Here is a 67,163-nt window from a genome sequence, read left to right on the forward strand (position 1 = left end):
GTCTTTCCTCATTAGTGCTGACCACTGAAGGTTGCAGGTTAATTACACTGGGTGCCATAGTGTCTGTTAAAGCCTCAGCCAGTGCGGATTAGAGCAGATAAAAGTTTCATATCATGCTGCCTTTCTTCTCCTTCCAGTCATTGCACATCATGACTAATGCAACACTTACATCTTATGTGACCTGATTTTTATTTTTCATTTTTTTTGCTCAGTCACAGCTTTGTATATTATTGTAGTGCACAGTGTTTCACGTGTAAATGTCTAACAAGATAAAAATGCCACTAAACCATATTGAAAGATTCTTATGAATCTGTATTTAAACTGAAAACTTTTTAGTTATACCTACAAGCTGTTGGCATGTATTCAGTTAGCCTTACTTGGAAATTACATTTTGACATGTTACATATATATTTTCACATGTAGTTCTATTAAAACTTATTTACATATATCTTTAATCTAAATATGGGTATCAGTGATTTATTTAACGCTTGTACGAGTAACAATTATTGATTTCTACAATTGAATTTCCACATGATAAAAAAAGAAAGAATTTCACAATTTCAGATATCAACAATTGCATTCCGGATACGTCATTTTGACTGGTTGAAAGTCCTTTTTTTAATATTAAAATTCAATTGTGACCACTTAGACAAGTAATTGTAGTTATCTCAAATGGAAATGTGACCAGTAAGAATTTCATTTTCACTAGTTACAATTATATTTAAGATATCTTACAATCCAAAGATGACATATATCAGTAATTTAATTTTGAGTAGTCACAATTTGATTTTGAATATCTCCAATTCTGTTTAACATAACTAGAATTTCAGATATAAACAATGATGATTCAGTGAAAAATAAATGGTTGATAATTATACTTTATACCTTCTTAATTTCCTAATCTTAAGCTTTAATAAATTCATATAATATAATTTTTTAATTTTCTTTATATCTTCTTAATTTCTTATGACATTCGGTGGACAGCAAAGTACGTTTTTCATTGTACAAGGAATCCTGTTACTACTGAGCTGACAATACATAAACGCATTGAATCATGAATCTTGACATCATTAAATACACTTGCAACGAGTTGAAATGACAATATAAATATGTTGACTTGGAATTATAGCATGTCAAAATTGAAATATAGATACCGCTATCTAAAATGGCAACGACCTGTCCTGAATAAATGTTAAACGGCTTGCCATCATGACAGGTTTGTTAAACCCTGAATGGGATAGTGTATGTGATAGTGAGATCTTAATGCTGATTGGCTCCTTGGACAAAACAAAGCTCTTCTTCAAGTTTCTCCTAAAGTGCTTTAATAAATCCAAATTTTCTGGTAAATTTGGTCACGGTCAACGGAAATCGTTTGTTTAGGAGCAACCTCGGCTTCTTCTTTCAGTTAAAATACATTCTTGCCTAGTTTTAGCTTTGGACACCAGATGTCACTATCACTTATAACATCTGAAAGTGGCAGAAAACAACTTATGTGTTCTATAATCAGGCTTGAAATTACAACTGTTGCCTGAATGACTGGATACACAAACACACATTTCACATAAGCCTTTAGCTTCTGCCATCAGAATTCACCCATTGCCCTGTTTTGATGATCATATGTCATCATGGTAAAGCTGTAATCTTTTAATTACAGTGAGTCTGTTTTTTTTTTGCTGAGAAGTCACTACCCAACGAGCATTTTTAGGTCTATTTTACGTCTAATATACGTCTACATTTTCCTTAGACGTCTAGTCTAAAATTTTTCTACCAGGGGTAGAAATGAAAGTTTTTTAGACGTCTAAATGTAGACTAGACATATATTATATTATATATATACGAATAATGGCTTAAAGTGCAATGTCTAAATTCCGTCTAAAAATAGATGGTTGAAATTGGGTCTAATAAATAACTGGACGTCTAATATCCTTCTTTGCTTAGTGGGTATTTTTGCATCAGGTTTAAAATCAGTTCTATTAACAGATGTTTTGAAGACGCTTAGAAAGCAAATCATATACAATACTAAATCCTAGCTCACAGGACGCCTGCACGGTTTTTTCCCCCCCATTCAGCTTTCTTCCTGCAGGCGGTTTCTTTTTCTTTGTTTAAATCTATTCATTGTCTCGTTTATCCTGCAGCCATCAGGACCGTACGTGTACACACTGCACAGGGAGTCATTAAAAGTAGCACAAACTCCTACTTTTACTGCTCCACACACAGACTAAACTACACCCACTCAGTCACACAGGCTGGATTTGTATTTTCCAACTGTTATTTTTGTAGAAGATTAGGTGAGAGTTTAGTGAGGCAGGGGTTTTCTGTGCTCACTTCATCAAACAAAAACATCCTGGGTAAGTGGATCCATGGTCCGCCTACAGTTCCTGACGATGTGACGTGGGTCTAAAGGGAAAAGGGGGGCTCTGTGATCCCCTCACTATCTGATGAAGGAGGCTAAAGCCTGCCTCTGCACCACCCACTTGATTTCCCCACAGTCAACAGGAAGACTGGAGGCCAAAGACAGTCACTTTCGGAGGGGAAGGACACAGAGGAGCAGCTTTAGAGGTAGAAGAAACGAGAGAAAACACACCAAAAGTGATGAGTAAGAATACAAAAGACGTGAAGAAAATCCAGTCCGTTTATCTGCAGAATGTGGAGAAACTAAACCAGGGGATGAAGCCAGAGAAAATAACCTGGAAGCCAAAGGATGGGGACTTTTCTGCAGCTGTGGAAAAGCAGCGACAGCCTCCCACAGCTGGACCAGTGGCTAAAACCTCAGCCCACAGAATCAGCAGAGACCTGACCTGCTCCATCTGCCTGGATCTCTTCAAGCAGCCTGTGTCTTTGCCCTGCGACCACACCTTCTGCTACAGCTGCATTGAAGGTTACTGGGCAGGTCCACGAAGCCCTGGGCAGAGTGGCACAGGCTCCTGTCCTCAGTGCAGAAAGGTGTACCCCGGCCAGAGCTACAGGCCCAATCGGATTGTTGCCAACATTGTGGAGAGTTATTGCCAGGGCCTGGAGGAGTGTGGGACAGGGCCATGCTTGGCTGATGTTGGGGTGCTGGTGGAGAAGGTTCCCGCTCCTGTTCCAAGCTGCAGCAGACACAGGGAGGAGCTGAAGCTCTACTGTGAGGAGGACCAGGAGCTGGTGTGTCTGGTGTGTGGTCTGTCCCAGGAACACAGGAATCACACCATGGTGTGCGTGCAGGAGGCTGAGCTCAAATACAGGGTAAAGCAGTTAAATGGCAGCTGCAACACAAAGTTAATCTTTAAAGGACATACATTCTTTGGCGGTTAAAGTTTAGCCATGCATATCATCAAACCAGGTGTGTATTATTAACAGTGTTTACCCTGAGGCTATCGCAGATATGACTTTGGTCACAATTTCCTGTGTAAGAAAGAGAAGAGGTAGACAATAGTAAGTGGCAAATCAAAGATGGAATTTCTCTCCAAACATTTAATTTATTTGGTGGTTATGCTTTTTTTGTACATGAATGTAATAAATGTAGGCTCAGTGGTCCCCAACCAGTAGACGAACTCTATCTAAGGGCTTTTGTTGTGAAAGGGTTGAAGTGTAACTTTGTTTTCTGTGAATGTAGCACATTAAAATTGAGATTGGCCTTTTCGTTTAACTTTAACTTAAGTCTACTTCTTTATGTCTTTTTCACATAAAAAGGTGCACATAAAAAAAGATGTATGTGGATAATGAATAATGTGTCGTGCTTCACTGAATTGTCCTGAAATTACATCTGCCATCGCACCTGATGTCTCTGTCTTTGAAGATTTATTTCATTTTAAGAAAAGTTTTTTGAAGCATCTCTAGGGTCACTAAGCAGTGGTGTTGTGTCCATGTTTTACAGGCGTCCCTGAACAGCTCTATGGATTCCTTAAAAACAGAGCTCAACATTGCACTGCAGTGTGACAGGGAGGCTGAAGATGAGGTCAAAAAGCTAAAGGTAAGTCACGACTAGAAAGGAAAGCATACATGATAAGGAAGAAACGGCATTACCCTCCTATTTTAACTTGGGGTCAATTTGACCTCATTCAATGTTTATCGTTCAGAAATAATCGTTGATTCTTTCCAAATTTAATGGGTATAATTGATTAAGCATAAAATTATCATGATTATATGTTTTTTAATGTGCTGAACACATATTGCACACAATGGTGTTCCTCTGAGGTCTGCACCTCAATGAGGGTCAATGAGGTTTTGGAACAGCTCTTTCACAGTAAAAGTGACAGAGGAGAATATGTCTGAAACTTTGTAGTGAATGACCCCAATTAAGGTACAAAAAGGAGATCAAATCAATACGGTTCCTTCTGTAAGAGTCATGAATATGCACCCAAAACTAGAAAAGATTTGGATGAAGGATTTTCAAGATAAAATAACTGTAAAACTTAAAAGTTTGGCCCGATGGTGGTGCTAGAGAACAGGTCAATGTTTCATTATCATGGGGTTATTTATATATTCAACGAATAGACAAAGTGACTGACGCAAAAAGTCAACAATTTTCTGAAAATAATTTTCTGGAGACAAATATCCCAGAGGTCAGATTGACCCCAAGGGTAAAATGTGTGGTTTAAATTAAATTTTCAACTCAAATGACTAAAGACGTTATTCTATTTCTTTGTTAATTGTAACGCTCTAACAATCAGCATCAACCATACTCTCCCAGGAGCACACAGCAGATCTGAAGCAACGCATCGAGGCCCAGTTCAGTGACCTCCATCAGTTCCTGTACCAGGAGGAGAAGCTTCTGCAGGTGAAGCTGAAGACGGAGGAGCGAAGGGAGCTGATTCGTCTGGATGAGCATAAAGCACTGCTTTGTGTGGAAATCTCCCGTCTGCAGAGGGCCGTCCACGAGATAGAAGACAAGCTGAAAGAGTCAGACCCATTCACGCTGCTGCGGGTAAATTCATCTCGTGTTTAAGTTGAGTTCATCTGAACCGTATTACTGGAATGATGACTCAGCTCCAGTGTTGACAAGGCTGAAAAATGCTGAGTTTATGATATTTTTGATGCTTTTCTTTGCAAAATATCCCCTTACACTAGCTTCAAACCAGAAATTGTATTCTTAGGAATGTGCAGCAGGCACACATTTTAGTCCCAATGGTAAAGTTATAGTTTCCAACATCAACATCTAGGATTTACTGGAGCTGGGTGGGAACATTAAGGCTTCCCTGTCCTGCTTACGTGTCAGTTTTTAGAGGCCGTAAAATAACCTTTTAAAGCCTGGACTTTAAAGTAAAACAGTCCAGATCCCTATTATTGAGATAACTAAAAAAAATAGAGAGATTTAGATAATTATTGCATTATGTTAAAATGATTTGGGAAAGTGAGGAAAGAGGAATTTCACAGTTCAGTTTAAGTTATTCCTCATAATAACAACACTTCTGCAGATTTCGCTCCAAACAAAAAGCTTTTCCTCTGTCAGCTCAGACAGGATGTAGATCTCAATGGTCGATCTGGAGAATAAGCAGCTTAGTTCATACTTGGGGCCAAACTCTGGCTGGGATGTGGGACTTTCCCACTGGGTGTGAGGTCAGACGCTGATGTCATGTGGAAAAACGCTTTCTCTTCTTTCAGAGACAACAAAACTAATCTAAACTAATCATCTCTTGTGTTTATTTAATCTGTCTTTTTCAGAGTATTAAAGTGCTGCTCCAGAGGTAAGTGACTTGTAAAGAATGATTTGTAGTTTTTTGTCATACTGTTCGTCCACTATATTTTTCAAAGTGACAATAAAGAGACACATAAATGAAAGCTGTATCAAAATATACTGACATTTTAAAACTAGCATATTCAATGGCAATTAAATTCAATCAGAAATAAGTTTATTTTTTGGAAGGTATCCAATCAAAACTACTTTAGTTGCATGAAGGGTGGGAGAAGTCGGTAAGTGATCCAATAGGAAGTAAAGTAATTGTTTGCAGATGAAAGATGACTCATGTGGTCCAGTCTCTATTTAGAACCAATACCACCCATATCACGTTAACAAATACTGTAGTAATTGAATTTTTCAAAAAAGCATACTCTCACGCTTCATATTTTAGTCTACTATAACAGATTTAGTCAACTGAAATCTAAATGTCATTTAGTTCAGGGGTTCTCAACTGGTCTCACCCTGGGACCCACATTTTGCCACGCTCATTAAGACGCGACCCACTTTTCTTTTTTTTTTTAGAATTCAACCAACCAAATTGAGTTTTTCAATAATTGCTGTTGAAAACACACATGTAATCCTTTTTTTAATTTAATAAATCTATATATTTTCCTGTGCTACATGCATTTCACAGCATGCCTGTCAAAATAAAAGACAAGTCCAACGTGAGAGACATTAAGTGTTTATTTATTTTTGACCAGCTGTCTGAGACCCACTCAGTACAGCTCTGTGACCCACTTTTGGTTCCCGACCCACCAGTTGAGAATCGCTGATTTAGTTGACTAAAACAAGACTAACTGAAATAGTCCTGATGACTAAAAGTCAAAAGAGCCAAAATTAACACTGGTTTGTTTCCAGGCTACGTTGTTGTTCTGCTTTGAAAGTATCTTCACATGTACTTCTTCTGTTTACAGGCCCTCACTTAAGTTTGAGAAACCTGTGTTTACTCCACCCAGTCTCTGTGAAGGCCGTTTTGCCGGGCCTCTGCAGTACAGAGTGTGGAAATCCATGAAAGGAAGCCTTTATCCAGGTATTCAAACATACCCTTACACCAGGGGCCTGTACTACAAAACTGGATTAAGTATATCACGGATATCTCTTCGTTAATGGGATTCACCTAACCAAACATTGTCCGTCACAGAGCAGCTGTACTACAAAGCAGGTTATCAACACGTTCACTTCAGCCAAGTGATTTCAGCCTTGCGACGCAGCGTCAGACCAATCACAAACACGGAGTAACTATGGAGAGCAACTTACATCACAATTGAGGAATAATTCTTTAAAAATATTAAGAATTAAAATCCATAATTCAGACCAAAAACAACACTGTTGCTGCAGTAAAGGCAGGAAGGAAAAAATGGAGGCAGAGAATTGGTGAGAATTGACATTATACAACATCAATTCATCGCATGATAAACGGACACTGATCAGTCTCACTTTATTAAGAAACAGACCTTGGCTGTGGATCTGATGCTGTGTTCATACAGCTCAGCCTACATACTGTACATGAATTAATTAATTCATCGGTCTGAAAGCGCCCGACACACGCAGGCGTTATCAGCTGACTAATGTAGGTCAGTCCGTCAGATAAAGATCTATATGTTTCCTATAAGATGTCATCAGCTAAATGAATGGATTGCATCGATGCCTCAATATTAACTATATGTCACATCAGCGACATGTCCACAGAATGATCCACCTTTTCTTGGGCAGGTTATTTTCTCAGAGAACTGATTGGTCAGGGGGCGGGACTTTAGCACTCGCTCAGATCCTATCCAGAACAAAACCTACTCCCGACCAGGTTAGCTGTTCAGCCTAAGTTACCATGGTGGTTTAGCTTGGTAAGACGTTAACTAGCGTCGTAGTACAGAACACAGAATAAATCCTGGAAGTTAGCGCGATAAGAGGAAACCCAGCTTCGTAGTACAGGCCCGAGAAGAATCTCACAAATCTGACTCTAGGTCTGTTTCTAGTTCCAGCCGCCATAACATTTAACTCCAGCACAGCAAACCCTTGGCTCAGCTTGACCTCCTCCCTCACCTGTGTTCGATACCAGACCTTCAACCACTCGGTCGAAGACAACCCCTACAGGTTCAACGCTGCTCTGTCACTGCTTGGAAGCCAGGGTTTCACCCACGGCCGACACTACTGGGAGATCGAAGTGTACAGTAGCACAGTGTGGACTGTCGGGGTAGCACGGGAGTCAGTGCCAAGAAAGGGAGTCATCAAAGCCCACCCAACCAACGGCTTCTGGACCCTTTCCCTTTCTTATGGGATTCAGTACATGGCTGGAACGTGCCCTCCCAAAGTTCTGTCCCTGGAGGAGCCCCTGGCTAGGATAGGTGTGTATCTGGATTACAAACGGGGCCTGGTGTCCTTTTACAATGCTGAGACCATGACACACCTCTACACCTTCAGAGAGAACTTCTCTGAGACCCTGTACCCTTACTTTAACCTGGGCTTCTTGGATAAAGTGCATGAGAATGAGCCTCTTAAAGTCTTCCTTCCAAAAATATAAACACATGTAAAAAGTTTTGGAGTTAAAGCTGCAGTTTGTAAGTTTTTTTTTTTGGCATCATTTGGCCAAAAATCCATAATCATCTTTGAGGACATTGTAATTCAAAGTGTTCAGAGTGGACAGTGAATCTCATCTCCTTCTCCTGGCCCTGGAAACTGTCAGCCAATCAGAGATCTTTCTACAAACACGTTTTGATCATTTCTATCGGCTGCTCGACTGAAGTCAGGCGCATTCACGAACCATCGGTAGTAAACGTACATTGGCAGACGTTCAAGCAGAAGTCTGCATCACAGAATTAGACACAACAGCTACACAGCAAATCAAGCGGTAAAAGGCAGGCCGAGGTGGAGAAGTAACAGTTTAAAGCCACAAACACTGAGAAGGAATGGACCGCTTTCCCTTTCCATCCTCACAGACCTCCGTAACTGCGCAGCGTCTGCTGCACACACACACACACTGGTGTCAGAGGGAGAGCAAGAACAGACAGGATAAATCACAGGTAAACCTAAGGGAGGCTTTTTCAAGGTGAATTCATTTTATAGTCTAAGATGCGGAGTGACGGTTTTCAGTCCACTCAGAGCGGATGCTGCTCAGGGCAATAATTACGGCGATACGTGCATTCATGTTAGAGTCTCTGAAACACCAAAAAATATCCATTAACACAAGATAACATCCCTATATTTGTCACTAGACTCTACTGAGAAAAATGACACAACGAGCATTCACAAAAGATACCGGTAAGGGAGGTTGAGTTACAGTTTCAGTTTCAAAATGGAGCGGAGAGAGGATTCTACAAACTGCAGCTTTAAAAGCAGACACAGTGGATTTGTAAATGTGTCCTTTGACTATTTGACTCACACAGTTTATCCACATTGTTCACTTGTTATATGTAGGCTGGAGTAAAGGCTACAAAGACGCTGCGTTCTATTGGTGAATGCAAACTAAGAGACTATCGTACAGTAATGTTTGGGTTATTTTCATTGATTCACAAATTATTGACAACACACTGACATACTGAAATAAAGATGTGTGCTTATGCATTATGCGTTATTTTGATTTTTTTCCATCAGAAATATTAGGAATGTACTGATATCATACCACAACATGTACCGGTACAAGTTACTTTGTATACTTACTGATACGAGTAATAAATATATGCAAACACAGCTTTGGACTAATGTTTTTGTCTTTATTCGGAACATAAACAAATGTATTTACAAAGCATGTGATTGTGCTTTTTCAACATTAAACTAACTCATTAATAGATAAACTGAGATTAATCAAGGTTAAAACCCCATCTGTGTTATCAGAGCATTGTTCACACGATTAAAAGCTGATACCAATACCAGTATCAGTATTAAGGACATCCCACAAAGAACTAAAAAAATGAATTCTGTTTTTGGTTTGAAAACATGTATTTTTAATATAATTCATTCCCAGAAAAGTTAGTTAGTGAGGGTTTTATCTGATACGCTATGGATTGTTTGTCCGACGCATTGATTGACAACCCTAAAAGTAAATCACAATTTTATGTGAACAAAAAAATCAAGTTAGACACCACAATGTTAAAGTAAGGCAGGCTTGGAGAACACAGAGTGTCTAAAAGAGAGAAGTCTCTATTTTATGGCATGAAAAAAATCCGTCAACGATCCTCATCCTACACTTTGTTTTGTTGTCACACAGACATTACAATATTCACTAAATTCCTTCTGCATGTGACCCATTTCACGCAGTGTAAATACATGCCTTTTATGGGTTCAGTGGTAGGGTTTTAAAGATTGTTTTGGTTGAAGCATGGTGTGGGAATTCTAACCCCCCACCCTCCGATCATAAGCTCGCTTTTAACACCCACCATTGTCTCCTTAATAATAATGACCTTTGCCCACCAATCTGACATTGTCAATCTTGTAATTAGCTTCCTTTTAACACATGAACATTAAGGAAAATCTTTTACTTGAGACCGACAACAACTTAATTGAAGTGAAATATTTGGGATTCCAAATTTTCCAGTTGCACACATACTTGATATTTTTATGTAATTTCTATCAATCCAAGTCAAACAACAGTAACTTCAGTACATTTCACATGACTCGAGTCCATGCTGTGGGTTTCAGTTACTAAAGACTGATTATTAACCTACTTAGAATTATTCCAACTTGTTTTTATTTCCTATAAAGCAGCATAATAATAAAGAACAACATACCAATTTCTTTTGCATTGATTCACTAAGTCTAACAGATGTCAGAGGAAAGTATGTGGATTGGTATCTGTGGTGTCAAACCATATACTCACTCCTTGCCTGGAATGGGGTGTAACCAACCAAATGTTAGGGGCCAAGTCTCAATGTAGAGTTTTGGGAAAGTCTTGAAGGTCACTTGTTTGCGTGTAAAGTATCCTGGAACTTCGTGCTTGTGTAGCGTACATGAAAGCCTTTTTTGTTGACGGTGTCATCGGAGTGAAACTTCAACACGATAGCGTCTCCAGCTGAGTAGATCTCCTCCGGAGCCTGAAGAAACACATTCTTAGTCAATGTTTAAAGGCAAATAATCCTAATTTGGCTGTTGAACCTTAAGTGATCTGCCTTACCCCAGATCCACAGTATCGTCCCAGGCGAGGGGATTTAGTGTCTGCACCGTCGTAAAGTTCCACAAAGTCATATCCGCAGTCTGTCTCCTCCTCTACCTCAAACACCTGGAAGATGATCTCCACTCCATAACCTTTCTCAGCTGTGACCACCCAAAGGCAGTCAGAGCCCCCAGGATAGTTGTTATCTCCAAACTGGGCATGAGAGTACAGGTCTTTGGTCTTGACCTCGGCTTTCAGACTTCCTCCGCACTCTGGGAACACAAACCCACTAAATTAGAGGGTCAAAAAGAGGAACTCGTAAAAGAGAGGAAGAAATGTAGCTTCACACACGCACCAGAAAGCCACCCTATTGTTAGAGAGGCACCTCCTGAGTTTTCCATTCCGTCTGCTGAACACAAATGCACTCATTTTCCAGTGTGGTTAACCAATTAGTGACTGTATTTGGTGTTGCTTCTATACATTATAACATTATGTTTATTATAACACGTTATTTCTGACAGCCAATGAGCAGGGATCAAGCATGAAGATCATTATGTAAAAAACCTCTTAACAATATTCTACAGCAGCTCAGGGGCCAAATTTCCAGTTTGATCTCAAGTGGGCCACAGCTTTGATGCAGAAAAACGAGTAATTTCAACATTATTGTGCCCTAGTTTGCATTTCTACGTATCCATAAAGCACAGAATATGTAAGAAACCAACAATATCCAAGCAATAATATGATATATCAGTCCCGACAGGATCTTCACTTTAATTTTTCTACATTTTGAGACCAATTTCTATTTAATTAATTGAAACATTATGTCAAAATTTGAGGAAAATTGAGATATTTTGTGAACATTCAGAGGTTTTTTCAACTGTTTAACATTAAAAAACGAATGCAATCATACGATATAAGCACCAAAAAAACTGTGAGCCCCTGCAAATACAATGATTCATGTTTCCTGCGGGCCAAATTGGATGTTTCAAAGAGCTAGATTTGGCCCCCGGGCCATTAGTTTGACATGTGTTCTACAGATTTTGATTGTACTCCTTAATGATTTATGTGCAAGTCTTTTGTAATTATCAGAAAAGTTGTGCATATAATTCTAAATAAATACATTTTGCTCAGAATTTAATTGCTACACTTTGCTGTTTAAGAGCACAATATCTCCAACCCTGATGTAGGATGATAGCTGGAGGGATCTGTGCCTGCACATTGTTCCCTTGGCTTTTCAGTCTAAAAATAATCATTTTAAAACGCTCCTTCCTCGAGACTTTTCACACCTGCTTTATAAGAAGCCTCAAAGCCTCCTTTTTGCACTGAATTGTCTGAAGAAAAACGCAGGAACATTTGATTTCCACTGGAGGCGATTGGGGAAGGTTTTCTTGCTCCACAAAAACGCCCGAGACTCGGGGCTTGAAGATCTCTCCCGTCATAGATCTCCAGATGATCATACGCACACTCCAGATGCGCTTCCATATCCACGTCATTGAAAACCTGCAAGTAATCAGTTAAAAACATTGAAAGTGGAACCTGGACTGACTTTGGCAGTTCTTTATCTGAGAGCTTTTACGTACAAGTTTGATTCGATGCCCCGGGGTCGTGGACAGGGACCAGGTGCAGGCCTTCTTACTGGGATATTTGTCCGGCCAGTTTGGACTGCTGATTGTGCCTGACGCACTGTTTACAGTGTGATTGCAGGCCGCTGTGGAAAAGCAAAAGCATTGAAAACTTCATGACAGGATAGGATATTTTACCTCAAATAAATCCAAATCTATAATAATAATAAAAACAGCTTGCAAACATCATTTTTGCACATATACAGTAAGTGTTTCTAGTCTTTGATTGTTATGCATTTGGAGATAAAAAATGTACAGCTGGATAAATGAAATCCTGTGCATGCGATGAATGCATTAAACTATTTGTAGATTTACTCAGCAGTCAGAGATCAGCTGCAGATACACACTACCTTCCTTGCAGTCATGCTTATTGTCGTGCAGCATGAAGCCACTGCGGCACTGACAGCTGTAGCTCCCAAAGGTGTTCACGCATTCATGCTGGCAGCCTCCATTACGCTTGGAGCACTCGTCCATATCTGTTAAAAAAAAAAAAAAAAAAACAGCGCCAGGTTTTTGAGTCAAAACTACTTGCTTCAAAACATCTAGAATCAGCCCCCAAAAAATCGCGATATATCGTGAAATCGATTTTTTTCCCCCACACCCCTAATATATAATCATGTTCAATGTTCAAAACAGTTTTATCTCACAGGTTTTTGATCAATCATTGAGTTTGAGCATATGTTAAAGGCGTGTCTAAAATAGTCTAAACCCAAGGTTTTAGCTGATGTGCATCTTCGCTGGAAATTTAAAAAACGCCTTGATTATGGGCGGGGCTCCTGGAACAGTTAAGACACAACCCTGACTATACTATAAGATCTCCAAAGAACAATCAATGCTATGCTAACTTACCACTAAATGCTCACTATGACATTCACATAACTTTACATGATTAAAGGCAGACACATTAATCTCATCCTCATACTGTTCGCAACGCACGCACACACACCACACACACACACACACCTCTAAATCACATCATGCTATGTTGATTTTATGTCTATCTTTTCTTTCTTCCACTAAGCTTTCTTTCTTATTTTATGTAATCGAGCCTTTTACTCACTTACAGTAAGTGAGTGTAGCGCTTTTAGTGTTGTTTGTGTAAATATTAACTTATTTGACAATACATGTTTAAACTTAACTATATGTCTGTGGTTCATGCATCAATATTGTTTTGCTATAGAATATAGTAACACAGTATATAGTTTTGACAAGAATTCACACCCTGAGCTATTATGAATGATTAATACTGCTAAACAGCGTTATTCTTCTTCTACAGCAGTGGCAACCCTAATAAACGTCTTATTTCATAATAACTTACTAAACCCTCTACATAGCAGGGGCGGGGCTAACAGTAGTTGGTTTGTGATGTAAGAAGCCCCCAAAACGTCACAAACACATTTCTTGTAATAGCAGGTTTCAGCTCATAGAGGGTGGTCACTCTTACATGTGTACAAGAAAATACACAAAATAGAGATACTTTGACGAAATGTCAAGAGTTGGACAAGAGTTGTTCAATATGACTTCATACCCATATGTATTGTTTTCAGCAGAAAAAAAAATGTTGTTTTGGGGTTTAGTTAGTCTTTAAATATGGAGAAAGGATAAAGTCAATCTGCCTGTGAGGTTTCATGCTTGCTAATCAAAGCCATCGCCTACCAGAGAAGTAGTGAGCCTTAAAGCCCTCTTTGGAAACCGTGTGTGTCCGACTTAAACTCAATCCTCATGTGTTCTGCTGTGACGTGATGACTTCAGGTTTCTCTGCTCCGCAAAATTTCCCATGAAGCTTCGAGTCGGAACTCAACCACTGCGCACTTCCACATATCATACTTACAAACCTGTTGGGAAACGCACACGTATCATCCATTTAGGCTTTCTTTTTTTTTTTTTTTTTTTATCAATTGTAATGATTTCCGTCCGATTTGCATTTGCTCGAATAAAACCTACGTCCGTTGCCCGTCGGGTTTCAAACACATCAAACACCAGAGTGATGCGGTACTGAACAGGAGCCACCAGCTGCCACACACAGTTCTTGTTTGGAGGATATTCTTTAGGCCAACCAGAGAAGTAAAAGGAACCATTCACCTTTAGCGATGAAGCCGCCACAGGCAGCTGCTAATGGGAGACACAACAACAGGGATTCAATGATTACATTTGGTTTGATTATCCTTTCAGCAACAGAAACGCTTCAAATCATTATCAAAACAGTAATATTTAAGTTTATATGTCTGGCTATATGTGGCTTTAAAGCACCTTTTCAATGTTTTACAGTGGAACCACTGTGTATTATCAGAGAGCTTTAAACATAGGAATAAACAGGAGGATGGAAGCGAGAACAACCACTTGGCCACACCATTTCATATTCATTTAAAATAAACAAGACGGTCAAATTCCTTACATTAAAGACGATTTTAAGAAATGTACCAATATATGTGTGTGAGGAATAAAACAATAATAGTACAATAAAATTAATAAACAAATTTAAATAATAAAATAGAATATTATAATTTTTTTTAATCAAAACGTAAAATAAAATAACTACTCACTTGGGGTTCTATTCTCCCAAGTCACAAAAAGGCGCACAGCAGCGCTGTTTTTTTGGCTGCGCGCTATCCGCCCACTGTGTTTAAGTCAGTCACTCTGCGCGCCTCAATCCCAGTTACGCACTCCTGGGTGGAGCGACCCTGGAAATGTGGTGTGTTCCCATTCAAGTCTGGCCTTGCGCGTATTCTAACCGTCTGCTTTAAGATATTTTCCTCTTACGTGCTTTTACTCCTGTAATAAGTGCCGCGCAACATTATATTGCACTAGATGTATGGAGCGAGTTACAATTTAAGCCACAATGGACTCATAATATTGCAGTTGAGACTCCTGGAAGCATCTATTCAAAGTAACACTGTCACGGGGGTGGCAGGGCGGAGTCACACACGCACGTCATAGGATTGACCGTCAGCGTTACCAATATGTTCACATTTCCAAGTTCTAGACGGGACAAAATGTGCTACATTTCATTATATTGTACCCGTGCATCGTGGAGCCTATCAGCTGTATGTGTGTGTGTGTGTGTGTGTGTGTGTATGTGTCCGCGTGCGTGCCTCTGCTGCTGCAGCTCGTTATAAACCGACAGATGTCCAACTGTGTACAACGTAAAGCCACAGTTTGATCCACTACAAGAATAAATAACAAGGGAAACATTAATGACAGATGATGATGATGATGATGATGATGATGCATGCTGATCATTTCTGAACGCAGGAATGGAAAAAGTTAATAAAATCAAACTTTTCACGCAAACAAACGTTAATCTGGTGTTAATATGAGGGGTTAAAAGAGAGACTCGGATCGAAAAATGTGTCCAATCCTCACACTGCAGTAATCTGATCAAATCAACCTGTTACTTTGTTTATCAATGAAGGCGTTTCAAATTAAAAGTGAACTTTATCATTTTCACGGATTTCAATGACATTTACAAGCGTTGGGAAAACCTCCATGTTCTGTGATTTCTAGACAACCCCCGAAAAAGTGACATCATTCCCCAGTCCGCCTCCTTTGCTTCTGACCGCCTTCATTCACAGACTACTGCGCTTTTGGTCTACTTACGCACGGCGGGCGTGTCAGGAACCTGGACACGTAGGAGAGAAGGGCTTAACTGTATGCGTGCAAAAAAGCGTTAAGTCCAGACGGGAGAATAGTGCCCTTGGTTTTTTTATTTATTAAACACTAGAGGTTTGAATATTGCTAAAATCCACAATATCAGTTTTTAAAGCTACGTAACTAACCACATAACTCATGCACATTTTTAAAAACGTACCTGCATGTCATCCGAAGGTTGTTCTCATAAATCCTCTGATTGATTGATTTATGTCTCTGAATGAGAGTTTGCTCACAAACAAATATCGAAGGTAGAAATTGTGCACTTGCAAGCTTGTTTTAGAGTCCACCATAAACAGGTTGCTGACAAATGGTCATGTGATATGAACTTTGGAAACGTTCGCTCATTGCATTGAGTCTTGTAGAAGAATGCAAAGGTGGCACCGAGTGCAAACGTTTCAATGAGAAAAATTTTTACTTCCTTAACATGATTTCTTGTTTCTTCACCAGACAACGATGACAGTGAGTTTGTTCTGCTTTGTTTATCGTCTTCCCCGTGATATGTGGTGTGTTTTCAACATCTGCCATTATTCTGTGAACGACTTTCAATCCATGAAAACATCAGGAATGTCACTTTGGCAGTGTTTTGGGGGCGTCGGTAGTGGACGAGAACAGCCTTTTGATGAAAAACTAGTACTGTGCAGTTAAAAAGATGTGATTTTATGTGGTTAAACAGCTTTAAAGGGATGGGTTTAATGGTTGTCCTGATTATTTACGGGGGCAGAAGCTGCTGTGAGGTTTCCATTCTGAGAAACAGCAGAGTAAAGAAAATTTCCTTTCTCTCTTTTTACGTATATCAATGATTAGAACCAAAATAACCAAAAATGAGGTTTTACTCGTCATTTTCTGCAGGGTGGAGAATCTGAAGCAGGATAGTGTTGCCACCTTGTGGAGGACTGAGCGCCACGAATGGAAGTTCATGCAGTCTTTTCTGAGCACTTTTAGATTTATTGGAAATAATTTTTTTGTTTTATGTGGGATGTGTTATATTTCTAAGTTGAATGCTTCCAATTTTTTGATTGTAAAACAAATGGACCTGCATGTATGATTTAGTCAAACACTGACCTAAACTGTCGAGTCATGAATGGTAAAGGTCTGGTCCCAATGCTTACTTTCACAGCTCTGTCCATCTTGTGCCAGCTCATATCCAGGATCACAGGCACATCTGTAGCTACCGAGTGTGTTCAGGCAGCGCTGCTGGCACTGGCCATTGTCGGGCTGGGAGCATTCGTCCATTTCTGATGAAAAGAAAAATCCTGAATACTCTCATTTCTGTTTGTTAAAATAAATGACTTTTTCAGAAGGGAAAAAAAAATGGTCTTCTCTGGCATAATGTTGTGACCTATGAAAAAGTTGGCCGAGAACCCAGCTTTGTTGACCGATCCATCCGACACAAACTTCAGCCAGAGCTGGTTGGAGCTGCTCTTGATGCCGTCGGGTTTCTCGTAGCCGCAGAAACGTCCGAGCAGTGGACTGCTCTCTGAGCTACCATCCCTGACCTCCACATAGTCGTAGGCACAGCTATCGTGTCTCTCGATCTGTGCTCAGAGTGACAGAAATAACACAAGTACATTTCTACAATTGTAAAGCTGAAGTGACTGGAATGGTCACATCTGTCAAACTCAAGGCCCGGGCACCAAATCTGGCCCTTTAGACCATCCAATTCGGCCCTCTTGCAAAAGTTAAAAAGATAGAAAAAAACCTAAATTACTGTCTAAATTACCAAATAATTCAGTTCTTATATAATACTAAAATTATATATCTTATGTATATATACACAAAGGCCCATGCGTTTACAGTAGGGGTGTCCCGATCCGATATCGATATCGGTTTGATATTAGCCTGAAAACGAATATCGGTTTCAAATTTTTTTTTATTTTATTTTATTTTTCAATTGATTTTTTTATTTATTTTATTCAATTGTAGAATGCTGTAGATATTACTATGTTGAAGGTTTAAAAATTCATGTAACCAATTGGTTAATAATAAATGGGTCAGTACCGACTGTTGCTGACTATTGTTCTCTGTTTGAGTCACATCACTTGATCAAGCTTTTTCTAACATTCCACACTACAAAATAAGTCATTATTATTTTTTATTCAAGAAAAGAGAGAAAACTGGCGCCCTGTCCAGGGTGTACCCCCGCCCAGCGCCCTATGAGAGCCGGAGATTGGCACAGCCAGACCCCCGCGACCCTGATTAGCGGGAATAAGCGGGTATGAAGATGGATGGATGGATGGAAAAGAGAGAAAGAAAAAAATAAATGAAATTAAAAATTAAAAAAAATAAATAAATAGATAAAAAGTATGTATGATTCATGCTGATATCGGATCAATATTGGTATCGGCCGATATGCAAGGCTGCAATATCGATGTCATATCAGTAATCAGGACATCCCTAGTTTACGCTGTTTTATTTATCTGCTGCTGAAACACTGCAAATTTCCCCAAATTTCTCCTATCACATATCAAAATGTTTAAAGAACTCAAATTATCCTGAAATTATTTCACATAATTCCCCCAAAATAAATAATAATTGGTCACAAAATCAATTAAATTTAAAAGAGAAAATCCTGAAGGTACATATCTGTCATTTACTGCCTGGATATTGTCGCCGCATTACATGCTTTATGTATCATTTATACGTTGTTGAAATTGCTCGTTTTACAACCTAAAATCTGCAGCCCACTGAAGATCAAACTACTTTTTATTTGGCCCCTCAACTAAAAAGAGTTTGACACCCCTGTTAAATATGTGACCTGCGATACAGTTAAAAAAAACATTAAATATGATTTTTCCAGCTTTTTAATACAATCCTTCCCCACAGCATTAATAGGCTTTCACAAGGAAACTAAATACATTCAGAAAAATGTTGATATCTGTTTTTACCAACTAAACCATCTGTGAGGTGTATGAAAGTCAACCAGATGTCACACACCTCTGGATTCCTGTCCTGACGGTGCATCACCAGCTGTTGGGATTGTAAACATGGACACAAACCAAATGTCGGACTACATGTCCAACCCACATTGTTCCCAAACAAAGATCTACCAAGTCTGGCTTCAAATTAATGACGCTCTGTAAGCAAAATGGTGCTGTTGCATTCAAAAACATGCTAAACTGAACCAAAACACTGAGTTAATAACATAAATACAAGTCACTAAAACCCCAAATCTGTCTTTCTTATGACTACAACATAAGAGTCTTATTTCCTTAAAGCTGCGATTAAACAAAATTAGCTTCATGTACTCCAAACAATTAAAAATACATCACTTTCGCAAATATTTACACTCGATTTTTTTTGTATCTATAAAAGGGACCATACATATTAATTAACATTAAGTTAAAGGCACACCAGTCACGTGACCACAGGCTCTGATATACAGTACATAGTACCCACTTGACGTGACAACATACAGGCATTTCCCTACCCGGTGCCATTGTTGTGGGCAGCTGAAACGAGGTTAGACTCTGTTTACAGCCAAAAGAGCACAATATGGTAGTTTGGTGTTGGGTTAATGGTTCAGTTAAACTTGGATTCTTGGATTCTTTAGTAAGGGAAGTTGGCAAGTCAGATCCGTAACTTCGGGATAGGGGATTGGCTCTCAGACCGACCCAGCCCATAGAGCCAATCCTTATCCCGAAGTTACAGGTCAACTACTGTCTGCATGCACAATCAAAAGACAAGGGCGGCTGGCCCGACCGACTGTTTGTTGATTTTTGCGACAGTGCTGCCGAGCTTGTGGCCACTAGGGGCGCTTGATGTGAAAGTTACAGCTGTAGCGCCCCTAGTGGCCAAAAGTTACACAGTATGTCTTTAAGATGTAAAATTGTAGGAAGCATATTGCTAATTTCATTTCCAGTCCCTTGACGGGTTGATGTAAAACTGTAAGGAGATACAAATATCCAACACATTAATGCAACAACATACCAAAAATATATATACATACTGTATATATATGTATATATATATACATATATATACATACTGTATATATATATATAGCTATCATAGTGAAACCAACAACTTTAAATAGTGTCTAATTCATGAAATGCTGACAGAGCTTGTTATTGCAAATGCCGAATGTACTATTATGAATTGCACACTGCCCTAAAAATATATTTATGGATAATGGTGACAATTTTGTCCTTCCAGCATTGAACCACTGAGAAATTCATTTTCAAAACACTCCCACCTATAATTATGAAGGTAGAAAAGAACTAATATTTCACCTCAAACGACTGGAAGGAGAGGCCAACATCGAAGCCTTTGGCTACTGTGATTTTCCACACACACATTTTGTTGGACTGGTAGTCATCTGGATAATTGGGGGACTGAATCTGGCCACTGTCCTGCTCAACGTCTCCTCCACAGATGGCTGCACAGAAGGTGAGAAGTCAGGTTTAAGGACAGAAATTTGGTATTTTCCGATTTTTCTTCCATTACAGTGTCTACCAGGTTTGGTTGATGTTCAATCTACTGTAAAAGTAAAAAAGTCCAACCTTCATAAACAGCAGAAAATCCTTTGCCCACCCAGCTGCTGCTGCTTCTGAACTCGATCCACAGCCGACTGTCAGTGGATATAATTGGATCAGGTAGCGTGTCCCCACAAAATCGGCCTGCCAAAGCCAAACGGCATCAAACGCTGCAGTCACTGTCTCACAGCTCTTTGTGTAAACCGACCTTTTAGAGGAGCTTTTCTCCAGAAGCCGTCTCGGACCTCCACGTGATCATACCAGCACAAGTGACTCCTGAAGAGGTCCATGGAGGTAAAATTCAGAACAATCTGTCACATCAAAATAAAAGACATCAAAATGTAACGTTATAAAACTCGCTAAGAATATGACGATGAACTTATTGTCATATATGCTTCTACATTTTGCCACTAAAGAAGAAAACAATGACTTTAAAAAGCTTTTACAACTTTAATCCAAACTCTAATTTGTAACACCCACAATTTAACAAACCATGGAAATAATAATAGTTTATCTAATAGAAAGGTGATTATTTTTTCCCCTCTGCAAATAAATTTTCCTATACAATGTCAACAATAAGTTCCACTTAATAAAGTGAGAAATTATTTCAAAATAGTTGTTATTTGTTTGCGTGTTTACCAAATAATCACATTTCTAAACTCAATTTACAACTGTGTGTCTTTTAAATGAATTTGGTTAAGAATCAGAGCTTAAAGCTGCTATTCAGAGTTTCTGAGAGAACGTCTCGATGTCCCGCCCCCAACAGCTCTACTTCCTCCTTTGCCTCCGCCAATCTACCAGAAGCTGCGCCTCTACGTTTGTGCACGCGCATTGCAAAACATAACAAAGTCGCATAACTACAAAAACTACACATCTATCGTGAGAGTGCCATAACTTTTTGATTAAAACATGTTTATTACCTGTCCATGAGAAACGTCGCCAAATCCTGATCCGTTCGGAATCCTTTTAAAAGCAGAAAGTCCCTCCACCTTTGAAAAGCAGCTCTGAGATGAATTCTGTTGCGGTCACAAAGACGTTTATCTACAAACTTTGTTCGCGGACTTTTCTTTTCTTTTTTAGTAGAAGCTTTATACGTTGGCAATCGTGGAATGGGTAACTGGAGTTTCGGAGCGCTCCTCCATGACGCCATGCACGCGCATTCACTTTGATTGACAGTGGCCCACTCCAGGAAGTTGAAGCCTATTGGCTGGGCAAAGTCAGAACTTTCTTCAAATGTATAGGGGTCTATAGGATGAAGGCGGGACTTATATATATTAATGACCACCGGCAGTAGACCATAGTAAAAGACTAGTTTTTTTTCGCATTTCAAATATTCCTCAGAAACTCTGCATATCAGCTTTAATGAGCTGCTAGTTTAAAATCAGAGCAAGTGGCAAAAAAAAGCAGTTTTTTTTTTTTTTTTCCTGAATCAAAGAATGATTATTATTGTGCACTGCAAGGGGCATTAAAGGGTGTGTATGAAGGAAATCTAACAGGTAAAGTGTGGTTTACCTTTTCTCCTGGAGTGACAGAAATCCTCCACACACAGTGGGCGTAGGCGGAGTATCCATTAGGAAAACCAGGGGAGGAGAAGTTTCCGCTGCTTTCCTGCAGGCTGTCACCACATCCTGCAACAGGTTGCAGTCACAGTAGTTTACTGAGCAGAAATCAAACGTTTCAGTACAATGATTATGACATTATGACTCCTACTTGGACATTTGTAGAGCTTGCAGGCTTGTGTAATATCGCCTCTACTGAGTTTCGTCCTCTGTCCTATCGACGGTCTCACTCCATCAACTTCATAACGGGGCAGGATTGTGTCCAAAAAGACGCTCCTAGCAAAGCAAAGTTGGAAATATGAATATAAAGTTCTCCGAAAAAAAACTAAAAGGTGTTGTCATTTCAGAATGAATAATGGAATTTTCTGGTGTTCTAAAGGTAATCAGCTTCTTACATTCGAGTGATTATTAAAGTAGCGTTTACGCTCATTTATCACCTTGATATATTCATTTTGATCTTTTTCTACTTTTGGAGCTCCCTGCTGTGTTCTGTTCTCATAGTGATGCACCAATGAATGACAGGCATGTGCAAACACAACGCTCTGAAAGGGAGTTCTTCCTGGTGCCAGTGCGGGCCCGCACCTCAATGGCAAAGAAAAAGGCCACTCCAGCTGAAATTGTTCAACAAAGCCTGAGCTGCCAGGCTTTTATTTAGCTTGGCTTGCCTCCATGACCCAAAGCAGTCACAGAGGTAAAAAAAAAAAAAAAAACAGAGAGGCAACAGTATGTTAAGAATAAAAATGAAAAGGAACTTTTCCTTCAAGTGACATTTAGAGGATTTCCAGTAAAGACGAGCGTGTACCTGGAAAATGTGTTTCTTGCATAATGCATGATGCTCCCAAAATCATACACCTCTCCCAAAGAGTTGACCTCTCCTGATTCCATCTTCAGGAAGTTGTACTCCTGTCCTTTGGACACACAGAAAGTCAAAGGACTACATGCAAACACAAACACCAGGAGCATCAGTAAACACGTTCACGCGTCAGCGTATGACACAAAGCATGCGGCGTACGGTAACAATACCTGATTGTATGTTGTCTCTGATGATGCTCACGTGCTCATCCCTGTCTGGACGCGTGTGCTCGTGCCAGAAGCCGATCACGTGGCCGAGTTCATGCACCACGATACCAAACTTGTCACAGTTCTTGCCTATAGAGATGGCCTGAGGGCCACCGCCTCGCCTGCCCACGTAGGAGCAGCACCTGCCAGACCCAAACACTGTTCAGGTCTTCCAACAGACACACCTGGATACGTTTGCATTGATTTTATGGGCTGTTTATAGGTTAGTGTTTCCAAAACAGTGGGTTGCAAACCAATTGGGACGGAATTCATTACCAAATTACATTAAACAACATGATATTTATAATTCTTAAAAAACCCTAAAGATGTCTGTTGTTATTGATTTTGTTTGAGTTGTAGTTATTGAAATGTCTGTTTTGTTGGTGTAATATGATTATTATTTTAGTTGTATAAATTGTATTGTCATTGTGGAATTTGTAGACTCCAATATCTGATAGCATATGCTTAAGCTAATGGGGATCCTGATAAAGAAACAAAACAAACATTTGAAAAGTTTAAAAAAAAACTAAATTAGTATCTATTGAGGGTGTGCATTGCCACGAATCTGACGATACGATACAATTGACGATCTGCATGTCACGATACGATACATCCCGATACTAAACAACACAATATATATCGCAATATCAACAATTACAAATTTCACCTTTACAAGTACAAAATGGTATGAAATACAATTTATTTTAAAAAAAAATTTAAACTTGCGAGAACAAGAAAATGGTAACTAACTGTAATTCAAGTACCAATATGAAAAACAAATGGTAAAATTACATTTTTCAAAAATGTTTAACTATTGATTCTACAACAGATTCTGATTCTAAGTTCTTCTTTTGAAGTAATCACATACACCTATAAAAGTGCCCAGTATGTTTTATGAAAATAAAGTGCAATCACCAACCGAGCTAAAACACATTAAGGAGTGAGGTAGTTGGCGTTTATGTGCTATACATATGTTAGTGCAATTAAATTGTTTTTACATTTAAAAAAACATGATTAAAAAAATAGATTTGGACATTTTTTGGATCTATACAATATTCGCGCGGTGAAATACCGCGATATATCGCCAAATCAATTTTTTTTACACCCTTCGTATCTATGGGTCAAATGTAAACTCTTAGTTTGTTCAATTTCCAAAATGTGCTTGTTTTACTCTCGCCTTCTAAAGTTGCAACACCAAAGTTGTAACAAACTAACCCACAAGGTCTGTAGGTGAAAACAATGTAGCTCTCTTCGGTCGTCCTCTCAGTGAACGTCACACAGGTGTGTTTCTCCCAGTGACGCATCGCCTGACGGAAAATAGCTCGCTGACTGCCTGAAAGCAAAGTCAGGATTAGAGGCGGACCCCCTTGGTGTCAAGCCTGCAGAAAAAGTGAAGCCTCTGTGTCTGTTGAAATCACTCACCACTGAAATTGCCACTGATCATGTAGGGGATGATGCCGTCCGGCCACACTCGCTCAGGTCTGGAGGTGGCTGCTCTCCTGAGACGATGGAGATACCGTCTGCCTGCTGCTCTCGTGCTGCTGCCACTGTCACTGGAGGCGGAGCCATTACCTGCAACGTGCAATTAAAACGTGATTCCTGCCTCTTGTTCTTTCTCACCAACACTCACACGCTCGATTATAGGAAAAATAATAATCACAATTATTTTAGTCATACCTGAAATCACGATAATTCAAACAACTAATTGTCAACCAAAAAGTTGTTTATTTTTTGTACAAAGAAAACCATAAAATGTATTCTTTAAACATAAATAAAATCCTTCAAACACTAAAATCAACTATGTTCACTATTGCACAAAACAAAACACTTCATCAAACCCAAATTTGACTTGCCACTTGTTTACCAAGTGTTTTTGTTGCGTTTCTCCTGCCATGTTTCAAGACCACGAGCGACAACTTTCCTTTTTTTTTTTTTTTTTATTAATCTTTTTTCATTCGGGAATACAATGGTATACAAAAAATTATACATAATACACATATTTCCCATCATTTTTTTCTTTTACAATGAATACATACAACAAGAACAGTGTCTCTGACAGGAAATATAATAGTAATGTATATATATTAACACAATAGTACAAAAACAAAACAAAACAAAAAATAAAATAATAAAAACACAAAAATAATAATAAAGTTAAAATAGAAATTTGACATAAATTAACCCAAGTGAAGTCTCACGTAAAAGTGGTTAACTGTGATGAATGGTTGATTGGGTTACAAGACATTCATAATGGTAACCTTCACGAATAATGCTAATAAAACAATAATAATAATAATAATTATAATAATAATAATAATAATAACTAAGAAAAAAAAAAGAAAGGGGGGGTGCGGTGGGTACTGGCAGCATGTAGGGGAGTCAGAGCGACAACCTTCCTCTTGGTAGCCTTCAGGCTACCTTTGGCTTTGAGAGGGGCGGGGCAGAGGGGAGGAGCTTGCATGCGGATGTATTAAACAACTAAACGTTAGCATTAATGTGTGTGCCAAGTTTTATCATCTGTAGATGTCCAAAATAGTGGGTTTGTTTCATTTAGCGAATAAAACATATGTAAAAAAAAAAACATTATCATTTTTCTTATTAATCGTTTTTTAATATACGTGTTGTTTTTGTAATTGCTGGGTGTAATAAATGAATTGAGCAGCCCTAACCCACACGTGTTTTGTGTTCCTGTTCACCTGAGTTTGTGATGTTGGTTTGAACGGAGACTTTTGCATTGTCCCTGCTGTGGACCAGTTTAAAGATACGCAGGTCCTCTTCATCCAGAGCGATGTCTCCCATAAAGGCGGCTGTGAAAACAAGCCAACAACAAATACAATTATAGTAGTAGTAGTAGTTTTTATACGGTCATTTCATTCCATTAAACACTAAACAAAACATTTCCATTATGTCGTGTACAGCACGACCAAAAGGGTTTAAGCTGAAGTTAATACTTATTATGCCTAACCCTGTTTACGGACTTCCATGAGACAAAGACGCAAAGATTTATAATAAAGAATTTCAAGTGTCCAACAGAAGAGAAATACACATGTATTTAGAATTGTTATTTTAACATAAATTTCATTTTGTTTTTTGTTATTTTTACACTAAATCATGTCATCATTGAATTCATTTCATCCGTTATAGATCTATTAAAATCTTTTCATTAGTTGCTACTTTATTCACCCTGAGCTTTTTTCAATTATAGTAGATTTATACATCTTTTTGAAAGCTGTGACTGTTCCAGACTGTTTTATTTGATCTTTCAAGTCTCTCCACACCTCTTACAGAAATAAGAGTAAATAATAATGATATGCTAATAAAGTGAATGTGTGTTAATATGAGCTATTTGCTACATTAGAGAGATTATTGGTCATGATAAGGAGTATACTGCTTTTTTTGAACAGATATAAGTCGGCTCCTATTTGACATAAATGTGCAAAAGGACATGAAAACATCATCATCTATAGCCTTTGTTTTTTTGTTTTTTTTAAAGCCAAATCAGACTGAGAAGTCCAGTTGAAAACCTGTATGCTCAGAGAGAACATGCAAACGTAAACTGTTGAGGGAACACAGGAAATTTGGGCTGAAATGCAGTGTTGGCTGATCTTTACATTTTCCCATACACAGTGCAATTCAAATTCCAAGCAGTTGATGAAATCACAAGTTGATGCCCATACAACATTAAAATATGCACCGAATCTGTTTGTTTTTGTGACAAAATGCTTTAATGTCAGCATCACATAACCATGGAGCTTGACATGTTTTCCCATTCTAAGTGAAGTCAAGGCAAAGCTAATTTATTTGTATCGTACATTTCATACACAAGGCAATTCAATGTGCTTTACATGATTGATGAAACATTTAACAGTTTAAAAATCAATAAAAACATTAAAATCAGAAGTAAAAATATGAAATCAACAACAAAATGATTAAAAATCTCCCTCTCAGTCATAGAAAGTAGAGAAAAATAGTGCCTTTAACTTTGATTTAAAAATGTTTACATTGGATGCTGACTTGTACCACTTCTTTGCAGCATAACAACTAAAAACAGTGTCACCAAGTTTGCTGGGAACTCTGGGTTCCACTATCGGACCTGTGTCCATGGATCTGAGAGACCTGCTGGGTTCATACCTGACTAACATCTCACTGATGTATTCTGGACCAAACCCATTCACAGATTTATACACCAGCAGCAGAACTTTAAAGTCTACTCTGAGGCTGACTGGGAGCCAGTGTAAAACAAAACATATACAGTAAAAACAAGCAATTTAGCATTGTTTTAAATCGTTGAATTGTTTGCGATTCATGAGGAAACAAAAAAAAAAAACGAGTCCCGCTGATGAGATGCAGAAACAACTGAATTGGACATTTTCATTTAAAGAGCTTACAATTGTTTCAAAGCATTCAAAAATTGGGAAAATATCTATGAAAGAGACAATGATATATAATTGGCTTTAACAGTCTGCTTTAATGTCTGACCTGCTTTTTTTTTTTTTTTTTTTTTACTTTGTTGTACATTTCATACATAGATCAGTGTTCATTTTGTCTCCTGAAGTTTTCGTCAACTACATTTTTTTTTTTAAAGTAACAATAATGAGACCACAGTCAACTAATTAAAAAATAATAATAAAAAATACATGTCAATGAAAACAATAACAAAATATATTGATACTTTTCTCAACTAATAAAAAAAATAAGCTATAATTTATCATAATAGTGATCTCGTGTGATCATGTGGTCTTACGCATTGTAACAGATTTAGTCGACTAAAATCTTAATGACATTTTGATTAAAACCAAATTGCCTTTTAGTCAAAAGACTCTGACTAAAACCAAAATGTAAAGATGTACACTGACAGATAGACTCAAAAAGCCCCAAAGTAAATCATTTTACTTGACATGTACATTTTCCACTGACACTCAAAGCCTATTCAGTTGATTCTGTGCTTTTGCTTTCTCTTCAAATACCTCTCTCTGCCATTCATGGGATGTAACAACCTTTGGAAGTACAAATGAAAGGACGCAGCGGTCCCTGTGTTCCCCTTTGAAGTCCATTCACTCGTGCAAACGGTGGCTGTAAATGACTATCACCCCTGCAGTGAGCACCCCATGCCCTGCAGCCAGAGGGATTTCACCAGCGTCCAGCGGCGAGCTACGCTGGCACGGTCTCAATGACCTCTGGTCGCCAAGCAACCGCCTCAGTGTGGAGGACTGGTGTGTTTTTAAAGATTCAAAAGTTACAAGGGGGAAAAAACAAAGACCTCAGCCTGCCAGAGGCCCTCTGACAACCAAAGTAAACTGTTTGACATGTTGGGAAGTAATGGGGAACAACTATGAATGAATATTGGCCTGAAGTGAAATGTTTTTACATAAACAACATTAAGTTTCTCATAAATCTATAAAAATGAGGAGAAAATACAAATTTTTAACAGCTTAATGACCTAAAATGTAATCTTTGTACTCAACTCTTTATACTTTGCAGAGAAGGGAGTGTTGGCATGAACCAAATCTATTTATCTTTTTCTCTACTGTGACAATCTTTGACCGAAAGGGATTTTTAATCATATTATTGTTGATTTAAAGTTTTTACCCCTGATGTTAGTGTTCTTATTGATTTTTAAACTGTTAAATGTTTTCTGTTGCACTTTTTGAATCATGTGAAGCACATTGAATTGCCTTGTGTATGAATTTGAAATGAGCTATACAAAAATAATTAGCCTTGCCTATCAGCCATGTTACAAATTGGACAAAGCCATTGGAATTTCAGATTCTTTATACCTAACAGGGTTAGTTATATAACAGCTATTATCCTTTGTCTTTATCATTTGGTTGAGGAAACAAAAACAAAATTTTAATATAGGCCATGAATTACACATTTTAATTGTGACCCGATAACTGTAATTGTTCCCAACTTTTTGACCAAAACATTGCAGGTTATTTTGCTGTATAATTTTCTGAACAGAGCTGTAGACTAAAGAACTATGGTACAGATGTTGTGTTTTGAGTTTTATCTTCAAGGCTTATTCTTATCCTGTCTTCTTCAGCATCAAATATGCGGACACCATTCCTGAATAAATGTCATAAAGACGACCTCGTGGTTTTTTTTTTTTTTGGGGGGGGGGGGGGGGGGGGTTGTTTTTTGTTTTTGTTTTTAAAAGCCATTTTACCGTCAGCCTTCATGTTGTGATCATGATGAAGCACATCTGCAATGGTGTCCCTATTCATGAGATTTTGGAGTTTTTAAGGAAACTCAACACTTTTGCTGAAAACCAGTTTGGTCGATATGTGTCTATAGCACTTGAATAAGGAGGACAGACTTCATTTCTGATTTATTTAAATAACTCTTGTAACAAAACTTTATTGAAACACTTCTATTGTTTGCTAAGTGTGGAGTGAAAGAATAATCCCTTAATTCTGTAAAGCGACTTTGAGTGTCCAAAAAAGCACGTGTTATTATTTTATTATTATGAAGGTATAGTATTTCAGTTATAGTCTAGTTTTAGTTCAATAAAAGATATGATTATAGTAAACTAATTCTGTTATGGAATATGGATACAGTCGACTAAAATATAAAGCATAAAAAAATCAAATTATCAACCTGATATTGGATGTTATTAGTTTGTAAATACACAGACACATTTGATGTGATTATTGTATAAGACCACATGATGATGTCACGAGTTCTGATTGGATTTCGTCCCATGTGACGAAATTATATTATTATTATTATTTCTTATTTTCGTCCACAGGCATTTTTATATACAGTAGTTAAAGTCTAGGTATTGTCACTTTAAAAAATGTAATCGACGAAAACTTAGACGAATTTTTTTTTTTTTTGTCGTACAAATTAAGACAGACCTGCCCTGTTTGACATCCATCATTAACATCAGTGATGGAAACCGCAGTACCTGCTTTACAGGGGTCTTTATAGTCGATGGCATCCCCGGGCACAGAGTCCGTGGGCTCCGTCAAGGGTCGAACCTCCGCTTGGGAAACCCGCAGCGCGCAGAGCAGCAGCAGCGCCAACACCACCACAGCCTCCATGGCTCCTGAACACAGTGATGGTCGGAAAAACGAGCTCCAACAATGTGGAAGTGTTCTCTAAAGTCCCTGTGTAGCAGCAGGATTTATGGAGTTTCTCTCAGGTCTCCGTGCGCGCGCGCGCACAGCGTACGGACGCACACTCACCGTGCGCACGTGTGCGTGTGTGGAGAGATTCTTCACCTGTTGGCTAGTGACTGTTGCGCATGCATGAGAACACTACATTAAGACTGCGTGCGTGCGTGGTGACAAAATACATTTATCACACTAATGTGGTGCAGCAAAACAGATAGTAAAGCACAATAATGACCAAAAATAAATTCATCTTTGATTATATGGATTTTTGGCAGAAAATGTCTGTTTTTCATATTTCAGAATTGACCCTTGATGGTTTTATCAGGCAGAAAAGACTAAAGTCTGGAGTTGACGTTAACATAGCAAGAGTAGGAAACAGGTGGGAGAACCTGGAAGAGTTTGTGTCCGCACTGTGCTGACAAGTGCAAAGTTCAAGAATAATGCGAGCTGGAGCTGCAGGTCAAGCATGCACAGCAACAGAAGATGCACCAAAGAGATGAAGAAGTGCAGGAATGCAGGGAATGTATCCATTCATTTAATGCATGGATTGTTGGATGCCTGGATGGATTGTTGGATGGATGGATGAATGATTGGATACATGGATAGATAGATAGATAGATAGATAGATAGATAGATAGATAGATAGATAGATAGATAGATAGATAGATAGATAGATAGATAGATAGATAGATAGATAGATAGATAGATAGATAGATAGATAGATAGATAGATAGATAGATAGATAGATAGATGGATGGATGCATGGATTGTTAGATAAATGGACGAATGATTGGATACATGGATGGACTGGATGGATGGATGAATGATTGGATGGATGGATTGATGATTGGATGGATTGTTGGATAGATGGATTGGATAATTGGATGCATGGATTGTTAGATGGCTGAATGGATGATGGATAGATGATTGGGTGATGGGTGGATGGATGATGTTTGATGGCTGGAAGGATTGTTGAATAGATGGATGAATGATTGGATACATGAATGGATTGAATGGATGGATGGATGGATGGATGATTGGATGCATGGATTGTTAGGTGGCTGGATAGATTGTTGAACAGAGGGATGAATGATTGGATGCATGGATTGAAGATTGGATGGATTGTTGGATAGATGGATGATTGGATGCATGGATTGTTGGATGGGTGGATGGGTGGATGGATGGATGGATGGATGGATGGATGGATGATTGGATGGATTGTTAGGTGGCTGGATAGATTGTTGAATAAAGGGATGAATGATTGGATGCATGGATGGGTGGATGGATGGATGGATGGATGGATGGATGGATGGATGGATGGATGGATGATGGATGGATGAATGGATTGTTAGGTGGCTGGATAGGTTGTTGAATAAAGGGATGAATGATTGGATGCATGGATGCATGGATTGTTGGATGGGTGGATGGATGGGTGGATGGATGGATGGATGGATGGATGGATGGATGGATGGATGGATGGATGGATGCATGGATTGTTGAATAAAGGGATGAATGATTGGATATGTGGAAGAATGGATTGATGAATGATTGGATGCATGGATTGAAGATTGGATGGATTGTTGGATAGATGGATGATTGGATGCATGGATTGTTGGATGGGTGGATTGGTGGCTGGATGGATGGATGGATGGATGGATGGATGGATGGATGGATGCATGGATTGTTAGGTGGCTGGATAGATTGTTGAATAAAGGGATGAATGATTGGATGGATTGTTGGATAGATGGATGATTGGATGCATGGATTGTTGGATGGGTGGATTGGTGGCTGGATGGATGGATGGATGGATGGATGCATGGATTGTTAGGTGGCTGGATAGATTGTTGAATAAAGGGATGAATGATTGGATGCATGGATTGAAGATTGGATGGATTGTTGGATAGATGGATGATTGGATGCATGGATTGTTGGATGGGTGGATTGGTGGCTGGATGGATGGATGGATGGATGGATGGATGGATGGATGGATGGATGGATGGATGGATGGATGGATGGATGGATGGATGGATGCATGGATTGTTAGGTGGCTGGATAGATTGTTGAATAAAGGGATGAATGATTGGATACATGGATGATTGGATGGATTGTTGGATAGATGGATTGGATAATTGGATGCATGGATTGTTAGATGGCTGAATGGATGGATGGATAGATGATTGGGTGATGGGTGGATGCATGATGATAGATGGATGAATGATTGGATGGATGGATGGATGGATGGATGAATGATTGGATGTATGGATCTATCCATGGATAGTGAAGATAGACCATTTAACTGGTGGCCACATGTGGCCCTTGGTCTAATTTTGTGCGGCCACGAAGGTAAACGCAAAAAAGTACTCCAAAACTGTACAAAATGCAAATACATTAACAGACAATAATGATTCACAAAATTACTCCAATGACACACAAGAAGGCTTCTGATATACAGAAAAATATACAAAATGACAACAAAAATACACAAATATTAGTCCAAAAATACAAAATAACAACAAAATGAGACAAAAATTTACAAAATGACTCCAAAAAACAGAAACTCTTCTTGCTCCTAATTGGATATTATTCTAAATGCTGATAAATGCTGATAATGTGGCCCTCGGGTCAGACAATTACATTTTGTGGCCCCTCAGTTGTGATACAAATTGCTTATCCCTATGAATATTTTTGTTTTTGGGCCACTTTTGATTTTTAATAAACACGTAAGCAAAAAACTACTAAACTTTTATTTATTACACATACGTACTTATGTCTTAAGCATATAATTACATTTACTTTCTGATATATTTCTTATGTTAATGAGTTAAGAACTTGAAAAGTAGTAGAAGTTGAAAACTTTGAACACTGTGCGGAAAATTTCACAGCAGGCACAGACTGTAGCCAATGTAAAATTACATCATTATTAGACACATTTTTCCCTTCAAAACATTTTTTTTTTTCCCATAAAATATTAACTTGTAAAATTATTAATTATTAAAAATGTTGAGCCACTAGAGGGGGCAAAAGCAACTATTTTATTGTCATCCGCGTATTATTTATGGTAATATCATGTAGTATAATTTTAAAATACTGCATAGTTGATTTTTAATCAAATCATTAAAATACAATTTTGTTTAGTATCAGACATGCAAATATTTTAGGTCGTTTTGTATGGAAATAAATAAATAAATAAATAGATGTGGAAAAATAACCAAAAAAAAAAAAAAAATGCAACAACAAAAAATGAAATAAAAAATAAATATAGAATGATAAATAAAAGTGGAAATTAAAAAAAAATACAAATACAATTTATTTATTTTTTTTTTTTTTAACTTTTATTCATTTTACATTTATTTTATACATATTAAAAATACTTTTTACTTTTATTGATCATTATATATTTAATTCTTGGACAAATTTTTAAAATGTTAGCATTTCTTTTGCAATTATTTATTTATATTTTAACTTTTGTATTTTCAATTTTTTACGTTTATTTATTTATTCATTTAATTTTGATTTTGGCAGGTTTGGTCCTCCATAGTTTAGAATTTGAAATTCTAAAAGCAAATGTACATTAAACTATGGCCAAATAAGATCAAAATAGCCACTTTAATTCAACATATTGCATGTGTTAACCACTAAGTGGCACTCATGGGTAAGTTATGAAATTAACTAAACAACCTGTAGGAGACTAGTAAAAAAACAAACAAACAAACAAACAAACCAAAGAGCCAAAATAAAACCTGATCAAATGTATTTCATGATTCAAGCGCATGCAGAATCCACAAATCCCCCATTAGTGCATGTGTGTTTTGTGTGCTTGTGTAAATATGGAGGTGCTACAGTGATCCTCCCTCCTCCTCTGCCTCCACATGTGTGTGTGTAAGTGTGTATGTTGTTGAGCAGACCAGACTGATGCAGGCAGCAGAGCTTCATGTCTTGATTCCTTGTCCACCTTCATTGCTGACTGGCTGCAGCAGTAAAAACAAAGAAGAAAAAGATTATTGATGTTTCCTTCCTCTAAACTTGGGGTGATGATGATGATGTGCCCATGCTGGTGCAGGCAGGTCCTGCATGGAGTGGAACTGGGCATACTGGTGGCAGTCCTGGTTGCTGGTGGAGCTGCTAACATGTATGACATGAGGGAAGCAGGCTCTTCATGCTATGGAGGATTCGACCTGTACTTTGTTTTGGACAAGTGAGTGTTTTTACTTTTGCTTTTGTCTTTCTGTTGTTGATTTACTGGTGAATCTGTGAAATTGTCCAGCATGAACACCATTATGACACAATAGTTAAAGGTCTAAATTGTTGAATCATATATAAATGTCTTTATGCATGTGGCAGGTTTGTTTCATACATTGATTTTCTGCAGAAGTATAAAGAGTACTGATATATCCTACTCAGTCTCAAGTAGAAGTACCAATACTTGATTGAAATTGCACTCAAGTACAAGTACGTCATACTTAAAATACTCAAGTCCAAGTAAAAAGTAGTTCAATTAAATATTACTCAAAGTAAAAGTTACTAGGTACTTTCACCCCCCACATTTATTGTTGGTAATAAATCTTGCCACAGTTCCCTTGCATACAGTAAACATCTCATGTATAAACTTGAAAAAGAAGAGACACAATCTTACACAATAAAGCCATTTCACACTCTTGGAAATCTCACTCTCGTTCAGTTCTCGCACGTAAGTTCAATGGTCAAGAGGGATAAACTCGCACTTGGCTGACATCGAGTCTGAAAGAGATTTCGATTATTTTTTACCATTACAGCATTGATTACTTCAAAGATTTTTTGCAGAAATGTGGTATCGGTCTCCAAGGCAGAAATGCCGACTTAGCTGCTAAAGCTAATGCTGCACACGAGCTGAAAATTCCTGTTTTTCCAATCAGCTGATCAGTACGGTTTCACTTATCGACCTGTTTAGTGTGCATCCTGTGCACATCCTTCATATTTGTAAATTGAATTAAAATGATAGCTTAATGAAAATAATCATAGACCTGGTTAGTGAATGGTAACCTCATAAATTGAGACCTTCCAAAGTGAAAACTCATACTGTTCTTTTCACACTCGGAAATCTAGGGTTACAGTTAGGGTTAGTTAGTCCGTAACTTAGTTTAGGGTTACGGTTGGGGTTGGTTAGTCCATAACGTAGTTTAGGTTAGGGTTATGGTTAGGGTTAGTTAGTCCATAACGTAGTTTAGGGTTAGGGTTATGGTTAGGGTTGGTTAGTCCGTAACTTAGTTTAGGGTTAGTTGTTACGGGTAGGGTTAGTTAGTCGATAAAGTAGTTTAGGGTTAGGGTTACGGTTAGGGTTGGTTGGTCCGTAACTTAGTTTAGGTTTAGGGTTATGGTTAAGGTTAGTTAGTCCGTAATGTAGTTTAGGGTAAGGGTTACGGTTAAGGTTAGTTAATCCGTAACTTAGTTTATGGTTAGGGTTACGGTTAGGATTAGTTAGTCCAAAACTTAATTTAGGGTTAGGGTTATGGTTAAGGTTAGTTAGTCCGTAACTTAGTTTAGGGTTACGGTTAGGGTCAGTTTGTTCGTAACGTAGTTTGGGAATCAAACAGGCACAAAACAAACAGTATGTAATTGAGAAAAGAAAAAAAAAAACTTAACACTAGTCTCAACATAACTCAATGCATTAAAAAATAAAACGTATTGTTTATTGTTAAAACCCAGAACTAGTTAGACTAAGTCAGGGATGTCAAACTAATTTTAGTTTAGGGGCCAAATATACAGTCCAGTTTGTAGGCCACAGATTTTAGGTGGGAAAAAGAGCAAAGTCAACATGTATAAATGGTGTATAATGATAAAGTGTGCAACTATATCAGTCCCTGCAGGATCTTCACTTAAATTTACCAGATTTTGGGAATTTGGGGACATTTCGTGGAAGAATTTGAGGAACATTTGCCCAATTTTGGAAAAAATTGAGAGTTCTTTTAGCAATTTGAGATTAAAAGAATGAGTCTCATCATGTTGTATAAGAAGGAGAAAACAGCGCTCTGCAAATATTGTGGATTTTAATTTAATTTTTGTATTTGGAAGCGGTGAGATATCTATAATGAATTAGTTGGTGATTTATAAAATGTTCATATTTTATCTGTCATTATTACTTTCTCGAGCGGGCCGAATTTGAGGCACTAAAGGGCTGGATTTGGCCCCCGGGCCTTGAGTTTGACACATGTGGACTAAGACGATTATGATCTCACATTTATAAAAAAGGCCCCAAATCAACTTTATTTTTTTCAGTCATATTTTCAATACATATTCCATGTTTACGTTTGCATTGTAAGGGGTTGTAGTATAGATACACTTTGATGCCAACCTGTTTCTTTGAAAGCAAAAGTCCACTTTAAAGTGAATCTGTTTGTCTAATAGTTGCTCCATCCAACACCAGCCTATGCCAGATGTTTTGGCTCCTTATGCTCTATGGACGAATGGAGAGGAAAGTGTCCTGTGTGGAAATTTATAATTAGATAAACATTTCAAAAGTTTAGTGGTCAGTTTTTTAGGGAATTTAAAAGTTTGCATCTGCTGGAAAATGTCGACTTTAAGTGGAAAAATGAAGTGATGGACACTGTGGGAATCTCAGAGCACGTAATGAAGCGTAACATAAAGAGTGAAAAATGAGAAACATCTGCCTTGAGCTGAGGCAGAAGCTGTATGAAATGTGTGTTTTAACAAGTTTGTGTATTATTTTACCAAGGTAAACTGTGCAACAGCAATGCAAACACAACACTGTATGAGCATCAGTGTTATTATTATTAATATTATTGTTGGTTGTAAACATGTTTTGGATAATATTACAAAAACCATACTATGAAATCATGAATAAATGTAAAAACTTTTACTAAGTGGTTGAAGTTTGGTGTGAAGAGGTCCATCTTAGAGGTCGGTATCCCAAGAAAGTATTTATTAAGACTTGAATGATGCAAATTACAAATTGGGATTTAATAATTCCTGTATTAATTAAGTGGAAACTGTGCTATTTTTGGCCTCATATTAAAAAAAGTATTACAATTATTTGTTTTGGTAGATTTAAAAAAGTTATAAGGAAATCGTTTTTTTTTTAAATTGGGTTTAAAACATAGCTTATTTCTAAAGCAAGTAGTACAGATGTCACCATGTTGTCCAAACAACCCACTGTCCATCCATCCATCTATCTGTCATTCCATCCATCCATCCATCCATACATTCATATCCATCCATCTATCCGTCATTCCATCCATCCATCATTCCATCCATACATTCATATCCATCCATGCATTCATTCATCCATCCACCATCCATCAATGCATCTGTCAGCCCATCCATCCACCTATCCATTAATTTATCTATCTATCCATCCATTCTCTCATCTGTCATTCCATCCATCCATGCATTCATCCATCAATTAATATCCATCCATACATACATCTATCCATCCATCCATTCATAAATTAATATCCATCCATACATACATCTATCCATCCATCCATATATCCGTCATTCCATCCATCCATCCATCATTCCATCCATACATTCATATCCATCCATGCATCCATTCATCCATCCACCATCCATCAATGCATTTGTCAGTCCATCCATCCACCTATCTATCCATCCATCCATACATATCCATCCATATATCTGTCATTCCATACATCCATCTGTCAGTCCATGCATTCACCTATCCATTCATACATCCATCAATGCATATGTAATTTCATCCATACATACATCCATCCATCCGTCCATTCAGTTTTCTCTCGTTTCTTTTCCTCAGGTCTGGGAGTGTGCAGCATCACTGGAATGAAATATATTACTTTGTCGATCACTTGGCTCACAAGTTCATCAGGTATAATTTTGAAAATCGATCATTGACAGAATAATCAGCAAATGATAAAGAACATGTTTGTAAAATCTAACCTTCTTCCCTCTGTGTCTTTTCTTTTTCTCCCCCCTGCAGTCCTCAGCTGCGAATGTCTTTTATTGTGTTTTCAACAGAAGGCAGAACTGTCATGGCCATAACAGAAGACAGGTGACAGTTGGATTTAGCATTCTCTGTTAAATCTTCATCTGTACTGTAATCAATGGTTGAATATTTGGCACAAATATCCCTGAGCAGGGAGCAGATCGGAGCTGGACTGGAGGAGCTGCGTATGGTGCAGCCCGGCGGTGACACCTTCATGGACAAAGGCTTTCAAAAAGTAAGTGGCTGGGAGAGTCAATGGAAAACTGACCCACCCAACAATATGGCATCCATTTAAGTTTATGGCCGCTGACGCACGAAACTTCTCCCTCAGGCAAGTGAGCAAATCTACTATGGCACTGGGGATGGTGAGCAAGCATGGATTTTGTTTTTAACACCTAATCAGAGTTTAGTGTTTGCTCGATCATTAAAATGCAGCAATGGTGATTATATTTCATAAAAAAGTGGAAATCCATACCATCTGTTCTTGTACTTACACATATTTTCTGTATTTCACTTTTCATTGCCATCTCATCCCGTTAGGTTACCGGACAGCCAGTGTCATTATTGCACTGACAGATGGTGAACTGAGAGAGAATCAGTTTGATCTGGCACAGCGAGAGGTGTGAGAACTGTCATTACAGTAATATCATATTTTAAAACGCGGCATTCTGTAGAAATACCACAAGACTGTTTTTCTAATCATATACTTATACTAAAGCTCTGTTACTTATAAAAACCCATGATATCATATGACCATCACATAAAGCAAAAAAAAAAACCTTTTATACAATTTTTATTAGATAACCTATTTAACCCTTTAGTGCAGTGCACATTTTCAATTTTATGCCAATCTTCTATAATGCCTTTCGTTATTGACAATGAAGATCATTAACACTGAACAAATCGCCTACACACAAAGAAAGTAATAATGATTAGCCTTAAAATGTTGCAGACATTAATTAAAAGAGCATTAAATTATTAGTGATTACTGAATTAAAGTGCAAAAATAATGATTCAGGTCAGTATGTCAATAGCCGACTTAAAAAATGTATTTCCTTTTTTGTTTTTTTTTTTCAATTTTATGTTACTTTTCTCTTGTTTGTTCATTTCATACATGCACTCAATTTCCTTTTTTTGATTTCTTAAGCTTTTTGACACAGATTGCAAACGGTGTTCCTTTATTTTTTATATTTTTGACTTTAGTTAAATTACTTTAATTTAGTTTTTGAGTTTTGATTTTTTTTTTTTTTAATTTGATGTTACTTTTCCCCTGTTTGTTCATTTCATTCATGCACTCAATTTCCTTTTTTTGATTTCTTAAGCTTTTTGGCACAGATTGCAAACAATGTTTCATTATTAACTGCATGCATTTTTAAATGTGTTTTTTTTTTTATGGATGTGATTAGTTTAATCTAGTTTTTGATTTTGTTGATTTATTGTGAACTATGATGTTACTTGTTATTTATTTTATTTTATTTATTTATTCAGTTCATTTCCGACATGGTTGCATTCACAGAAATTCATTTGCCATTCAGAGCAAAATCACATCATTGTTGTTTTTCTTTTTTTTTTTTGTTGTTGTCCTTTTTTTGTCCTTTTTCATGCCAGAAAGGGCGACGGAAAAAAGCTTGTTAGTTCAATACATTTGAAAATGAACGTGTGATTTGTCAGGATTATTTGGGGGGCAATGGGCGCAGGTGGGCCTTGAAAGTTCACCTTTGTTTAAAGTGGGGTACGGTCAGATTATTTGATGAGTGCTTTGACACAAATAACCATTGTTATGATAAAGAGGCTAAAGCGGAAAGTGGTTTTAATTATTAGAATTAAGGACACGATGTCTATCGCGGTTGTTGCTGATTTCATTGTTTTTTTCTGTTGACTGTCTTGTTTGATTTCAGGCAGGCAGAGCGCGCCAGTTGGGTGCCACTGTTTACTGTGTGGGAGTGAAAGACTTTAATGAAACGCAGGTAAATCAGAACATTAATAACCAGCATATCCACAGGAAAATACTCTTTTATATCTGATTGGTTTATCATGTAACTCTACATTTTGAACAGCTTTCAACAATAGCTGACAGTTCGGGCCACGTTTTCCCCGTCCATGATGGGTTCCAAGCACTACAGGGGGTCATCGATTCGGTACTAACATTATGACGTATAAATGCAGACAGAATGTGTTCTTTCATGTGTTTTAGAGTTTTTATTGTTGTTACCTTCTTCTCCTCAGATCCTAAAGAGATCATGCATCGAGATCTTAGCTGTAGAGCCCTCCAGCATCTGTGAAGGAGGTAAAGCAACACACACTGTTGTAACCTGTAAACATTTCTATGCAATGTCATTACAGTCATTTTGAAGTGGTTTACTGATTTTCAGAAAAAAAAAACTGAAACTTGTTGTGAGGTCAAAACAATCAAAACAACAACCATCAAGTTATAGCTCCTGCGCAGCAATGGTTGGGGCCAGGCAATAATAATAAATAAATAAATAAGTATATATATATATAAATTATTATATAAAAATTATGTTAAGACAAAAATCAGAAAATACACATTTTGCATTTAGACAGCACGGAGATGTTGGTAATTGTTTTTGACAATGATTTATTTGCTCCATATGCAAAAAAAAACAATATTTAAGAATGCCATTTTTGCATTGACTCCAATTGCTCATGTGAGAGCAAAATTCAAAACTCTAAATAAATAAAGTATACCTGATTCTGATTTCGAAAAAAACAAATTCAGTATGTGAGACAAAATTCTGATATTTTCAAAAATCATCTACAATGACTCAATTTTTTTAAGGAACATTGAAAACACATTTACCAGGAATTTGCAAGTACGGTGTATGTTTACATTATCTTTTCTGGTCAAACATTTTTGATGCGCTGTAAGCTCAATTTTTGATGAATGAAAATGTAGCAAGTTTTGGGTCAATTGAGCAACAAATTTGGGAAGGATGAGATAGGTTTAATAAGTTTTACAGTTTAAAAAAAAAAAAAAAAAACAGAGTGACAGACTTGATAATTTGCAATAGGTTTAAAATGTACAAACGTTGTTTTTGACATTGAGGCTAGATTTTGTATCTGTAGCACGAATGGTTAATATTGAATTGGCCTGTTTGGTGATTGTTCCCACATGAAAAGTAGGATTTCCTCGAAAGAAAGAAAGAAAGAAAGAAAGAAAGAAAGAAAGAAAGAAAGAAAGAAAGAACTTTTTACCACAGTTTTCTCATGGCATTACATGGTTAACTGTCACACACAAAATAACAAACATGCACAAATAATTAATTACTAAATTGATTACTTAATGCATCATACATAAGAAAACCTGTAGACCCTAGGTTCCCAAAGTGGGGTTCAGGTACCCCCAGGGGTACGCAAATTGTCATGGGGGTACATGAATGAAAAAACAATGACAACATTGGAAACTGTAATATAAATAGAGCACTTCATGTTAATGCTGATGCTAGGCTAATGATATTACTAGGTTAATGCTAATGCTAGGTGAATGCTAATACTATGCTAATGCGAGTTTATTGTTATTAGTAGGCCAATGTTAGGTGCTAGGTTAAAGTTCATGCTAGGTCAATGTTGATGTTAGACTAATGCTAATGCTTGGCTAATTCTATTGGTTTGTTAATGTTAATGCTAGGTTATTGCTATTGCTATGTTAAAGCTAATACTAGGTACATTTTAATACTAGGCTAGTGTTAATGCTAGGTTAATGGTAATGCTAGGCTAATGCTGTTGTTATGCTAATGTTAATGTTGATGCTAGGCAAATGCTATTGCTAAGTCAATGCTAATGCTAGATAATACTAATGCCAATGATAAGCTAATGCAGTGCAACGCGGGCCAGCACCTGCAACCTCACTTGCATTTTCTTCAGGAAATGCAAATATTCTTGTTATTATTACCAGTACAGTGCCCGTAAACCAGAAGGAGCTCAGCAGCAGTAAATCATTGTGACAATGGATTCTATACCACGAATAACACAGTGATGTTTTTCACAGGGCGACATAACCTGCATCCTGTCATTTTTCAATTATTTTCAGAGTCCTTCCAGGTGGTCGTCAAGGGAAACGGTTTCCTTCACGCACGAGATGAACAAAAGGTTCTCTGCAGCTTTCGCATCAATGACACTGTCACTCTGAGTGAGTCCCCTGCTCCTGTTTTTCTAGTCTTATCCCAGACAGGAAGTTATTACACTACAATTAAAAAAACACAGTGCATCTTCCTGTTCCTTTGGGAGTTCTTTTTATACGTATCTCTGGTGCAAAAACTGCTAACAATCGAACCAGCAGCGTTCTGTTGGTGGATCTGCTGAAGCGTTTAGCAGATAAAGAGCCAAATGGGCTGGTAGAGAGCAGTAAAGAGAGAAAAGCAGAGCAAATGCCCGTCTCATATTTGAAAGGTTGGCAGACTCAAGGCTTGAAATGAGTTGTTGGATGTGCATCCAGACGATTGTTTGCCAATATATTTGATTAAGCGTCATTTGAGGACTTTAGCACGCACAAGAGTTGGTAAAAAAAATCTGCCAGAATAGCAAAAAGTGCATTATGAGTAATGCTGCTTCACTAATAATTAAGTACACAAAGACGTCTGAAATGCAGGTCAGCCTTCATTAAACCATTTTATACCTCCTTCAACTGGTAGATGTTTTAATGCTGCTGCTGCTTTCAGTGTTAATCCTCATTAGCCAGAGTTTTTCCATTTCTTTTTTTTGTTTTAGTCAAGTTAGCAGCTTTCAAAGTCAGTCTGTTCCACAATTTCTTAGAGACGGTGGTGGCGTCTTTTGGCTCCCAACGGCACAAAACACACCTGCGGCTCATAAAACTACCATACACCAACATTAGTATGCTATGTATCATTTTCCACAATTCCTGACTAAATTCAGTCTTTGGGAGCATTTCAGTGTAGTCTCTATTAGTCAATAACAGAGGTGTAAAGAGTACTGATATATCCTACTGAAGTAGAAGTATTGTTACTTGATTGCAATTGTGTTCAAGAACAAGTAAGTCATACATAAAATACTCAAGTAAAAAGTAGCTCAATTAATAGTACTCAAAATAGAAGTTACTAGTTACTTTCACCCCCCCCATGTTTATTTTTGGTAATAAATCTTGCCACGGTTCCCTTACATACAGTAATCATCTTATGTATAAACTTAAAAAGGAAGAGACCAGATCTTTGCACAATTGGAAGTTATTTTCTACAAAGTTATGTGTAAAAATGTATAATTATCTAATAATCAAAGCAAAAAAGTTCTGTATGCGTGCGTGTGTGTTTGTGAAGTCTCCCCGACTCGGAGTCTGACCTGAAACCTTTTTTAACGGCTTCCACATGGCCTGAGTGTGTGCATCCGTTATTTTGGAGTAATTTGGTGTTGCAAATTCTTCAAAACGTTCATTTTATCTTTAGGTTACGGCTCCCTCTCGGTATTGAGAGCGCTGCATCCGGGCAACAAAAAACAATAATGATACAAAAATGCACAAAAAAAATACAAAAATACACAAAATGACTACAAAAAACATACATTGCAGAAAAATACACCAAACAAAAAATATATAAAAATTAGTAAAAAATATTTTTGGTCGGCTATGACGTTGTCTGGTCATTTCTTTTATTGTAGTTTCACAATGTCCGTTGATCATTTTAAAGCAAAAAATAATAATTTACTCAGTAGCGGTTGGGTATTAACAAATGACTTTACTTCTTTTAAAACATACTTAAGTACAAGTAAAAGAAACAAGCTCAAAAAGTACACAAAAGCTACACAATTACAGTAACGTGAGTACTTGTAATCTGTTACTTTCACCTCTGGTCATTAACATTGTCATTAGTTTACACCAGTATTTAGCTAGTTATTGTTATTATCAGGTCAAACTATTCGATATATACTAAACGAAATGTTTACTATAAAGATAAAACTACTAAAGTCTAGGAAACTTTAATTTCTTATAATAAACAATATAATTAGAACCCTTGTGTAGATATTGGCCACAGTAGTTTGAACCTTCATTTACATGGACAGTAGTGACATTTGGTTACAGTACCTTGATTTATTTACACACTATCAAAGTAAAACATTACATTCTTTCTTCATGTTATTAAAAGTCAGACAAAAACATCACTATTGTCTCCTAGTGTTTTGTCACAGTACAGGTCATATGACTAATGATTATTTTTAAGCAGTGGCTATCCGTACGGTTGCCCTAACAATATACCGACATTCTATCCGTACGCAGCGCCCCTATTTGGCCAGTTTAGGTCCCGTGACTAAGACTAAACCTTACCCTAAACCTAAACCTAAACCTAACCCTAAAAATTGTTGTGGTATTGGGTTTTAACCTAACCCTAACCCTAAGACGCTACGTACTTGTACTTCGGTAACCGTACCAATAGCACAAGGGGGTTGTCAATACGGCAACCGTACAAATAGACACTTTCTTGTTTTTACGCAATCGGTGGAGATTTGTCAGTTAGCAACGCCCTGCAGGTAACCACCAGCAAACTGTATCTGAATAAATTAAATTTGAGAAAACTCTGTAGTTAGCCGTTCTAAAAAACATGTAAGATTATTTTAGTCTTTGATTCAACAGGTGAAGGTAAAGGTGTGTGTAGAATAGATTATGGTAGTCTGTCACTATGTACTGTGTAGGAATCCTAATCAAGTAAAAAATATGTGGTCTGATATAATCAGAGGTGAAAGTAACAGATTACAAGTACTCACGTAACTGTCACTTTTATGAGTACTTGTACTTTATTGGGAATATTTCTAAATCAATAATTTTTCTTGCAAATAAGTACATTTTAAAAGACGTAATGTGTTATATTTGTACACCCAACCATTACCGAGTACATTATTGTTTTGTCTTTTTTGTTGTTTTTTTAAATGATCAACGGACATTGTGAAACTACAAAAAAATGAAATGGCCAGACAACAAATGCATCACATCATAGCCGACCAATCAGATTAAACAATATGCACAGCACCATAACAGCATTGAATGTTGGGTATTTACTCAGTTTTAGAGTTCATAAATTTAGCTATACTTAGATCCTGAGATTTTTTGTACTATTATTTTGAATTACATGAATTTGTGTTATTTTAATTAAAATTTAATTGCACATTTTGACAAACCTTTTATTTTATACAGAGGCCATTGTGGGAAATAAATTAAGTTCCAATTCTGCAAGATTTGGTCTCTTTCTTTTTAAGTTTATACATGAGATGTTTACTGTATGCAAGGGAGCTGTGGTAAGATTTAATACTTAAACAGCCCATGTTAAGCTAAATTAACTTTTCTGTGCTTTAAACATCATAAAGTGCTATATGGGCTTCATACACATGTCCAAAGTGTTTTTTTCATTGATTCCCTCAATCGATAGAGGGTGATTTGCTCCTTTCTTACTGCAGGGTGAGCCCAAACACCTCGCTCCAATTTGATGACGCGTTCCCACTTTGATGACGAATTTGACGCGACACTGAGCTGGAGAAGCCGCGCCTCCAGGAAGATCTCTGCTGTTATTGACATGTAAACAGACACGCCCACGAAGGTGAGCATTTCAGCGTCCTTCGCGCAGTGCTGGGTGAGAGGAGGGCAGGCCGTACTCTGGCACCGTGTGGGGAGGAGGAAGTCAGTGTCCCGTCTATAGACACGCCCACTTATGAATATGCATAAGTAGGCCGCAAATCAGCCTGTTTGTGTCGAGTTGCTCAGAAAGTGACTTTTCAGAGGCTAAAACTCTGGAAAACAGGCGAGTTCAGGAAAATAAACCTCAAATACTATGTTTTTGGGGTTCTTAGAACAAATGGACATGAGTGAAAAATAGCATAACATGGGACCTTTAATGTGGGGTGTGAAAGTAACCAGTAATATCTAATCAAGCTACTTTTTACTTGTACTTGAGTATTTTATGTATGACTTACTTGTACTTGAGTACTATTTCAATCATGTAACAGTACTTCTACTTGAGTAGAATATATCAGTATTCTTTAGACCTCTGGATATAATGAGGAAGGCTCCTCTCATCCAGGATAAAGTCATGCATGGTTTTCCATCAGCACTAGAATCAGAAAGATACATTTTTGCTGTGTTTGCATTCTGTTGGTCATAATAAAAAAAAATGCACAAAACTGGAAGTATGAAAGTAATCCTATGGAGGCTAAAAGTATCAGGTGGATTTATAGAAAAACGCAAAAGCAAATCAGATGAGACAGAAATGACCCACTCCCCATTATTCAAACAACGCTCAGTAATCGTTTCCCTCACTGTGCCAAGTTTACATTGGCTGGGAGCGTATACGCGATGGGTGAAGGACAGCAGCACTTAGTTGGACTCAATGATTTAAACCATCAGCCTCTTCTAAAAAAAACCATCAGCACCTTCTTTTCTCTGCTCTGGTTTAACACTCAGTGCTTCTCACATCTCCAAAGAGGAATGTGGATTCCATTAGGAGAAAAGCACCGTCTTTGCACTCAGCTGACACTCGCAGATCCTGCGTCAATAAACCACAAACCTTTTTCATTTGCTTCAGTTTCCACACAGAAAGGAAGTCCAGGAATTTCAAAGAAATATGTATTTTGAGGTTTTATAATCTTTGAGCAGAGGACGATGCAGCCAAGCGCTCCGTTTACTGTCATTAAACCTTCCTTCATCACAATGTGATCTTATTTTGTACCCTGTGTAATATGCTGACTGTTTCTTTCTACAGTGAAAAGGCCTTTGGTGGTGAAAGATACCTACCTTTTATGTCCAGCTCCAGTTCTGAACAAAGAGGGAATGTGAGTGATTAGCAGCGTCTGGGTTCAATTACTCCACAAATATTAAACACAGAGGCTTTAATCGTGTCAGATCAGCTTTGATACTTACATTTTGCTCGTGCTCTGGTTTTTAAAGCGATAATAATTCAGTTTTTCATTCATAATTGCAGAAGATCAATGTTATAACCTTAATCACAATCTTGGAAATAGTAATAATAACTGTCATCTTTGTTTGTTTTTTATTCCTTCTGCAGCTCAGCCACTCTCCACGTCAGCATGAATAACGGACTGAGCTTCATATCAAGCTCTGTTACAATAACTGCAATCACCTGTGTGAGCATACATTATATAAATAGAGCAGAATGGTCGTGTACACACTTCAGTGCTGGAGTTGCAACAATCTCAGTAGAGTTTGTGTGTTATCTCTGTCTGTGGACCTCTACCTCCACATTAGACACTGATTGAACCTAAAGATTTAGAATCAATTTGAGGCTTTTATTGCTTTTTTGTCTTTTTTTTCTATTCAAAGTGAAAATTCACTCTAAAATTCAAAAAAGTGCAATAAGCGAAAATGTAGTGATGCAAAAAATTGGAAAATCAGAATGTCTAATAATTTTGTGTAACTAATATTTAAGTAGCCTCGCATTTATATCAACATCTACACGTTATCAATAACTTATCATCAAATCAAATGAGTTCTGTACTAATCCCATGATTTTTTTTAATAATACTTATTGTCACGTATTATAACTGAACATATACAAATAACTTTCAAATCAGCACAATGTTCTCCCATTTATAAATTAAAGATTAGGTATTAAAAGAAAAGGATTTTGCACATCGAAGGGTTGCAGGCTACAGTATGCATCTGTCCCTACCTGTTTGGCCAACCTGACTCACTCTCAGGCCCACGGAGAGTCGAGAGTCAGTGCCCGGTGGGAGTGATTTTGTCATTTCTGCAGGACCTGATGGACAAAATCAAAGCTTTTTCCACTGTGAAAGTGTATTTGGTGGCAATCTCCGCCTGTCACGTTGGCTTTTGGGGATAAGTTGGCCAGTCAGCACCGGCTGATCTGCCGGTTTATGAAGGGAGCACGTAGGCTCCTCCCCGTGTCCAGACCACTGGTGCCACCATGGGATCTGGCGGTGGTTTTGAAGGGACTTAAACGTCCTCCTTTCGAACCGCTGAAGTTCGCCTTTCTTAAGGCTGTCTTGTTACTGGCTCTGGTTTTGGCCAAGAGGGTCAGTGACATCCATGCGCTCTCGGTTCATCCGTCATGCGCTCAGCTTTTCCCAGGTGATGCGTGGATCATCCTGAGACCCAACTCGGCGTTTGAGCCATAGGTTGTGGGCTCGTGTTCTTCCATTGACCTTTTGGCCTTTTCTGCCTCACAGGGTGAGCAGTGGCCGAATGTGTTATGTCCAGTTCATGCAATCCGCATTTAAATGATGACGAAGAGCCTCAGGAGGAGCGATCAGCTGTTCGTCTCCTGGGCCAATCCCTGCAAGGGGAAGCCGGTTACTAAGCAATGCCTGTCACACTGGGTGGTGGAGGCTATTGCTTTGGCTTACTTGTGTCAGGGTCTGCACCCGCCTATGGGTTTGCGTGCATACTCGTCTCTGGGTCTTGCCACATCCTGGGCTTTGTTCAGGGGAGTGTCTGTTCAGGACATCTGTGCAGCGGCGAGTTGGACCTCACCCCTCACGTTTGTCAGCTTTTACATGCAAGACGTTCCCGCCCTGTTCGTGGCACGGGCGGTTTCACTGTCCTGATGTGATCAGACTTCTGCCCTGGAGGCTGGTATCTCTCGATAAGCATGTCTGCACTCCTGGAGTTTCCATATCCCATAGTGAGACATCTCACAAAATATTATGAAATACAACTTTAGGTTATGTATACAGTATAACCCCGGTTCTATGAGTAATAAGAGTTAGATGTCTCACCAGACGACCCTCCTTTGCTCGACCGAGGAAAAGAGGTGCTTATTTTAAATGGTGCACGTCTGTTCGTGTCCTCCTTTTATAGGAGGTGGGTGATCACCTAGCAAACGGACTGGTGGATAAGGATTAGGATTGGCAGATTTAAATAAATGCTTTTGAGGAATGCAGAAAGAGGTGGCATCCCATAGTGAGACATCTCACTCATATTACTCATAGAACTGGGGTTACATACAGAACCTAAAGTTTCTCAACAGTCTGGACTAATTTCACACATAATAAACATATTTTCATTAAACCGTTTTAGAGGCTCACTTTCTTTCTTTCTTTCACAGAAAGAATGAAGTAAAAACACTTCTATGCATCTGCCTACTGGACCCCACATCCCACAATGCAATGCGCAAAACTTTTCTGACAATGTCAATACGAGAGTGTTTACAGTGGAGATACAAAACAAACCATCGAGCAGCAATTTCAACATTTTACATATTTTTTTTCAAGCAAATGATCTGTGATTTATTGATCTATGAGGCCTACACTGTCTTTATCTGATGACAATATACTGTATATCCTCTCAAGCAGCTCTAAGGTTGTAAATGACTGTTTAAGGGAATCATTAACTTTTAATGAATCAAAAAACAAATGACCTTCAACAATGAAATAAATCCATTGCACTATTTACTATGAACTTGTGAACGTACGCTTACAGATACAGGTTTTGAGAATACAAATCACATGTATCTGATATGTGTTTTCTTCCAGTCTGATGGGAAGTTTGTGGCCATTGCTCTCCTCATCCTGCTGCTCCTGCTGACTCTGGCTCTGCTGTGGTGGTTCTGGCCTCTGTGCTGCACTGTGGTACGAGCCCCTCAGACTCCATCCCTGATCCTTATTTGGCTCCAGATTTGTTGATGTGGTGAATGTAAAAATGTGAAAGTGTATCTAATATCTAATATTAAATGCTTGCAGGTCATTCATGAACCACCTCCTCCAGTAACAGACGATAGCTCTGTAAGTCTTGTATGAAATCATACATTTGAGAATATGCACGTCTTTAGTGTGAGTTTGTGTTTGTCAATAAAGACTTTTCTATTCTATTTAGGATGACGAGGATGGTTTCCCAAAGAAAAGGTGGCCAACTGTAGATGCTTCGTATTATGGAGGTCGGGGAGTCGGAGGCATTAAAAGAATGGAGGTAAGAAAAGTCACGAGGCTGAAAGACGCCAAGCTAAAGAAGTAATTGAGCAAATACCGAGAAGAAAACTGTAAAAGGGGAACTGATGATGTTGGATAATGATGGATTAGCCCAGAGGTGGGAAACCTTTCTCACAGCGGGGGCCGCAAAAATGTCTTTGTTTGATCGAAGGGCCACATTATGTTCATTCATTTCAGCATTTAGAATAATGACTGATCTGAGCACCAACACAGGAAAAAACAAAGAGTTTTTTGAGAGTTTTTCTGTCATTCTGTGTATGTTTGTTGTTGTTTTGCTTATTACAAGTAATTTTTTGCATGCATGTTGTCCTTTTGAGTATTTTTCCTGCAAAATGTACAGTATGTCCTTTGGAGTCATGTAATTGTGGCGTCAATTTTGTGTATTTCTGTTGTCATTTTGTATGTGTGTAGTACGTATTGTAAGTTTGCCGCATCATTTTTTGTGTTTTTCTTGTCTTTTTGTTTACTTTTGGTGTCATTTTCTGTCATTTTGTGTTTCTGGAGTATTTTCTCTGTTTTTCTCTCGTCTTTAACTGTGTTTTTCTGTAATGTTGTATTTTCTTTTGGTATATTTGAGCGTATTATTGTTTTTGTTTTGTGTATTTTTTGTCATTTTGGTCCTTTACTTTGGGGGCTGCACTAAATTAGACCGAGGGCCGCATGCGTCTGGATAAGTCAGTAGTCCTAAAACACAATCAAATAATAGAAGCTTGCTGAGTTCAGACATCTTTGAAAGGTCAGATAAGTCACCACAGGTATGGGTTTTAAATGGCTCATCCATCCATCCATTCAGGTTGTCCAAAAATACTCTGTATTTCAAAATAATTAGTGTAATTATTATTACTTCCACTATTGAGGTTTGTTCGTCTTAGAAGGGTTTACATCAAAGTACAGTAATTAACAGATTATGACAAAGTTTTAACCAAAGATAGACTTTAGGCCCTGGAAGATTCCATTACATTTTAGAGGGGATCCACATCAATATACTGATTCTGTATAATTTTTTATAAAATAAAAAAAAGTCTTCATCTCTCATGGTTGGAGAAAATTTAAAAAAAGTTTGTAATTGACCAATCTTTATAAAATTTGATTCAGTTATGTCAGGTTGGTTCCTCAGTTACCACAGAGAGTCTCAACTTGATTGAATCCTTTACTGCAAATTGTCAAATAAATAGGGGTGTTCATACATTTGGACATATAATTATCAATGGGGATAGAAATGTCTTCCTACCATGATCAGAATCACTGACCAGGATAATTGTCAATATCTGGCAAACGGGACATTTGGCGCTTGGTGGAGGTTTGTGCTCTCTGATTTCTGAGTTTTTGTTTTTTTTTTTTGCTTTAAAATGCTGTCAATCTGTCAATTATAGAGTAACTCCTGTAAGTACTCCTACATGTCAGTAGTTGGCAGTGTGGGGGTAGTTATGGAATGAAAATTATTTAAGTAATCACACATTTTAACATAAAAATTTGTTTTGAAGGGTTGGAAAAGTCAAAGTGGATTCTGATAATTTCCAAAAACTCAAAGATAAACTATAAAACTATTATGGTAGTATTAGAAGTAGAAGATTTAGTTTGTTTGGGGTATTACAGGTCCATTCAATGGTAAGGATAAAAAAAAAAAATGTATTGTCTTTTTTCTTCCAGACAAACATGTCCTGCAGAGGGTTGCTTAGTCTGAACTCATTCAGAACAACCTGGATAAGATTCAAGTGTATCAGACACACAGATGGGTTGCCTTTGGGTGGTCTGGCCATGTTATATTTCTATACACTTTATCTCCTTTGATTTGATTAAATCATTATGCGTCCTTAATCAAAAAATTCCCTTTTTGTTACCTACGATTTTTGGGGATATTGTAATGAAACTCAACTTGAATTGGTCGCTTCACCTATTTCTTTTCACAATAATGCCTCAAGCTGTAAAATCAAGCTGTGATTTCTGGACTTTCAGTCAATAATATCCAAAGCTTGCATACCTTCGACATTAGACTGAGACATATTATCATTTCTCATGTGTTTTTTCTTTGGCTAATGAATACGTCCCATCTGGCCCAGGCTCTAACAGAACTATGTAAACATTTATTCAGGCCTGAATGGCTGAAACTTGAAATCTTCAAAGTGTTCAAACCAAAGTTGCCTCTGTCAGCTGGTTTTGATTCTTTTACGGTGTCACACGTCTCGTTCTCAGCTTATGGATGTTGAAAGTGAAAAAAGACAAACTAGCGTTAGATCAACCATCATTGTAGCGGAAGAAAAAAAAAAAAAAAAGCATGAAGCAGCTTGAGTGAGCTTATCAATGCTGGAAGACACAGAAGAGTTGACACAGACTAGCTGTGAGCGCCAGAGGTAAAGTAAAGCCATCTGGACCAAAAACACAAAGAAAGGCAGAAAAAGTGATAGAGAAGAGCAACGTTACTGGTGGACTTTATGGGATTTGTTTTTTGGATGGTTTAGAACAGTTTAGTTTCTTGGTTTTGTTGCAGACAGAGACGGAGTAAAGCGGTTTTGTCAGATTTAATGGTCTGAGAAAGAAATTTGGTAGTAAATGTTCAGACCTTTGGTGTTCCAGTGATGTGTTTCCTATACATAAAGAGACAGTCGGACACATGATAGTGACTCCTGAGTGATGTGTGTGTGTTGTCCTAGAAGTCATCGGACTGTGCAAACTGTCTAACAAAGGCCTGGTGCAGTCTGAGGCTCTGATGGCAGTGAACTCGCTCTGAAGCTGCACCACTTCCAAACACGACTATGGAAAAAAATGCTAAGAGAGATTTCTGCCAAGTTCAAGCCTTCACAGCTCGACTCTAGAAACTGTGACAGAGTCAAATTCGGCAATAAACTTTCAAAGCTGCTCAGCCATTTCGTTCATTATGGGCTGAACTATTTTGGCCGCTGTTGAATTTTTCCACAGATTTTAGTAAATCCATCCATATTCTGATCCAATCTGATTAATCAGGGCAGAAAAAAGGAGACAAACTGAACAGGTTCCAGTCCATTACAAACTGACAGCCATGACAATCTTTTGAACATAGAGAAGAAACAACAGCATCAAATATGTCTCTATGCATGCCAGAAGGGTCTGCCACTAATGGTGTCCAACATTCCCACTAATACAAAGTGGGAATTCATTATTATGGAAATTTAATTTCCATCTGATTGGATGCTCTGAAAACTTCCTTTCTCTGCAGGTTTTATTGCTTTCTTGTTCATAATTAAACCTAACAGAAATGTGTTAAAATACATTTTATGGAATTTAAATTCAAAAGAACTTTACAATGCGATAAAAACCCAAAACTAAATAAAAAAGACAACGTGAATCGTTTGAAAAGTCCTTCTTTCGGAAGTTCTTGTATAAGACACTGAGACTTAGACCGGTATACCATTTTTCCCCCCTATGGAGTCCAAATAAAGGAAAACAACAATAATAATAATATTACTTGAATTTTTCGATCCTAGTTTTGGAATCTTATCTTTAGATTTCAGGTTCCTGTTTTCTTTTTTTTAATTGAAATGAAGCGTCATCTTTTTTAGGTTGCAAATTAAAGGTAATAAAGTGACAAAGAGTTTTATTTTGAAGGATGTAATTTATCACTTGATGATATATATATCAAACATACTGTATGCCAAAGATGAATTTAATTCAAATAACTTAACAACTAAACTTTGCTTTTTCTCCCTGCGCTTGTGTTGTTTTTTTGCCAATTACTCCATTTTCCTTCCACCTTCAAAAACTTTTTTGACACAAACAATTTTTTTTCTTCAGCAAAAAGGAAATCTTCCAAAAAAAATAAAGCCGTATCAGCTGAAATAAATGAAAACCGTCCTCTGCGTCTCTGCTCAGGTCCGATGGGGAGACAAAGGATCGACTGAGGAAGGAGCCAAGTTGGAAAAAGCTAAGAATGCAAAGGTTGTGATGCCTGAGCAGGAATATGATCCGTATCCACCTCGGCCCTACTATTACACACACAAACCACCACGTGCACAAAAGTGGTACTCGCCCATCAAGGTGTGTGTGTTCCCTCCTCTTACCTCATGTAAGATTAGATGTTTTGCATGACTAACACGCAATGAACACATCCATAACCCTGTGTGAACATGCAAACTCATACTGTGTCTGGGAATGGTGTCTCAGAAAAAAGCTAATTAAACATTTTTCCTTACATAATGGTCAGCTGCACAAAACATAATACGAAGCAGAAATAGACTGAGATGACCCCTGAATGTAAAATCTGTTGAAAGAATGTTCCTCTTTACTAAATCCTTTGTTTATCTCTCCATTGTACATCGTTCACTTTTCCAAGCACAGAAAGACATCTGGGGCAAAAATGCTACATACTAAATGACTCCTTTTTAGTGCAGAAAATGGACTTTTGACCATCATCAGTGAAGGGTGACATGCATGTTCTTACTGTGCAGGGCAAACTGGATGCTCTTTGTGTGTTCCTGAGAAAAGGCTACGACAGAGTGTCTGTGATGAGACCGTATCCTGGAGACAAGGTGAGAGAGTCCTAGAGTAGACGACTGAAGACAAGGCTACTTTTATTCTTTTACTAGTTTACCTTGTGTAACAGGACATTTGTCCATCATACAGACCGTCACAGGCTTGCACGTACATCCTACGATGTTTGTAGGAAACCCCTACAAACATTGTATTACACAATTAAATGAAAGGCATTTTAGGGGCTTTTTGAAATAACTTTTTTTTATCATGTCTGTATTTGTTGTTATAAGTTAAAACTATACATACTGTATAGTGGGAATTATGGATGTTTTTTTTGTTGCAAAAATAAAATATTTCATTCTATAATTGTGATGGTCATGCCCTCTTTAAGGAAGGATATTAGATTTTATTAAGGAAGAAAGATGTAAAAAGAGAGGTTTTACTGTCCTGATGTGATCAGACTTCTGCACTGGAGGCTGGTGCCACTCAATAAGCATGTCTGCACTACGGGAGTTTCCATATCCCATAGTGAGACATCTCACAAAATATTATGAAATTGAACTTTAGGTTAAGTATATAACCCCGGTTCTATGAGTAATATGAGTGAGATGTCTCACCAGACTACCCTTCTGGCTCGAACGAGGAGAAGAGGTGCTTATTTTGAATGGTGCGCGTCTGTCCGTGGCCTCCTTTTACAGGAGGTGGGTCTCCCCTTAGCAGACGGACGCGCTTCACCAGCCAATTAGGATTGGCAGATTGAAATAAACGCTTCTGAGGAATGCAGACAGAGGTTGCATCCCATAGTGAAACATCTCATTCATATTACTAATAGAATGGGGGATATATACATAATCTAAATTTAACCTTCTTTATCAAAATCTTTAGAATATATATATATATATATATATATATATATATATATATTTCTTTTTTGTTAAAGTTTTCTTTACTTACAATAACAATAACAACTTAACTGGCCCTGTCATCCAGCCGTCACTATTTAGCCTGCTTGAACTCTCAGGTCTAACTTTGTTTTACGGAAACTAATGATCGACTTTGCCAGGATAAAGAATTTATGAGTAACCAGTAATTTATAGCTACGGTTCCATTATCACTTCTTTCAGCCAATTCACCAGATACAGTCTGTAATAGTCATGGCTGATTGGTGTTTGCACATTTGGATCCAAATTCTTTGTAGTTTTTTTTTAGGCTTTTACATCTGCCTACACAGCCTGTGGTAATGAAGCGTGAAGACATCCAGATAATCTGCAAATAATGAAGTGGAGACTTATTAAAATCCCTAAAAGCATCTCATTAAGTGCAGTTTTTCTTTAGACTGAACTTTTCAGATTTGATTGAAATCACAGGAGCTGTGATTCAAAGGAAGGTTTTCCTGTGGTAATGTGAGAAGAAGAAGAAGAAGATAAAAGCAGCAGTAGTAGCTATTGTCTGGAGGAACTCATGTCTGGAGAACTCATCATGGAACGCTCAGGCCAACTCCTACTTCCAGCTTCTTGGCAGGAATGTTGCTTTATTCCAATAAATGGGGGGAATGTCTTATTCCATACAGATCTGATTCCATAGAAACGTGCAGATCATTTTTCTGCAGTCTGACTTTAGTCTGTATCTTTCCTGAGGTTTAAACAAACATCTTTAACTTCTGGTTTCAGGGCAGGTGCATCAACTTCACACGAGGCAACGCCTACCCCTCCCCTCATTATCCCATCTACAACCATCCCTCCACTCCCATCTACACCCTACCTTACAGATACCAGCGCCGCCACTCAGAGAGCAGCATGTTCTCCCACTTACCCCCCTCGCCGACCTCCACCCTCCCTCCCCTGCCTTCCACTCCTCCCCCATCTTCATCCAGCTCCTCCATCTACACTCCACCTCCCAACAGAGATCTGCCTTCAGCCAACCTGAGCATCACCATCTCTGCACCGCCATCACCGACCTCTTCCCTGCCGCCTCCGCCTCTGTGTTCTCCTCCCTGCAGAGCTCCTCCCCCATCGCGACCCCCTCCACGACCCAATCAGGAAAACCAATGATGCTTGAAAGGAAATAGACTTGATAAATGCTACAAACGCAACATTTCGACTGAAAGGAACTTGTCACCTTGTCTCATTATGCAGAAATGGTGACTAAGTGTAATGTGTGTAAATGTTTTATAGGACGAAACCTGTTGAACATCACCTGATCATCGATCCTTCACAATGTTACACGATGTGTTGATGTCCACTTTACCACAACATTTACACACAAAGGTAAAACTAGAAGGTTGGCAGAGGCCACTTCTTGAACCTGATTGGATGCCTCAGGTGCCACTCCGGGTGATTGACAGATCACTGCTCATCATGTTCATTTTGTTGGCTAAAAACTTTTCTCATTCTTTTGGTCGACTACATTTTTTGAATTGACAATAGCGAGACTATAACTCATTATAAAAATATATATGTCAAACAAACCTATATCAGTATTATATATTAGGTATATAGACTGATATTTTAGTTAAAGGTGCAGTCCGCAACTCTCATATCCCTCCCTCCCCGCTGCCCTCTTGCCCCACGTCCAAACTTTTCAAAGTCCCTCCCTCAGAGGAGCTAACAATCTAACGTTAGTCCGACAGCAACATCACAGTAATATACCATGCACTGTTAAAAGCATATTACTGCAGCGCTTCTCTCTCTCAATGTGCACACACCTCAGCAACAGCAGCAGCAGCAACACGTGTCACTTAAGCAGCCACATGGAGGCTGCTGCACGCACATGAACAACACATGCACCACAGAGTTCTAGTGTATCAATTACAAATCAAACATAATGTAAATCAAGCAGCAGTAATTACCTTTCAAGCAGAAAAGTCACCAATTCCATCTTCTACTCCTACAGACCATACACTGTAAAAAAAGACAGCGCTCCAGCCCGGGAAAGGGGCTGGAGCGATTGGTTCTTTTTGCTCGGTCGTGGTGCATTCTGGCAATCTGTCCAAAATCTGCAGGAGCAGCAGTGAGTCTGTTTTTTTCACAGAAACTACTAGTTTGATGTAAAGCTGTCCTTACATAGTGACTGCTTTAGCAAATATGACAAAAAGTTATTTTTATAAGAGTTGCAGACTGCACCTTTAACTATCAAAAATTAAACTATGACGTTCACATGAGACGGAATTCCAATGAGAACGAAGCTTCTCTTTTTGAAGGTCTCCAATCAAAACTAGTTTTGTCGCTTGGAAGGCGGGACAAGCCGATATGTGATCCAACAGGAATTAAGCTGATTGTGTTTGCAGATGTAAGGCGGCTGATGTTGTCTCACGGAATGAACACGTGTCTGATTATTTAAAAACATAAATACTATCCCATATCAGGTTTAAATTGAATCTATTACAAAATGCTTAATGTTTTAGTCGACTATCCATAACCGATTTAGTCTATACTAAAATTGTATTGCCATATAGTTGACTAAAACTAGAATATACAACTGTTAAATCCTGGTGAGAAAACTTTCATTAAAACTAAGTTGGATTTTAGTCAAAAGAGTACGACTAAAACTAAATAAAAATTTGCGGTCAAAATTAACTCTGCTGCTTATCAGAACAAAAGAGACAAGGTTACGGTTATTTGCAGTGAATTATTTGAATATTATAACTTAACATAAACAAATAAAATATACTTACTCAATAACTTTAACAGACAATTTCAGTAATCAGCTGGAATTACATTTAGTGATAAATCAACATGAAGCTACTTTACTCTCTATAGTGAGTTTTATTTAGGGATTTGAAAGTATCAGTATTCATAAAGTTGCCTACAGTGTAAATTAAAGCTTAGTTCTGCCAATGGTCACACTAAAGCAGTGTCAATTATTTTCACAGGCTTACCTTAAACAAACAAAAGTTAAATCATCAACATCTGCCTGTTAATTATACTAAATAAATGCAGCATGTACTGGCTTTGAAAGCCTTTGAATGTAGACGATGACATCTTGGTTATGATTTATTTTTTATCTTTCTTGTATGCCACGAATATATGTCACATGCTCCATGTTTGCGCACACCACTCAGACATTCAGACTTGAAAGACAACTGATGTTTAATGTTATTGCTGCCGTAAGCATTCATCAGTAAAAAGAAGCACATATGTGTACGTCAAGTTAACGTTTTGAAGAGTTTGAATGAAGTATTCTGGGTAATACTCAACCGTAGAATCACTAATAGAAGGAAGTCTTGGAATGGGATTTGTTAATGACGAAAAGACGTGCAATAAATAACAGTTTTCTTTTTTTTCTCTCCATGTAATGGTTTATTGGCAGCAAATTGTTTCTTTGTCCATTTTCAATTCTGATCAGAACAGCTGCCGATGAGGTTTAGAAGTTTTTATGTCAAACAAAGCTTCTTTTATTCAAGTCATTTGTAGTTGCTTTAAAGGAACTTGTTGCTGCCTCCTAATAAAAAAAACATTTAGCTTTTAACATTATGCAACAAACCACAGTCAGCTGACACTTATTCCACACAGACAGACCTCCTAAAATAAATCCAAATATAGTCTTTCCATGTGTTTTCATTACTTTTTGGATTTTCTTCTTTTTCTTTTGATTCTTCGCAGACAGACGTGAAATCCTGTGGCGGGTGAGCTCATGTAGGCGTGTCCGAGGCAGTCAGTCAGTCACATTAAAGGCAGAATGTGCAGAAATGAGGCCACTATCCATATATGATGCCATGGAGATCTGGAGGATGGGTTTGCAAAGATTAATGAGTCCAGAGACACTAATAGTTTAAGGAACAGCTTCCATTTCAGCCTCAGAGGCAGAAATAAAATAGTGTTTTCATGGATTGTTACTGTTGATCTGTGAAATACATGTGAAACATTGTCTCCAGTTTTTATTCAATATATGCAGGATTAAAAAATAAATAGTTTTGATCCTGTAAAGCAAATAATAATAATAATAATTTAAAAGCAACTACGACTCAGTTCTATAAAAACAATTAAAGAGAAGCTGAAAATATGTTTTGCAACTCATCACACAGTCCTGGAGCCAATTTTTCAAATAATCCATCTTTGGATGTTTACCGTGACAAAAAAAAAAAAAAAATCACCTCATGATTTCGTGAAGTCGCTTCTCTTCTTAAGCCCCGCAGGGGAAAAAAAAAAAAAGCATACAATCTAAGTTTATAAAAACAAGAGGCTCATCTTTCAACATACCTTTCTGTGCGCCTCAGCAGAAGCTCTTAAAACAACAACAGACATCATTTTCACTGGCATTAGATCAACCACTTTAATTGTCTTTCCATATTACCTTTCCATTACCTTTAAATCCTAACGCGCAACTCGCATTTAAACAGAACTGAGACGATTAATTTTAATAGAAGTGCCTGAATTCAGCTTTAAACTTCAGCACATCTGATCCAGATTTGGAAAAACACAATGTTATTTAAACCGAGTGCTGCTGCGCGCTGTCTGTGTGGACAGATTGATGGGACAAAGCCTCCCTGTTAGATGCTTTGGTGCACAGATCCATGACTGAATACATCATCCAGACAATCAACAACACAGCAGGAGGAAGAGGTTGCAAAAAATATTGCCGTTACAGGTTTTTCTAACCTTGCCTGCAAGATGGATTCTTCTGGTGTTCACAAACACCAGAATCCATCTTGTACTATTCCTGCCTTTGCCTTTTGAATCCGAACTACAATGGTTTGACCCAATCATGAGGCAGTGTTGTGGTTTAGGGCGGGATATCCGGATGTGACGAAGGCAGAAGCGCTGAAGCAAAACTGCCGCATGCGCAGTTGCGGAGAGAGGAACTAGCTGGGCTACCGCTATTAGCATAGCTCCATCAAAATAGAAAGTCAACGGGAGGTCAACGAGCCCTTAACTCGCATACTCGTGTTGCAAAAACAGCAAAAGTCACTCAACGACATAATGACTGCAGCATTACCATCCCAAAAGTAAGTTTTCACCAACAAAGCCTTGTTGTTGTTGTAGCAGCATCTCTGCGGCGCATGCCGATGACGACCTGATTTGTTACCGTGTGATAGGCTGAAATAAATCATGGTAGACAGGCACTTCCCCCAATCAGCTTAAAGCATTCTGTTCATGTTCCTCCCTGGTTCCAAAAGGATTCGCCAGACACAGACCCAGATCGATGTGGAGAACTCAAGATAGAGGGAGGGCTACACATCAATCTGGCGCTTGCCAAACTTGGTATTTGCAAAGACACCAAAGATTGGGCAAATAGTTTTACATTGTGTTCACCAAACATTGGAGAATAGGACACGTGTGTAACGTATAAGTGTTTTCGAGCCATTATGTCAATTGATTGGCCCTAAATCCTGCCCTGTATTTCCCCAAGCACTTGTAAGTAGGGTATGTACTGTATATACCCTTTAATGTCACTAGAAAACAAAAAACTGTAAGCACAGTGTTGTAAAAATGTTCAATACACACTTAACCATTTATACTGACAGCTTCATATTTAAAGGTCCCATATTATACAAATGTAACTTTTTAATGGTATTCTAACAGTATATATGTATCTCTACTGCCTCATTATGAGGCTCCAAAATTGAAAATGCATGATTCCTCCCTCCCTTGTTTGCTCCACATTTTGTAAAATGTGTGCTCAGATAAGTGAGTTTGTGTTTGCTCCGTTTATGACATCATAAGAGGAATAACTCTTCCTACTAACCCTCCGTCTGTGTACCAACACAACCAGCACAAGCAAGCACAAACGTGCTAAGATGTAAGTTCTTTTCATTTTGTGTTTCTTTTACTGCATAAGCTGCTGGCTGTTAAAATGTAAATGTAGCATTAGCAAAAAAGCTAACACTGCATCACTTAGTGCTGCTAACGTGTTCATTAACACACAAAGAGCAAATAATATCAAGAGATAATCAACATAACATGTGTAAACGCTCATCTCTAAGAGCGGGACGTGAAGTGGGTGTGACCAGACAAAGCTCATTTGCATACCCGGAAGTACACTCCGAAACAGCCTGTTTGATGTGGGGCAATAAACTTTAAATATTATATTCGTTGGGCTTCTGAGACCCTTGTGAAATGGCATTAAAAGTAGTATAATATGGGAGCTTTAAAACATTTTAACAAACCATTTCCAAAGAAAATTAAACAATCGACCAGTCATGGAATCCTTGATGTCAAAATTAAACTAACAAAAAAAATTCTATTTCATAATATTACGTTAGATGTCTTACTATGGGATGTCGCCTCTGCTACATTCCTCAGAATACATATTTCACTTTGCCAATCCTGATTGACCGGTGAAGTGCTTCAGTTCGATGGGAGAACCTCCCACCTCCTATAAAAGGAGGGGACGAACAGGTGTGCGTCATTCTTAAACCTCTTCTCCTCTCAGCTACCTTGCACTGACCAGTTTAACTGTTCGAGGCAGAGCTGACGCTTTGTTTTAGACCACACCAGGTCGGAAGGTACGGTTTAGCAGCTCTTACCTCACTCACGGTTGGTAGGTGTTGACTCCGCTGCCGCAAGGCGTGAAACTCCGCGCTCCAGCTCCGGCTGTCTGTTCCCTCCAACGCCGCCGTTTCGGTGTGCACGTTGGCCTTCAGCGGCCTCCAGTGACGTGCTGTGACCACTAGGGTTGGGTAGGCAGGGCGTTGCAAATCGAGACCACCAATGACAATTTCATATGTTTCTGCTGGCAAGTGATAATTCAATTCAATTCAACTTTATTTGTAGAAAGCAATGTGCAACAAAGTCATCTCAAAGCGCTTATCAAAATATAAAATTCATAATAAGAAAGAAAAAACCCAACAAAATCCACATGAACAAGCATTTAGCCATCTAACAAAATCAACATTGTAAAAAACCATTAAAGAAACAAACAATTATTTAATATAGCCTCCATACTTTCCCAACAAGATATATCTTATGACACGGCAGCGCATCCATTGTTTGTGTTGGAAATGCAGAAACACGGAGAAAATAACAACAACAACTCGGAACAGCTTCAGTGAGGCACATCCACAACATCAACCCTTCCATTCACTGTGAAAAATATGAACAATTTTCTGACCTTACCTTTGCTGAAGGTCTGGTGGCTCAAGTGTTGATCTCCCATCTTCTAAAAGCTGTCGTTTTTCCTCAAAAGAAAGTTTCTCTATCATCTCTAGCGCTGTCATCCTTCCTGTAGTGTTATCCCGCCCACTCGCTAGAGCAAGAGAGAACGTAGCAGCAGCAGCAGCCACGTAGGATCAATTCGCTAATGCATTGTGAACTTACGTATAGCATTGAGCATAGCGTGGTTACGTCCAAAGGCAGCGTAGAGGGCTGCCTTTTTACGTAAACGGTTTTCATCTTGGGGAACTGACTGCGCATGCGCAAATACATAAAAACACGCTATGGGAACAGAGGCAGAGCACCAAATTGCTTTTGGGAGGGGGTGTGGCCTCCTCCTGCCTTACAGCGTAGTGAGACTGCAGCCTTTCCAGGAAATAGCGCTGTTTAGTAATTTGGGCTATGAAATGCACAAAATGCGGACACTTTTAAACTTATAGGTAATGTAGGCTATCGGAAATGGAAAAATAAATCATTTATAATAATTTAGATTATAATTAAAACAAATAATCAAAATATCAATTCACCCTTGGGTAGGCCCTGCCTACCTTGCCTACCCTGACTGCACGTCATTGGCGGTCTCTCACTATGGTAACAGCCCCTCTGCTAGCTCTGTGCCGCAAGACCAGAGCTCACGGACGGCGATCGAATCCCTGGCCTCCTGTCAGCATGATGTGTATGATGGGGACTCCTCCGACTCACTCATCTCCAGAGTGGACAAAGGGAATGAAGTGTTTGTCATTCCAGCCCGAGATGGACTGTCTGCCTCCTTCGCTGCCTCTCGAGAGGACATGGAGGGCTCCACACCCGTCTCTCATTCACCGAGCCTGGAGATCGTGGAAGTGTGCAAACGCGCTGCGAGGGGAAGAAGCTCCCTCTCTCCAGAGGCGCTCTGAGACAAACTCTCCCCTTCTTCCCCAAGCTGCTCGAGGAAGTGGCTCGTCTTTTGCAGGCCCACCTGTTCACCGGGAAAACCCTGGTTGCAGGCTCCCCCATTCTCGACTGCGAGGCCATGGAGGCCCGCGGATTGCTCAGAATACCGCAGGTGGAACCGCTTATCACGGCGCACCTGCTCCCACGCCAGCCTGGTGTGTCTCCACGTAAACCCATGCTGCCGTTGAAACCAGACCGTCTCCAATCAGACTTGTCCCACAGGACTTATGTGGCCGCTGCCCTCTCATCAGGGCCATGAATGTCATCACCCTCCTCATCGCCTACGAGGCTGACCTTTGTGAGGATTTTGCTTTGTCCCAGGACCCAGCAATAATAGAGGAGATGTCCACAGTGACAGATGTGTGCCTCCGTACTCAAGCATGCTTACTACAGACTATGGGGAAGGTATGGGCTATATGGTGATCCAGGAGCATGCTCGCTGGCTAGACCTTGCGAAGCTGATGGATGCTGAAAAATGCAACATCCTTGATGCTCCCATCCTTCCTCAGGGAATATTCGGCTCCTCCCTATCTTCCATGCAGCAAAAAAGGGAGGATGAGGTTCTGCGCCTATGCCTCCCTATGAAGCCTCCGCTCACGTCTCCACCCGTGCATCGGAGAACGGCCCTGCAGCTTCCTCCCCAAGCACCGAAACCCTCCGCCCTGCCTCTGCAACCTCAGCGAGGCGCGTCTGCCTGGCCCGGAAAGTCCCCAGCCGCCACTGCACCGGTGCAGCAGTCCCAGGGCACGCAGGCAAGAAGAAAGAAAAAGACGGCCTGACCTCTTTCCTCTCTCATCAAAAGCTGAAGGTGACTGTTCCTCATTCGGCAGTTCCAGCTGTTCCGCTTTCACGCACGCTTCCACAGGCGTTTCACACTCCGCTCTCCCCTCTGACAAGGCTTGGACCTCTGATGACCGGGAGAGACGGACAGGTTCCACAGGACAGGTGGCTGTTGCCCCCCTCTGCATGTCCACAAGTATTCATCCACACACATGTCAAAAATATGTGAGCCTCTAGGCCAAAGGCAAGAGGCAACCCAATGTGTGAAAGCATTGTCTGCCACAATAAGCAGGGTGATAGCGGGACCCGTTATCTAAACTCAAAGGGAGGCTTCGGCCCCCTTTTGTTCGGAGACGGCGCTCCTCCCGTGGTCACTCTGTCCCCCAGAACAAGCAGTGCATGCTTGCTCCAGGGGGTATAGCGCTGTACCGCCGAACGGGGGCTCCTCCACTGTGAGAGCAGGCCCTCTGGAGTCGGACGGCCGGCCGCTGCAGGAGGCTTCACGTGCGGCCCGCCACCACCAGGGGGCTCTACCACTACGTGGGTGAGCCACCATAGGCTATGTGGACGCCCTCCGGCAGAGGGTGCCATCTCGCCGCTCTCTGACTCTCTGGCTGCATGCAGCCTGCCTTCAGGAGAGGGTGCCACCACACAGCTGATGGCACCTCTCACAGTGAGGGCTCCGGAGCGCTTGACCTCTCTTTTCCTGATTATACAGATGGAAGGCGTTTGCAGGCCCCACCCTGGCTATTATGGATGCTATCGAAGGGATACAGACTGCAGTTTGCGTCTGTCCCTCCCGGTTTTGCATCATAATACATTACCGGGCCCAAGGAGATTCAGCCCGTGTGTTACAGGAGGAGATCACCTCTCTGTTGCAAAAAGGAGCGATCTCAGTGGTCACTCCCTGCACCTGTTCGTCCCCTCCTTTTATAGGAGGTGAGATGTTCTCCCATCAAACTGATGCGCTTCACCGGCAAATCAGGATTGGGAAAGTGAAATAGGCATTTTGAGGAATGTAGCAGAGGCGGCATCCCATAGTGAGACATCTCACTCAAATTACTCATGGAACGGGGTTACGAAAGTAACCTATAAATTCTTTCAGCAACTTATCCAAATAAAGATGTGGTAAAAGGAGTGTACGTATGTAATTAATACTTAAAACCATAATAGGCTCCAGCACACAGTGATTTTAAAAAAGGAAACAGGAAGATACTGTATATAACACATTGATAGAAATTGCAGTCTTACTTACAACTAAACACCCTTTATTTGGTTAATGTGTTTTAAAACCAAGTCACAAATCTGAGCAACAAAAATGGACTAATAGACATTTCAATTTAATGAGAAAATGAAATTGTTTCGTTAAAAAAAAAACAGGATTCAGTTATTTTCATGAAGTATTTAATCTTTGCCTGGACCTTCTCCTAATACCTGGTCAGAGCAATTGAACACAGTGCACAAACAGAATCTGATATTAAAGGCAAAACAGTTTACAAACAAGAACTTATGTATTTCTAAGTATGGATTAATATAAATACACATTGAAATCTCCTAAAGGAAACTTTCCAGTAATTCAGATTTACTGTATTTAGTTTCCTTTTTCTTTAACTCCTTCACTTCATCCCTTGCTAAACGTCAGTAAATTCTAAGAGGTGAAAAATCTCACCTTTAGATATCATCAGAAATGTAAAGTCTTGTAATTAAGCATCAAACCAAATTGAATATCATATGAACTCCAGTACAGTGCATTTGAAAAAAAAAAAAAATGTCTGATAAATGCATTTTCCATCCACATTTTTGGCTTGAAGAGAAATGCTAGAAATATGTCAAACGTAGTGACTAATTTAAAGGCATGGCCTGTTAGAAACCGAAAAGCAAAGATGTAAACAAACACAGAATGATTTAAATATGTGCTAACATATTTAAACATAAACCCAAACGCTTCCAGACAACAGCAGCTGAAATATTTCATGGTGGGTTCTTCTTTTTTTTGGTATATTTATGAAACCACAACAAAAGGATTTTTTTTTTTTTAAGAAAAAAAATGTCAGATACCAAAATGACCAGAATGACCTCTATAAAACTATAGCTGATCTAAAATAGATTTAAAAACTATTCAGAGTGTGTAAAGTGCTGTTAAACACAATGCTGTGTATGGACTAAAGATCAGTCTTTGGACTGAGGTAGAGCTACTTAAACAATAGTTTCAATGTCAGTAATGAGAATTCTGGAGTAATATGTTGGAGTAAAGCAATGGTTCCCAACTTTTTTTGGATCGTGACCCCATTTGATAACAAAAATTTCCTGGCGACCCCAAAGACAGAATTACTTTTTGATCATGTTTGTTATATGTTATATTATATAATATATCACAGAGTAGCCAGGATTAGTGGCAAGTTGTGCCAGCTCAGATATTATTTTCAAAAGTGAAAGTAACGGATTACAAGCACTGAAGTTACTGTAATTGAGTTGCTTTTATGGCTACTTTTTTGAGTGTATTTCTAAATCAGTAATTCTACTTGTGCTCAAGTACATTTTAAAATGAAGTAATTAATTACATTTCTACACCCAATCATTAGTGAGTAAATTATATATTTTTTGTTTTAAAATCAACGCACAATGTGAAACTAGAAAATGAAATGACCAGACAACAATCAAATGCATCACATAATAGCCAACCAACCAGAATAAACGTAATGCACCATGCCAAAATAGCATTGAATGGAGGTTATTTTCTCAGTTTTAGAGTGCATAAATGTAGCTATACTTAGAGCCTGAGAATTTTTTATTTTTATTTGAATTTATCGGTGGTATTTTA

General features: G+C 38.5%; 2 protein-coding genes and 1 pseudogene across 3 annotated transcripts; 2 read left to right on the forward strand and 1 right to left on the reverse strand.

Annotated features, from left to right (window-relative positions):
• The first annotated feature begins 2,236 nt into the window (after window positions 1–2,236).
• On the forward strand, window positions 2,237–8,502 carry trim69 (tripartite motif containing 69). Its single transcript, XM_028463641.1, has 6 exons — window positions 2,237–3,225; window positions 3,857–3,952; window positions 4,673–4,906; window positions 5,644–5,666; window positions 6,574–6,689; window positions 7,633–8,502. Exons 1-6 carry the CDS (start codon window positions 2,593–2,595, stop codon window positions 8,175–8,177), a joined length of 1,647 nt encoding a protein of 548 aa, XP_028319442.1. The 5' UTR covers window positions 2,237–2,592; the 3' UTR covers window positions 8,178–8,502.
• A 1,155-nt stretch (window positions 8,503–9,657) lies between these two features.
• On the reverse strand, window positions 9,658–30,316 carry LOC114473123 (bone morphogenetic protein 1-like; annotated as a pseudogene).
• A 3,794-nt stretch (window positions 30,317–34,110) lies between these two features.
• On the forward strand, window positions 34,111–57,182 carry antxr1b (ANTXR cell adhesion molecule 1b). 2 transcript variants are annotated; one of them, XM_028462661.1, is made up of 18 exons: window positions 34,111–34,415; window positions 37,989–38,060; window positions 38,172–38,243; window positions 38,331–38,412; window positions 38,509–38,542; window positions 38,718–38,797; window positions 40,076–40,144; window positions 40,235–40,315; window positions 40,404–40,464; window positions 42,229–42,327; window positions 46,892–46,961; window positions 47,195–47,273; window positions 49,641–49,736; window positions 49,848–49,889; window positions 49,981–50,073; window positions 53,940–54,104; window positions 54,515–54,595; window positions 56,210–57,182. In XM_028462661.1, exons 1-18 carry the CDS (start codon window positions 34,225–34,227, stop codon window positions 56,588–56,590), a joined length of 1,848 nt encoding a protein of 615 aa, XP_028318462.1. In that variant the 5' UTR covers window positions 34,111–34,224; the 3' UTR covers window positions 56,591–57,182. The 2 variants fall into 2 exon arrangements, with proteins under 2 accessions (XP_028318462.1, XP_028318461.1); XM_028462660.1 differs by having other exon boundaries at window positions 56,215–57,182.
• The last annotated feature ends 9,981 nt before the right edge of the window (window positions 57,183–67,163 follow it).

Source organism: Gouania willdenowi, chromosome 12, assembly GCF_900634775.1.
Source record: "Gouania willdenowi chromosome 12, fGouWil2.1, whole genome shotgun sequence".
NCBI classification, from domain to species: Eukaryota; Metazoa; Chordata; class Actinopteri; order Blenniiformes; family Gobiesocidae; genus Gouania; species Gouania willdenowi.

Bases quoted from the DNA above. Each gene is read 5' to 3' on its own strand.
- trim69 (XM_028463641.1), top strand. From the start codon at position 2,593: ATGAGTAAGAATACAAAAGACGTGAAGAAAATCCAGTCCGTTTATCTG. The intron at 5,667-6,573 runs GTAAGTGACTTG...TTCTGTTTACAG, and splicing joins ATTAAAGTGCTGCTCCAGAG to GCCCTCACTTAAGTTTGAGA. The intron at 6,690-7,632 runs GTATTCAAACAT...GTCTGTTTCTAG, and splicing joins GAAAGGAAGCCTTTATCCAG to TTCCAGCCGCCATAACATTT.
- antxr1b (XM_028462660.1), top strand. From the start codon at position 34,225: ATGTTTCCTTCCTCTAAACTTGGGGTGATGATGATGATGTGCCCATGC. The intron at 34,416-37,988 runs GTGAGTGTTTTT...TCTTTTCCTCAG, and splicing joins CTGTACTTTGTTTTGGACAA to GTCTGGGAGTGTGCAGCATC. The intron at 38,061-38,171 runs GTATAATTTTGA...TCCCCCCTGCAG, and splicing joins TTGGCTCACAAGTTCATCAG to TCCTCAGCTGCGAATGTCTT.